At 43.3% G+C, this 66,150-nt stretch overlaps 1 protein-coding gene across 3 annotated transcripts; it reads left to right on the top strand.

The window, feature by feature from the left end:
• The first annotated feature begins 16,490 nt into the window (after positions 1-16,490).
• Positions 16,491-49,348, top strand: EHF (ETS homologous factor). Of its 3 annotated transcripts, XM_027837783.1 has the most exons (10): positions 16,491-16,530; positions 17,912-18,049; positions 24,356-24,469; positions 25,789-26,034; positions 30,813-30,875; positions 33,326-33,394; positions 33,495-33,563; positions 44,731-44,790; positions 48,074-48,269; positions 48,882-49,348. In XM_027837783.1, exons 2-10 carry the CDS (start codon positions 17,953-17,955, stop codon positions 48,979-48,981), a joined length of 1,014 nt encoding a protein of 337 aa, XP_027693584.1. In that variant the 5' UTR covers positions 16,491-16,530; positions 17,912-17,952; the 3' UTR covers positions 48,982-49,348. The 3 variants fall into 3 exon arrangements, with proteins under 3 accessions (XP_027693584.1, XP_027693583.1, XP_027693585.1); XM_027837782.1 differs by lacking the exon at positions 16,491-16,530 and having other exon boundaries at positions 17,754-18,049; XM_027837784.1 differs by lacking the exons at positions 16,491-16,530; positions 24,356-24,469 and having other exon boundaries at positions 17,756-18,049.
• Positions 49,349-66,150: the final 16,802 nt, after the last annotated feature.

Raw genomic sequence — 66,150 nt, 5'->3', positions numbered from 1 at the left:
GGGGGGGGGAAGGGGCTTAAATCTGGGCGGTGACTAAGAAGTTGACCAGGAAGTCATCTGAATTGGGAAGAAGAACAAGGGCCTCTCAGGTGTCTCGTATAAGGATTGTGAAATCAGATTCAGAACTGAGAGGGGGTCATTTTATCTTCTACCTTCCACCTTCTAGTCAATCTACCTAGAGGTCATTTTATCATTTGATAGAAGAGGAAACCGAGACCCAGGGAGCTGAAAGCAACCTGCCCAAAGTCACCCTGGTATGAAGTGGCAGAGTTTGGATTTGACTCAAATCCTGGCTATATCGTGGACCATACCTAAGTCCCTAGACCACATGGATTTCCTGAGCTCCAGCTTGGAAGCAACACGTTGGTTGGGGCAAAAGATAGACTTCTTGGTGGCCCTGGTTAATGTGTGTTTTTGATGGTTGTTTTTTATGACAAATGGGAAAGTAAAGCATTCATTCTCACCCTCCAGTATGGTGTTGGTTAGTTGCCACCCAGCAGAACTCAAGACACCTCTCCCTGTGCCTTCTTTGAACAGACTGATGGACAGATTGCCCTTTGGGAAAGGGTCCTCGGGTACCATCGACACCTTTCTGTATGCCGAAGGAGCATTCAGACTGAAAGCACACAGTTGTGTGTGTCTGTTGTGTGTGTGTGTAGAGGTTTTTTCCCTTCTGGTTTTATAAGAAAAACAAATTGGCACAGTCATTCAGTCAAACCAGCTCAGGCTGTTAGGGCAGATGCCTTTCTTTGCTTTTTCTGTTTATTTTCCAACAAATCAATGCTTAACTGCGCTGTTATCGGAGCAGAGCAACAGGTGCAAAAAAATACCTGGGCTGCCAACTCAAACGAAAAGGCAGGGCCTCTACCCTCTGGGAGGTATTCAGAAGATAACAGGAGCTCATGCCAGCAACTGAATTAACAGCTCTATTTACGGTGGGTTTTCCACCTTAACAACCTGCTCCTAACCCTCTGACATATAAACACCTCATTGTCTTGGGGAGAGACAGCCACCAGCCCAGACAGCCAACTGCTTTATTCCGCCAGGAGTGGAGCGCTTTCCTGGCCCAGGCTGCTTTGAAGAAATCTGGACCCTAATCCTATCTGCCAACCTAAGAGCTTAGGAAAGTCTTTTGTTTTGTTTGTTTTTTTTTTCCTGAGTCTTCTCCAGCCAGGGCAAAGACAGAGGCACGAAGTGAGGGGTGGGGAGAAGAGGTAGAGTTGTCCAGAAAGAGAGATGAGGTCTTGCTCTAAAGACTTTTTTTTTTAATAGAATCCTTCCCATTTTGTTTGTTTGGCTGGTTGACTGTTTCCGGATCCCAGGGCAGATTGCCTTGGTTCCCTTTCCCACTGATCCTTTCAGTTAGTGGTTGGAGGGGGGGCTCTTCTACACTTGATTGGATTCATTGAATGGACTAGAACACATTTAGAAAGGAGTAACAATTAATTGTTTAGAAGTCAATTGGAAGGGTTTGGGATACTAGACAAGTATTTCTCTTAGTGGAGAGTTTAAATGTTTTGGAAAGCTAAGGGGACCTTCCCTTGAATTTAATGCCTGAGATCCAGAAGGTCTGTTGATGCTTTAAAAGACCCAGGTAGAAGGTGACCCTGTCAGACCAAGGATCCATACTCCTCCAGGAACTCTAGGCCGAAGAAACCCTGTCACAGATAGGAATTCTGCCTGTCTTTTTCCTGTCCTTGGTTGTTAATTAGTCTTATCTTCCTTCAGAAAAACACATTGATGGTGATAGACCAAGTCTATTAAATGTATCTGGTGAGCCTTTGGGTTCCATGTTAGGGTACATTGTGGTATATACAGTCATTGCTGATAGATTTGCACTTGGGATGCCTAATTCACACCATGTAGCTCTCACCTTCCCAAAGTTTTTTGACTTTCTCCCTCACTGATATAGAATACGATTTCCTTCAAGTTCCATTTCTTCTGTAATGGCTTAATGTTGGAGGTGTGGAGGATATGTACAAAGTCCCTGGTCGCTCTACCTAACACTCAGGTCTTAAACCAGAATCTAAAACGGTGACATGGGATGAATGACTCTTCTTCCCCTCTAATACTTCCCTTCAATGCAAACCCCTCCTCACCTCCTACATTTCAACATGCGTCTCTTAAATGTCTCATCAACTCGAGGCAAGCTGTGTTAGGAATTGGGGGAAAGAGACAAAATGAAATCTGTCCTACCTTCAACGAATTCCTTTTACTCAAGGGATAATGAAATAGAGTGGTCCTTAAACACAGGGGCTAAATGACCATTTATCACAGGATCACAGATTTATATCTTTGAGGTCATCTATTCCAGGGGTTTTTTTGTTCTTTATTTTTTAATTTATGGAATTAAACAAGTATTTCTACAACATAGTATATTAAAAGAGATGATTACATATGAAATTGCAAATCTACTATGCACAAGTTGCTATTCGTTTCAAATATACAATTATCATGTAAATTTCTTTCTTTTTTTTTTTAATCCCTTTCCCTCCACCCCACTCCCAGAGATGGCTACCATTAGCCCCTCCCCCATATATATATATATATAAATTATATACATATGTAAAATTATTCAATACATAATTATATTTAGCAATTCTTTCTCTGGATACAGATAGGGTCTTTCTTCATATGTCCTTTGTAGTTAATTGGGGTGTTTATAATAGACAGAATAACTTATTCACTCCAAGTAGTTCTTAACTCTGTGTTTCTCTCATTTTTCAATGTTCCATGTAAATGACATTGTTAGATTCTGATTTTTTTTCAAATTTTTTAAACATTTTAATTTCAAGTTTTGAGTTCCAAATTCTATCCCTCCCTTCCTCCACTCCCCCCTCCTAAGATGGTAAGCAGTCAGATATACATGTGAAATTATGTAAAACATTTCCATATTAGTCACTTCGTATAAGGAGACTCAAATGAAATTTTAAAAAAATGAAAGAAAGAAAGTGAAAAATAGCATGCTTCAGTCTGTGTTCAGACAATATCATTTCTTTCTCTGGAGGTGGTTAATATGCTTCACTGTTAGTCCCTTGAGATTGTCTTGGATCATTGTTTTGCTGAGAATAGCTAAGTCATTCACAGGTCTTAATTGCCCAGTGTTGTTGTTATTGTGTACAATGTTCTCCTGGTTCTGTTCACTTCACTACGCATCAGTTCATGTAAATCTTTCTAGGTTTTTCTGAAATCATCCTGTTTGTCATTTCTTAGAGCACAATAATATTCCATTACAAACTTTATGGGTTTTTAGCCTAGTTTCTGTGAACTTGTTTATAAAAATATTTTGATAACTAACTACATTTCAACATAATTGGTTTCCTTGGTAATTCTATGTATTTTATTTTATGTACACAAAACATTATTCTCATAAGGAAGGAAACCAGCATTTATTGAATGCCTACTATGTGCCAGGTACTGTGTTATGTACTTAAACAAATAGTATCTTGAGCTTGGGGGCCCCAAACTCTTCCCCAGACTGCCAAAGAAGTTTATCCATGACAGAAAAGATTAAGGACCCTCATTTCCTAGGTGAGGAAACTTATAACCAAAGAGGATAAGTGATTTGTCCACGGTAACATAGGGCAGGCAGCGAGGTGGCACAGTGGATAGAGAGCTGGGCCTGGAGTCAGGAAGACTCATCTTCCTGAGTTCGAATCTGGCCTCAGACACTTCCCAGCTGAGTGACCCTGGGCAAGTCACTTAACCCTGTTTGCCTCAGTTTCCTCACCTGTAAAATGAGCTGTCAAAGGAAATGGCAAACCACTCCAAAATCTCTGCCAATAAACCCCAGATCCGGTCACAAGGAGTCAGACAAAGCTGAAAACGACTGAATGGAACATAAGGAATAAATGACTAAGTCAGGATTTGAACCCAGGCCCTCTGATTCCAAGTCCTATGCTCTTTCCACTAAATCACAAAGAAAGTCTTGAATTGAGAAAGGAGTGTGCCTATTTCTGGTCTAGTGGCTTGAAACTCACTCTTTCCTAGGTTGCCACCTCTACCCTCTCAATGACGTACTGCTCCTCTGTTCCTTAGCCTGCCAAATTTAGGAAATTGAGGCTCAAATCCAGTGTTTTGTTTAGACTTTAAAATGATATATAAATGTCATCTATTTTGATTATTATTGTTTTTATCGGACTCATGGACATCCTTCCTGACAGGGCTACCTCTCCATGGTCATTTTTTTTTCCAGGATAGATTGGATTGAGAGTAGGAATAAAGTCAGGGAAGGGAGGCAAAGAAGGGATGAAGAAAGGAACCTTCTTTTTTTTTTTTTTTTTTTTTTTTTTTTACAATTAAGGTTAAGTGACTTGCCCAGGGTCACACAGCTAGTAAGTGTCAAGTGTTTGGTCTGAGGCCAGATTTGAACTCAGGTCCTCCTGACTTCAGGGCTGGTGCTCTATCCACTGCGCCACCTAGCTGCCCCTGGAATCTTCTCTAGGAGGGCAGGGACCATGGTCCTTGTGTATGTACCATAGGAAGTTGTATGAGGGCATAATCATCCAAAGCAGTCATTGGTGGGGAAGTTGGGACATAGGGCAGGTGGTCTCTCTATGCCAGGAGGGCAGAGATGAAAGGAACCTGGGAGGGTTTTGGAGCCTGACTCAGGTAGACTAAAGCCAGGTGTACCATTGTCTGCTCTGAGAATGGGGAGGAGTGTCAGCCTAGGGAGTGTGGTTAGGGAGTATGGAAGGCAGAGAAAGATGGGCTCCTCAACGGGGATAGAAAACATGATTCCTGGTTGAACTTGCTGTCAGACAGCTGCTACCCCAGCTGTTGATTTCTTCCTGGCCACCTGCTATGGGATAGCTGTTCCCCGGCTGTTGATTCCCTCTTTTTCCTCCTGTGAAGAGTCGCAGGGTTGTCTTACTGGAAATCAGAATTCTGGTATCCTCTGGTTTTTTTTCCCAGTCGGTAAGGGTAGATATAACTCTATTTAATCCCTTATTCTCTACCCCCATCTACTCCCCTCACCTCCTTCCCGAAGCAAGAATGCAGCCTCATGTCTTAAATTCCATTTCACCATGGGGGAAGAGAGAAAGAGTCCAGACTGTCCCCCTAAAAATCTCATTAGCTTTATCTCAAAGACTCCTGGCTAGGTTGTTGGCAAATGGACACACAGGGTAAGCTTGTCTTTTGATCAATCAGCTTTGGTTTGCTGTATCTTGTCTCCTTGTCTGTATCAGGCACCAGGGGCGATAAGGATCACAGAAATGTGTGTATTTACAAATTGTTCACAAACAGTAAAGGAAATCCACAAAAATGTTCTAGATCTGGCCTCTGGAGAGGGCCCAAACAGCCTTGAGAACTCTTGAAGCATCTGGAATAATCTATAGCTCTGAGAGTAGGGAATAAATAGTTTTTAGTAACCTAGTTCCGTGGTTATGGAATTATGGATGACATAATCCCCAGGCTTGGGTTCATTGGTGAAGATGGGAAACATTGTCAGTATTGTTTTAAATAGGCCAAGGTGTGTGTGTTTTACATTTTTACGAGGGGGTGAGTGATGCTTAAGGATTAACTCTCCCAAACTTAGAGTTACATTGAAATAAGAAGACTATTTTGTTTAGCATCTTTATTTTAAAATATATCTACTTAGCATCTTTATTACAAAGGGTTAAAATTCCCATACTGGCTTTTGCTTATTAGCTTATTAGTTATTTTGCTTATTAGCAAGGGTAGACCCTGGATGTTGTCTTCGCTGAGCTCTGAAAGGTTTGTAAAGCTCCCTCATCCTTTTCCAGTCTTACACATCATTCCCTACCATGACCCCATTGGCCCAGCCACACTGGCCTCCTTGCCTCTCCATGAGCAAGACACTCTGGGAATTTTCTCTGGCTATCTCTCACATCTGGAACGGCCTCCCCACTGTGCCTACCTACTTCCCTGGCTTCCTCTAAGTCCCAAATAAAATCCCATCTATACTAGAAGCCTTTCCCAACCTCTCTTCATTCCAGTGCCTTCCCTCGGTTAAGTATTTCCTACTTATCCTGTGTATATCTTGCTTTGCATATATGTATTTGCATGTTGTCTTCACATTAGATTGTGTGCTCTTTGAGGGCGGGGACTGATTTTTGTTTCTTCTTGTTGCTTGGCACTTCACACAGTGCCTGGCACATAGTAGGTGCTTAGCAAATGTTTATTGACTTGACATTATCTCATCTGATGCTTGAAACAACCTTGTGAGGTAGATGTTCCCCATTTTACAAATGAGGCTTACAGAGGGAATGGACTGTCCAGGATTACAGTCGGTAATTATTTGAGGTGGGATTTGAACACAAGGCTTTGCCATCATCGTGATTAAAAAACCTTTTTAGGATCACAGATTTAGAACTGAAACAGACCTTGGAAGACATCAAACCCAGCTCCTTTATTTTATAGATTTGTAGCTGGTTGGAACAGCGGCTGAAGCGTTAGGCCTGGAGTCAGAAAGATCTGAGTTCAAATCCAACCTCAGGCACTTCCCAGTCGCTTGACCCTGGGCAAGTCACTTGCCTCAGTTTCTTCATTTGTAAAATGAGATAGGGAAGGAAATGACAAAAACAAAAAACTCTCCAGTATCTTTGCCAAGAAAACCCCAAATGGGGTCACAAAAAGTCAGACACGACTGAAATGAATTGACTCAACAATAACAAACCCATCTGTAAAATGGGGATGCACTGGAGAAGGAAATGGCAAACCATTCCGGTATCTTTGCCAAGAAAAACCCATGATTCCAAAATAATTGTTGAGAAAGCTCTAGGCAGCAAAGCAGATAGAGCCTTGTACGTAAAGTAAGGAAGACTTACTAGCTGTATGACTCTGGGCAAGTCATTTAACCCTTCTTTGCCTCAGTTTCTTCAACTTAAAGTCGAGATAATAGTAGCACCTACTTCTTGATGTTGTTGTGAAGATCAAACAAGATAATGTTGGCAAAGTGCTTAGCACAGTGCCTGGCATATATTAAGTGCTATATAAGTGTTAGCCATGATTTATTATTATTATTATTATTGAAACTGAAGCACATAGAAGGCACATAGCTACTAAGTCTGAAGTCAGACTTGAACTTGAATCTTTCTGCCTCCAAGCCCAGTGGAAGGAGCCTCCACCACACCAGCTGACCCCTGTTTTAATGCAACATTGTTCTCTTGGTCAGATCCTTTGATAAAATGGAAAGACAATATTCCGAGCTCAGCTCTACCACTAAGTGCCTTTGCAGCCATAAATGACTCACTTGATCTTTTTGGGCCTCAGTTTCCTTCACTGTGTAATGAAAAGGTCTGAGGGTTCCTTTCATATCTAGATTTCTGATCCTATGATTTATGAACCTAATGGGGAATCTCCCACCAGATTCTAATTTATTCCAGCAGTTTTTCTGTGCTGTCTGGTGTGGGCGGCTAAAAAACCAGTGATTTCTGTCCTCAGTTACTCGACCTGAAGGCTGGAGGCCTTCAAGACCTGATATTGTGACACCAGCTCTGTCTGAGCTTATTCTGTGACCCTTAGTAACTCCTAGAACTTTATTCAGCCTTGGTTTCTCTCTCCTTTGCCTCCAATAAAATGGGAAGAATATGAAATGAAATGTCCCTAAGTAGTTTCGAAAAGACAGAAAAGTTTTTTATAGTGGTGGAGACCCTCTTTAGAAGGGATTTCTCTGTGAGTTTGTTTAAAAAATATATGATGTATGTACATATGTATGTATATATATATATATATCTCACTGTGTTTCAAGACATTTGGTTTTCTTTGTAATCATCTGTATTTTGTTTGATGCAGTGAAAGATATTTCTTTTTTACAAAATGTCTTTGCCAGACTGCCAAAGGGATCACATTCTTAACACAGAAAATAATTAAGAATAAAAAAAATATTATAAATATACATATGTATATTTTGATCACCGTGTTTCAAGACCCTCTTTAGAAGGGATTTATCTGTGAGTTTGTTTAAAAAAAATATATGATGTATGTACATATGTATATATGTGTATATATATATATATATATATCACTGTGTTTCAAGACATTTGGTTTTCTTTGTAATCATCTGTATTTTATTTGGTGCAGTGAAAGACATTTTTTTTTTAAATGTCTTCGCCAGGCTGCCAAAGTGATCACATTCTTAACACAGAAAATAATGAAGAACTCCTTCTCCATAGAGATCTGACCAGATAACATGAATGTAGAAATGGTTTGGAACACTGTAAAGTATTGCATGTGATTGTAAGGAGTCACTGAATCTCTAGAGGGGGATTTTGGTTGGAGTCAGGAAAACTTTCCTAACTACAACAGCTGCTTGCTTGCAAGTGGAAAGGGCTTCCTCGGGTGGGCAGTGGGCTCCCATGTGCTGGACCTTTTCAGGTGGTGGTCGGATGACTGCTCACTCGTTGGGGTTGTGATAGACTTAAGAGTGTGATCCTGTTTGAGGACTGGTTGGATTAGATGCCTTCTAATCCCTTCCAACGCTGCCATTTTGTTATAATTACATGAAATATAATTGTGTAAATGGGTAATGGTGGAAAGATGACCAGTCTATGGTCTGAGCTGTGGAATGGCTGGCAGTCATGATGGTCGCCTTTGGAGTTCTCAAAAAATGAGCTACTCCATCTTTCTCCTTTCCCCACGATGCCTTGGGTGCTTGTACTGAGCATGTCAATAGGAGAACCTAAGGTCATCTCTTAAATTTTTTTCAATTAATAAACATTTATTCCACTCCCCCCAATTAAATAAAAAAAGAAAAGGCCTCCAGGGCCTCAGTTTCTTTATCTGTTAAGGTTGGACTAGGTGGCCTTTATAAAACTCCCTGAGGGTAGGGTCTTGATTATCTTTTTATCTCCTCTAGCGCTGGGCCTTGAACTCTGCACTTAGTAGTTGCTTAATATGCTGAGCGAATTAGAAGGGTTCCAGATTCTTGAAGCTGTGGAGGACCTCTTGGTGGAGAGCCCCAAAGCTTCCTAGGCTTCCCACATCCCACCCAGGTGGCTGAGCCGGTTTAAGGACAGAACCTTCCACTGCCCAGCTCAGCTAAGCTGCGCTCGGCTTGTTTCAGCCAGAAGCGTGGTTCTCTCGGAATCGTTAATCTGAAAGTTGCCGTTCAGCAGTTTCTGTCTTTGTGACTCGAGCCTGTCTCTCTTCTCCGCTGAGCAAGGCCCGAAGACAAGCAGAGGGCTGGAGGTGGCCACCACCCGGAGATTGACACACCCTCTGGGTTCTCTGGGCAGAGTTTGGCCCCGGCTTCGCCCCCTCAGTCGTGCCAAGGCCTCCTGTTCCTTTCAGCTCCACCCTTTGGGTTTGGGGAGGCCACCATCTGGGTCCAACCTGCCTTTCAATTAAATAACAATGGAATGAACATTGCACGGCTTCCCCTGTGAGTTATTCATGGGACCAAGAGTCAGACCTGGAAGGGGCCTCAGAGGTGGATGGGTCCAGCCCTCCTACAGGGATTTCAGCTCTTCATCAGTGAGGAAGGAGGGGGGGGGGGAAGAAGAATGCTAGATTTGGAGGCAGACCCAGGTTTAAATCTTGGCTCTGCCCCTCCCTCTATGATCATGGGCAAGACACGTGCGTCAGTTTCCTCATCTGTAAAATAAAGGAGTTGGACGGGGTTGGACCTCAGCCAGGAAGAATTCATACTGGCCCAGTCTCTCATTGACATTAGCACAAGAATGGAGGGAGGGGGAGGGGAAAAGAACAAACATTTATTAAGCGCCTACTATGTGCCAGGCCCTGTGCTAAGCTCTTTATCAATATGCTCTCATTTGATTCTCACAAGAAGACTGCACTATTATTATTATCCTCATTTTACAGATGAGGAAACTGAGGCAGACTTGAAGTGACTGGAGGCTGTGGATTAATGAGAAGGGCGGCCATTGGGGAAGGGAGTAGCTGATTTCACACCAGGGAGCTTCAAGCTACTGGACAAGCACCCCAGCCTGAAGAATAGGATGTTAATTCTGTGAACAAGCTGGGGTATGTGGTTGTATACTCAGTCCAAACAGGATGTTCTTCAGAACCACTCCTTCCAGAGGCAGGAGGCCTTGGAATGACCATACCTACTGACTAGGGGAGTGTGGGTCTGGTCTTGTCAGCTCACCCCCTACTGGGCGAACGCCAGGCGTTCCCAATTCCTCTGGAATCAGATATAAATTCCAGAATTTCAAGCTTTCTCTGTTTATGGTCTTCTTACATATCGCTTCACTCCATGGACCCTACAGTCATACCGCCCGCACGTAAGGGGTGGTGTTGTGATAATAATAATAGCCAGCACTTATAAAGTGTTTTAAGGTAAAGAGCTTTTACAAATATTCTCTCATTTTATTCTCACCACAACAATGCTGGGAAGTAGGTGCTGTTATTATTCCTGGTTTACAGATGGGGAAACTGAGGCAGGCAGAGGCTAAGTTACTTGTCCAGGGTAATACAGTTTGTAACTTTCTTTTTTTAGGCAAATGGGGTTAAGTGACTCGCCCAGGGTCACACAGTTAGTGTCAAGTGTTTGGTCTGAGGCCTGATTTGAACTCAGGTCCTCCTGACTTCAGGGCCAATGCTCTTTCCACTGCTCCATCTAGCTGCCCCCTAGTTTGTAACTTTCTGATTTGAACTCGTCTTCCTTACTTTAGGTACAAGGCTCTATCTACTTTGCCACCTAGAGCTTTCTCAACATTGGTTTTGGAGTCATGGGTTTTCCTTGGCAAAGACCATTTCCTTGTCCAGTGTGTTCCCATTTTACAGATAGGTCTGTTGTTGAGTCATTTCAGTTGTATCTGACTTTTTGAGACCCTATTTGAGGTTTTCTTGGTAAAGATACTGGAGAATTTTTTTGTTTTGTTTTTGTCATTTCCTTCCCTGGCTCATTTTACAGGTAAAGAAACTGAGGCAAGTGACTTGCCCAGGATTGTACACCTGGGAAGTGTCTGAGGCTGGATTGGAACTCCTATCTTCCTGACTCCAAGCCTGGTGCTCTATTCTTCGTGCCACCCAGCTGTCTCTTGTGTTACAAATAAAGAAACAAAAAGCCCAATGACTTGACCAAGGTCACATAGTTAGTAAATATCCTAGGAGGGATTTGAACCTTGCTACTCCGACTTCAGAGCTCTTTCTATGTGCCTCAATTCATTTTATCATTATTATTATTAGTTTTACTGACGAGTCTTGTTTTTACATCACAATCATTACTGGAAGTGCCAAATTGAACCCTTCCTTGTAACAGAGAAAGAGGTCAACAGAAGTATAGTGACTTTGCCCAACAATGTATACAGCATTCTGCCCTAGTAGTCCCCCACGTGTCCAATGAGAGGAGAAAGGTAATACTTGATTACATGTTCTTTGGAATCATTATTGGTTTGTTAGTTACCTGGAGGTCAGTTTCCTTTGAAAATTCTATTCATTTTCTATCCTGCAGTTTACTCCTTAAAGGCTGATCCCAAGTTGGTACTCACAAATGTACCCTGTGACCTGAATGCCCTCCTCCCACCAAAGCTAAAAATAGAGCTGTGCAGGTGGTGATGGTCAGGGTTGGATCCCCTTGGAAGGTAATGAGGCATCTGCTAGTTGACTGGATGGAGAAAAGTTCCAGGTGCAGATGAGGGTGAGTGGGAAGAAGTGGCCTGAATCTGGTAACTACCCTAAACCCAGTGACCCGACGTGTTCGATGGGGGCTCGCCCATCACCACCGGGATTTCATTTTGAGATGATGCAGCTCCCCGAGGGTACTTTCTCTTGATCACAGCTAGATTCATTTTCCAAGGCCGGGCCCCTACTTTGTAGACAAGGCAGCTGCTGAAGAGAGATGATCTGAATTCCCCGACTAAGCATCCCAAGTGAATGAAAAACACTGGGTTGAGAACCAGTTGACAGTCAGGAGGGAGAGCTGAGTTGGTAACTGTCTGCCAGGTGATGGACGCCATGGAGTTCCTGCTTGTCAACTTAAGGGGCAGACTTCTGTCTCCAGAACCGTCAATCTAACAAACTGTCTCAGGATTGTGCAACCAGAGAAATCCAGAAGGGCACCGAGTCAGACCCAGTCACTGCCCGTTTTTCCTGCTCCAGGAGGGTAGCCGTGGCGCATCTAACTGAACTCCCACCCCCATTGCTTTCCCTCTCGCCTTTGAAGTGGCTCCAATGAATTGTTTTAACAGCAGATGCTTTCCTATTAGCCTAATTAGGATTTTTTTTCTCATGGCTCAACATGAATGATTTAATTTTATATTCCTGGATCAGATACCAACTGAACAACAAGGGAAAAGTGCTCAGTATTGGAAAGGAAGGCAAGCTGTTGGAGAATTAAGAAACTGCCATAATGGCATAGTGGATAGAGCACCGGCCCTGGAATCAGGAGGACCTCAGTTCAAATCCAGCTTCAGACACATAACAATCACTAGTTGTGTGACTTTGGGCAAGTCACTTAACCCCAATTGCCTCACCAAAAAAAAAACAACAAAAAACAAAGCAGAAGAAGAAACTGCCATAAGCCACTCTTGAATACGTGAGAGTTGGCATGAGTCAGGATAGGGAGTGTCTTTACCTCTATCTTACATGAGCAATGGCCCCTCCATAGATGGTGTGGTACAAGTGAGAAGGATACTGGCTTTGGAGTCAATGGGGCCAAATCTCCACTTTATTATTACTTTTCTGAGAAAGAAGCAAGTGACCAAAATTGTCATAGCAATAGACAGGTATTAAATGTCTACAATGGGCAATGTATTAGACTTTGGGAATATCAATACCAAAAAATGAAATGAATCTTAATCTTATTAATAAAGTTGATAACAGAGGGAGGCAGAATGATGCAATGGGAAAAATATTGAATCTGTAGGAAGAAGACCTGGGTTCTCAACACTTGTTACCTAGGGCACCTGGGGTAAGTGACTTTACCTCTGTAATCTTCGGTTTTCTCTGCTGTAAAATGGAGTTGGGCTAGATGGCCTCTGCGGTATCTTAGACTGCTATATCTACAACTTTTAAGGAGGAAGTATATTTGCCAGAATGATCTCCCCAGTGCAGGAAGCCGTGTATGCCAAACTGCTACAAACTCCATTTTATTTTATTTTGTTTTATTTTTTTGTTTGTTTTTTTCCTTTTTGGTGAGGCAGTTGGGGTTAAGTGACTTTCCCAGAGTCACACAGCTAGTGAGTGTTATGTGTCTGAGGCTGGATTTGAACTCAGCTCCTCCTGACTCCAGGGCCGGTGCTTTATCTACCGCATCACCTAGCTGCCCCTTACAAACCCCATTTTAAAGATAAAATGGTCCACAGTAGTGCAAGCAGGTGGTTTTAAGATAGGCACAGGGACTGTGACCTGTGATTTCACTGGCATAGGGAATTTCCAGGTAAGGTTGCTACTTTCTTTGCAAATTCTAGTCTTTATTGTCTATAGCATTGAAAGGTTCCGTGATTTCTCTACAGGCACACAGGGGAAGGGAAGGATATATAAATATGTATATAGCATCTACTATGTGCCAGGCAGTGTGCTAAGCACTTTTTACAAATATTGTCTTATTTTATCCTCACAACAATCCTAGAAGGTGGGGCTCTTATTCTTCCCATTATACAGTTGAGGAAACTGAGGCCAAAAGAGGTTAAATGACTTGCCTAAGGTTACACAGCTGGTGTCTGAGACTGGATTTGAACGCAAGTTTTCCTAATCCCAGTTCCAGTGCTCTATCTACTGTGCTGCCAGAGGCAGGATAGAACTGGAACCCAGATCTTTCTGCCTATGAGGCCATCTCTTTAGCCTGGGAAATGGAAAAGATCCTATAATCATCCCTTTCAAGACGGCATTCTCCCTCCTAAAGGCCTTGTGTCAGTTCTGCTACATGTGGGCGAGCTGGTTACTCAACAGACCTGGGCAGTCGTACAATCAGGTACTCCTGTGAGCTCAGGTGAGCTCTGACTAACCAGGAGTTGTCATATAAACCCTTTTACAAGTAGGAATCACTTTATATACCCTTCAAATGGTCAGCTTACCACCCTAACAGCTTTCTCTTAAAAGGGAGACATAATGGTTGAGCCAATGATGCCTGTTGCTCCATGATCCAGTTCCTGGGCTGTGAGGGTGGGGAATCCAAACAGAAGAATAACTAACATTGACGGGTGTTTCACATCAGTCCCTTCTTGGGGCTTAAGTCTGGAATGGGTCTGAGGAATCTAGATTTAAAGCTGGGAGGTGCGCCGGAGGCTCTCTTGTCCAACCGTCCCATTTTACAGATGAGGAAACTGAGGTGCAAGCTCACAAAAATGGCAGAGTTGGGATTTAAACCCACATCCAGAGAGCACTCTTTCCGCTGCTTTTCCAAGGTTTACGTGACCTAATCATTGGAGCCCCAGACCTTCGCAGGCTCCAGGACCAGGGCTTCAATTATATTGCTGCTTCTACTAAAATCAGTGAAACAGAGCTGGTAGGGATTTGGGGACTGGGGGTCGGAGGAGAGAATTTGATGTGTATCTTAATGATGACTTTCCCTACTTCACTCTGCCCTTTTTTTTTTATTACAGTCTGCCTCCCAGCCTTAATCTACTTGAAACAGCCTAGTTCCTCCTCTTCCTTAAACCCAATGACTTTCTTTTCAGGTCCTTATCCTCATGGAAGATTAGGTTAAAATCCAATATAATTGGCTCTGACCTCAGATTCTCTCTGGTCTGAACTTAACCCTGTTATCTCCCTTGATAAAATGGAAGCTTCTGGAAGCCAGTCAATCAATCAACAAGTATTTGCTAAGTGCCTACTAAATGCAGCTGTGCTAAGCCTGGCAATCTGAAGAAAGTCCAAAAAAGAAAGTCTCAGCTCTCAAAGAAGGGAACAAACATTCATTAAGAGCCTGCTATGTGCCAGGCACTGTGCTAATACTATCTCGTGGCAGCCCCGGTAGGTGGGTGCTATTATGATCTCCATTTGACATTTGAGGAAACCGAAGCAGACCTAGGTTAAATGACTTGTCCAGTTAGTAAGTATCTGAGGCTGGATTTGAACTCAGGTCTTCTTAACTCCAGCTCCACTGCTTTATGCTCAAAGCCACCCCATGGCTACCAGGATTCTGACTATAATGGGGGAGAGGGACGCTTACATTTTTTTTTTCTCTCTGGCACATTGCTTGTTTCTTGATTGACTGATTTCAGCAAGGTGATTGCTAAAGTAACATATTATTTTTGTGGAAAAGATAGGGGATGGTAGGCTGGGTGCCTTGGTCTCAGACCTTTTGGATTCAGCGCTCCCATCAGAATTTTTTTTTTTCCTGGTTGGGTATGTCAGGGTCTTTGTGGGGGAGATTTTCCCAATGGCACCTGTGCAGTTTCTGAAGTTGGGATTAAATTATAAAGGCCCAGGTGGGTTGGTGCCCAAACCAAAAAGGGCGAAGATTGGGAGTTTGCCAAGCAGTAGAGAAAGGCTCGGGGAAGAATTGGGTTGTAATGGTAGGTGTGGCTGCGTAGGAGACTAACCCCGTGATTAGCTGTGGCTGGGAGGGTGGGATTTAATCCATCTTGTCCTTGATTACACACCCTTTGGGGTCGAGCCGCAGTGCTAGGCGAGAGTATTAAATCAGATGGAACTGGTCTGATGGTCAGGCGGATGCAAAGAATAGAAATTGGTTGATGTCAACTTGACAGAGGTCTCAGAGAGATTGTCTGTATGACCTTGAGCACATCTCTGGGCCTCATTTTCCATCTCTACAAAATGAAGGGGGACCGTCTAGGTGCCTGGCGGCGGGGACCTTCCAGTTCTTAGTTTAAATCTGGGCCTGTGACCTCCTGTAGTTGCGTGCTTAGAGCCAAAAGGTATCTAGGAGGAGTCTGGTCAGGGAGCCGCTGAGCTCAGCTACCTGGGAAATGCAAATGGAGGCCTTATCTCTCCTTTTCCCACCCTCCTGCCCGAGATGGCCAGGTCACACTCTTGTCTTTACCTGCCTGCCTCCTTCTGGGCTCTGTGGAACCGGCCACTTTAAACAACCCCAGCTGGCCAAACAGGATGGAAGAATTTAAGGGAAACCCCCAGCCTAGTCCTCCTCTGTCTCCCCCCACCCCCAACCTTCCCCTCCCTCCAAACCCTGTCTTCCATGAAGTGGAAACCCGCCTATCCAATCCTTCTGTGCAAACCGGTTGGGCTATGATCTTCAGACCTTCAAATGTTAAACAGTAACTTTCCTAAGTATGTCGGTGGTAGGGCCAACGTGGGCACTCTTGGGAGCACAGGCCTTGGGTAAATAGAACGATTAGGGAAGGAGATTCTATCCTCCCCGCCTTTTCCTGCCCCTCTAAGCCCTCCAGCTGTTGAGGAGGAAGGACAGCTCAGACGCAGTTATTTTCTTCTCAGATAACAACATCTTAAAGACGAAAAAGAGCTTTGGGATCATAGTCTTAACCTCCAGATTTTACAAGCAAGGAAAAAGGGCCCCACAGAGAAGAAGGGAGTGGTTTGCCCAAAGTCATATAAGTAGGATCATATGATGATGGATAGACCTTAGGAGGCCATTCGGTACAACCCCACTTCTTGGGTTTGCTTTTTGTTTTTTTTTTCAGATGAGGAAACTGAGTCCCAGAGAACAAGTGACAATCTAAGGTAATTATTAGATTAGAGCCAGATTTCCTGACTCCCAGGCCAGGCTCTTTCCAACCAGACTTCCCTGAGGATCTGGGAATTACCACATGCCCCCCACTTCATCTTCCTTGATACTGATAAGAATTAAAATCATGAGCCCATGGATTTTTGAACTGGAAGGGACCTCCAAGGCTTTCTTGTCCCCCTTATTTTACAGGCGATCAGAGTTGAAAGGGACCCTTGAGATTAGTTGAATGCCCTCATTTTGCTGAGGCCGTGGAGCATCTTGAGATATAAAGTGACTTACTCAGTCACAGAGCTTAGTAAATGGCAAAGCCAACATTTGAACCCAGATGCTCTGATCCCAAGGGGCAGCTAGGTGGTGCAGTGGATAGAGTGCCAGGCTTGGAGTGAGGAAAACTCATCTTCCTGAGTTCAAATACAGCCTCAGACACTTAGTAGCTGTGTGACCCTGGGCAAGTCACTTCACCCTGCTTGCCTCAGTTTCCTCATCTGTAAAATGAGAAGGAAATGGCAAACCACTCTAGTATCTTTGCTTAGAAAACCCCAACTGGCATCACAAAGAGTCGCTCTTGACTGAAATGACTCAGTAACAAAATCTCAGATTCCAAGGCCAGTGCTCGTCCCCCTCTACACTATGCTCCAATTTAGTTCTCCAGGCCATTTTATCTTCCTCTCTTAGTACATGAAAGAGGAAGGAAGGGCCAGTTATCAATTGTGTTTGGGGGCTGGAGGGTGGGAGGAGGTGGGCAGAGCTTCTAAGAAGCAAAGCCAGGGTTGTGTAAGGTCCCGAGTGCTCCAAGTAGAAGCAGATCCCAGTGGCTGGGGAGTCTAGGCAAGTCCCCACTCTATGGGCCAGGCTCAGGACAGATCCCTATGTAATTCAGTGGGAGGGCTGGGTATTGGGGGGGGTGCAATTACACGGGTGCCCTGGGACTACTGAGTAGATAATTTTAGGTCAGAATCTCACTGGAAATGCCTATCTCTTTGACTACAAGGTTTAATTGATTGGAATTGTGCTTTAAGAAAAACACACACACACACACACACACACACACACACACACACACACCCCCACCCCCTTTGGTGTTTTCACTTTCATAAACTTGGAGGCTGGCCAGTATCTCCCGGTGAGAGGTATTGCCCTTCATTCTGCCTCATTCCTGATTGGAGATTATTCATTTATGAATGGAAAGCTGTAAAAACTTGTCTCATACATATGAATATTGGACATGGAAATTTTAATTGGGGAAGAGCTCTGCCTTTACCGACAAGGGCTGCGGCAACATGTTTCTAGGGCTGGTGTTGAAAAACTGACTTTTTTTTCTCTTTTTCTCCTTTAAATTTTACTGCTGGCGTTTTCCAAATGGCATTTGTCAAGAGGGCATTAACTGAGCGGACTGTTGGATCCCCTTACAGATCATGATTTTGGAAGGAAGTGGTGTGATGAATCTCAATTCCAGCAACCATCTTCTCCACCAACAGCCGGCCTGGACAGACAGTTACCCCACGTGCAATGGTAGGAGGACCTTGGCTCTGGGTGGGGTTAAGTGCCTGGTACTCTTTCCCCCATACTCAAGTGAGTCCATTCTTTTCACCCTAGGTGACAGTGTCCCGGGAAAGCATTGACTTTTAGGTCAGGTGGGGAAGGTAGAACTTTCGTAAGGATGAATTCCCTTGTGGAATGGTGGCGTCCCCCCAATTGATTCCATTTGGCAATTTTCTCCAGTTGCAGTCTTCCCATCTTGGAGAATAGTGCCTGAGTGGGATCTGTTGAGAGAGAGGTTGGTGGGCCAGGTAGTACCTGAAGGAGAGGTTCATGTTTCAAGTTTCCATCCTTCTTTCTCAATGAAGTCAGGACAGGACAAGGTGGATGGTAGTGGTTGAGGATGGCTCAATAATTCTGTTTAAGAATCTATTTAATCCTTTACTAAATTAAGAGAAAGTAAAGTAGGATAGTAAGTATTTATTCAGCCCAAATATATCATTTTATAAGGGATGAGGGGAGGAAGCTAGGAAGGACTTACGAACACTTATTACCAATTTGACCCCCTAGCTTATTTCTCTACCTTGCTGATTTCTTTTTTCTTTCTTTCCTTTTTTTTTTTTAACAAAAATCATAGTGTTTAAAACAAGAAGGACCGTAGCGATCGTCTACTTCAACTCTGTTTTTATAGATTAAGAAAAGAGTCCCAAAGCCGTTAAATGATATGCCCAATGACATAACAAATAGTAAATAGTGGAGTTACAATTCATAGGATAAGAGGACTAGATTTGGAAGGTCATCTAGCCCCTTTATTTTACCTTTGAGTAAACTGAGGCCTAGAGAAGTTATATGACTTTTCTAAGGTCACATATGTAGTAAGTGGCAGAATGAGATGTTGAACTCAGCTCTCTGAATTTCCATACCACCATAACTAGCCCCTGGCAGGTGGGGATTTAAATTTCCTTCCTGGGTGGGTGGGGATGGTTGTCCTCGCTACCAGCTACTGATGTCCCATCTCTCAAATCATGGCTTTCTGGTTGTATATGTTGCAACCTCCCCTATTCCTCCATTTCCAGGGTCCCTCTGTCATGGTGCATCTTTCCAATCCAATCGTCTTTGCTGGGGAGGGCTAAGGGCCATGTAGCCCTCTCCCAGCTGAATTTACCTCCAAAACAGCTATTCCTTTTGACTTCCAAACCAGTGTTCTCTTCATTCCATGAGATAAATTTGATACTGAACTTGGGGTTCCAATTCCCTTAAGGCCTAAGTATGTCCTAATAATTTTCCAATAGGGGAGGAGGCTCTCAGCCTCTCCAGTACCAACTTACAAACTTGAGGCTTATAATTATGGTCCCACCAAAGAGGTCCTAATATTTCAGGTGGAAATTTTTCTTTTATTATTCAAGGAACATGACCACTCCAGTCTGAGAAAGGAGAGAGCAGTGTGATTGATGGTTATTATATGAGGGCCTTTACTTTCCAATTACCACCCCAGATGTGAGAAGTTCTGGGGGAAAAAAAAAGACTTTGTCTCCTTTCAAACTCATTTGTGACTATTGTGGGGCTAGGGGTGGGGGATCATGGCACACTTTCAAATTCCCCTAGGGGAGTTGCGGAGTGAATCAGAATGTGAATCAGAGTCATACAATTTTGTTGGTATTTGCAGACTGGAAAGCAGTAGAATTTTCCCCAGCTTTATCTATGAAATGAGAAAGTTGAACTCCATTATCTATAAGGCCCCTTCTAGATCCAAATTCTGCAATTACAGCAAGAGGAACAAATTGAGTAAAGAAATAAGTTAAGGGATCAATCATTAGCAAATGTCTCTTAACTCCCTCTCCATACAAAGAGAAGCCCTATGCAATTCAATTTAATCCAATCCAGTGCATCTCCATGCAATGCAATGCAATGCAATCCAGTTCATTTCAGTCTAGTCAGTAAGCGTTTACTTATACTAACTCTGTGCCAGGCACTATACTTACAAAGAAAGGCAAAAACATCGCCTCTGCCTTCAAGGAGTGTCCATTCTAACAGAGAAGACACCATGAAAATAACCAGGTATAAGCAATATAGACGCAAAGAAGAAGGAAGGTCTTCTCAGGGTGGCACCAGCTTCTTGGGCTTGGGAAACATTTGTTAAGAGCTTATGATGTGCCAGGCACTGTTCTAGACTCCAGAGATGCAGTCCCTCCAAGGAGCTTACATTTCCCTGAGACTGTTTGTTGTTTCCCAGTGGCCGAGGGCCCCAGGGACAGCAGGGGTTCTTGGCTATGGGGGGTGGTGAATTGGACGGGACGAGGGAGTCAGGATTATTCCACACTTGCTTCCCTGCTCCAGCAAGACTGCGCAGTGTCCAGGTCTCAGATCATAGCCTCTGCAGACACTCAGTGCACAAAGGAATTGGGGACCACATGCAGTTCTCTGGTTCTTCCCAATAATCAATGGGTGGGGCTTTCTTTGGGGAATCTAAAGAAATTGCCAAGTTGCATTTACTATGTGCTAAGCACTTAATGTGCATTATTTCATTTACTCCTTATATAACAGCCCTGCAAAGTAGGTGCTGTTATTATCTCCATGTTACAGCTGAGGAAACTGAGGCAGACAGGTTAAGAATCACACAGCTAATAAGTATCTGAGGCTGGATTTTAACTTCTTGAGTCCAGGCTTAGTGCTCTAAATACTGTGGCACCTGACTGCTCCAAGGCTAGGCATCAGACTTTTGGTTTTATTGCTATGGGGAATTCCCAAGTGAGTAAACTTCCTCAATCAACACCTATAGCCATAGGAAGTTGCCTCAGACAGTGGGCTTGACTAGAGTCACACAAGTGAATATATCACAGATTTAAAGCTGAAAGGGGCCTTCGAGGCCATTGAGTCTGACCCCTTCATCTTCCAGATGGGGAAACTGAGGTACAGGAAAGTTAAAGTTAAATGTCTTGCCTAGCTTCACCGAGCTAGTAAGTGCCTGAGGCAGGATTTGAATCCAGCCTTCCTGTTGTCAGATTCATTACTCTCTCTACTGCACCATGTTATCTCTAATTTTAAAATGAAAGCTAAAATGGAAAACTAATTTTGGAGCTACACCGAGAAGTAGGACTCATTCCCAGAAGCCACGTTTACACCCTAGTCAAGTGGGTGAAAACTCTTTGAAATGGAGTCCATCATCTGGGTGCTGGGACATTCTGGATCTCCTCAATAGCTGAGTATTTCGGTGGCGTTTCCCCCCCCCCCCCCCGCACCTGCTTCTTTGGGTGGAGTCATGAAGTCTTCACCTTTCAATGGCATCCAGGACTGTTCCTTCACAAAATGGCGTGCCAGGGGTTCCCAGAGCACATTTACTTTGCTGCCTTTGCACAGACTCTCCCCCCCCCCCCCCCCCCGCCCATGCCTGGAATGTTCCCTCTCCTGATCTCTGCCCCTTAGCATTGCAGGCTCCCAGCATGGCACAGATGAGGGGTCCCCCCTCTCCCTCCCCATTCTTAATGTTCTCTCTTTCATGAAATTACTTAGTGTTTACTTAACTAAGCACATTGTTTTCCATTAGCAGAGTATAAGCCCCTTGAGGGCACAGGCTGTTTTGATTCTGGTCTTTGTACATCTCCAATACCAAGCACAGTGCTTGACTCATTTATTGAATTGAATTTTGGAAGCTGGAATCCATTTTAAAAAAAACAAGATATTTGGAGCTGATTTCACTTTGGAAAGGAACAGGGAGCCTGGGATTGAGTGGAACTCCCATCATCATGGTGCCCATTTCTGGTATCCAGAATCTTTTGTCCCCTCAATCAGTCTGATGTCCATCCTTCCAAGGTTGCTGAGATCAAAGCAAAGGAATTGGAATCAATCAGTCAATCAAAAAGGATTTATTTAGCACTTGTTCTGTGCTAAGTTCTGAGGGACAGAGAGATGACTGTAGAGCCTTAAAGAAGCTCTCATTGGCCATTGTCTTTGGGCCTACAGAACCATGTCACAAATGTAAGCCATGTCACAAATAACATGGCCTGGACCCTTGTACTTCAGAATCACAGACAGAAGAGCTGGATGGGACCCCCAAGGTCTTGGGCAGCTGTTCGATGTCATCCCCCATAATATCACAAACCTTGTCTTCTGGTTTGGGACTTGATCCTTTGGGAATAATTTCCCAATGTAATTTTCTTTCCCAGTGTTTGGGGTTGGCTGCTTAGATTCCCTCCTCTCTAATTTTGGGGGTTACAAATGGACCTCCTCAATCTGAATATAAAAGACAGTCATCCATCGGCTGCTCCTTGTCACGAGAAGGGTTGAATTTTCTAACCCTCCTTATATTCCTTGGAGGGAACGCTCCACTCCTTTCTCCAACAAAGTAACCCCAACATGCAAAGAGAAAATGGGTTTGTTTGTAGGATGGACTCAAATTATCAAGAGAAAGACATGTACCTGGAATGGTTTGAGGTCACAGTGGGCCCAACATACACTTTATTCAGTTATTTTCAGCTATTTCCGACTCTCCCTGACCCCATTTGGGGTTTTCTTGGCCAAGATACTAAAGTGGCTTGCCATTTCCTTCTCCAGCTCATTTTACAGATGAGGAAACTGAGGCAAACAGGGTGAAGTGACTTGCTTAGGGTCATATAGCTAGTAAGTATCTGAAGGCAAATTTGAACTCAGGTCTTCCTGACTCCAGGCCCAGAGCTCTATCCATTGAGCCACCTAGCTGCTCCAACATATCCTTATTAAATTCATTTGGCCCAGCCAGCTTTCCTATGGAGAGCTTTCCCACAGTGAAATTTTTGTGAATTAGACTTTTGGTAAACAAATACGATGTAGGATCATAATTAGATTTAAAGCTGAAGGGACATTGAAGACCATTTGATCCAACTCTTTCATTTAGATTGTTCAGTTACCCCTAATTATACCTTTTTAGCAAAGAAAGAAGGAACATCCCTAACGAGGATACTTGTAGGCATAACTGTAAAGCCCCAGTGAACGTCCTTCTGCTACACCTCCTGGGTTTGGAAGGGACCTAGCTTCTCAGAAGCTAGGCCATATGCCACATGCCACATGCCAAGCATTCTGTCAAGGGCTGGGAATACAAAAACCTCCAGAAGCTTACATTGTCTTAGAGAATTCACTTACACCCATGTAAAGAAGAAGAATATGCTGAATATCCCAAGCACATATTCACACCCCAATTTTGACACGTATTGGTTGTATGACCCTGAGGACGTCTCTTCATATTCTGGTGCTCATCTAAATTCTTTAAGACCATAAAGTTTCAGAAGGTTTCAACCTGCATTGGAAGAGGGCATTTATTTCTTCATCCAGGAATTCCCTTTGCCATTAAAATCACAAGTCTTATCCTTAGCCCTATCCCTATCCCGATTCTCATCTCTTGGAGAAGGAAATGGCAAAGCACTCCAGTACCTTTGCCAAGAGAACCCCAATAGGGCATCAGGAAGGGTCAGATATGACTGAACAACAAATTCCTATTTCTATCTTTATCTCTATTCCTGTCCCTGTCCCTATGTCTATCCTCACTCCTATCTCTATCCCTAGCCATAATCCTCTTTAACACTCTCCCTCTCCCTACATCTTAGTGTATATGTATATATGTGCATACTTCTTCATACATGCACATGAACACGAAGAGTAAATACAGGATAATTTTAGGAAAAGGTGAGGTCCTAGCAACTGGGGCAGGAGGGGAGATAAGGAAATACTTCCTATAAGAGGTGTTACTTGAGCTAAGTTTGGAAGAGAGCTTGGGTTTCTAAGAAGCAAGGATGAGGAGGGTGTGTAATTAGGGTCCATCGACTGTCATGTATGAGGAAGAGCACAGGAGGCCAGTCTGGCTAGAACACAGGATGTGTGAAGGGATAACCAGTCTGGTTGGGTAGATAAGAGGCAGCCAGATTTTGAAGGGGCTAAGATACCGAATAGAGAAGTCTGCATTTTATCCTGGAGATGCCAGGAGGTCAGCCGGTGAAGCTTCTTGGGTAAGAGAATAACCCGGTCAGATCTATGCTTCAGGATATTAGTTTGGCCATGGTGTAGACAATGGATCTAGACTATCTGGAGAGCTGAGTCAGGAAGTCTTAGCATGTAGGTTAGATGTTTGTGTCCTTTGACCAGTAAGTCCTGGATGCCAGTAGGGTCATGAATGTTCCAGCCACAGCAGCTTTCAAAGGTTATTACCAGGCTATGAAGAGGTTGCAGTCTGTACTGGGAAGGGAATCCTCACGCTGACTAAATTGCAGGTGCTTGGAGTATTTAAGTCAGTATTCAAAGTAAATTATGGGATCCTAGGTCCTAGACCTCGCATTGGAAGGGATCTCAGAAGCCAACCTCCTCATTTTACAGATGTGGAAACTGAGGCTCAGAAAACTGGATACAACTGCTGCCAGCCTCGCATTGCAGAAGCTCTGACACACTTAGGCACAGCGAGAAGATTAGGTGATAATGTGTACACTCCAGGTAAATGGCAGTTATGAAAAATTCACCCCAGCATTCAAAAAATTCAGTAGCCAATGACATAGTTGTTCCTACCAAAATAAGTGGGAGGGAGAGCTAAGAGCTGTGTTTGGAAAAAGCAAGGAAGTCTTAGTCAGAGGACTGGATACCCCTCTCAGAATCATTCCAATCAATCAACAAGCCTTTATTAAGCGCTTACTGTGTGCCAGGAAAACTTTGGAAGGAGAAAGACAAACATGAAACTGTCCCTGCCCTCAAAGACCTTACATTCAAATGCCAACATGGCTTTGGTGGAAAATGGAGTGATGCAGGGGTGTGTGTGTGTGTGTGTGTGTGTGTGTGCGCGCGCGTGTGTGCGTGTGCGTGTGTGTGTGTGTGTGTGTGTATGCATGCACACTTGCTAATTACTGGGTCTGTGATTAAACAGCTGCTGAAAATATAATCACGTTTTCTGCTTAGCTTCCTTCTAAGGAGCTCTGAACAAGGTGTCATGTCTCTTGTCCTCATAAAATTCCCTGGGAATGACAGAGGTGGGAAAGTATTATTAGACCCATTTTCCTGGGAAGGAAGTGGAGGTACAGAGAGGAGATGAGTTTGACAGGCTTTCCAGAGAGCCAGTGGTCCAGCTAGGCTAAGAGTTCAAATCTCCAACTCCGCTGTTTTTGGCTTGCAGAAATTTGGTGTTTTAGAGCAGATGGAGTGCTGAACTGGGTGCCAGGAAGACCTAGGTTCCTATTCCTGTCCTTGATACTTAGTAGCTGTGTGCTATAGGCAAATCCATTAACCTCTCTGAGTCTTAATTTCCTCATTTAACAAATGAGGGTAAAAATAATACTTGTAGAATCTGCCTCATAGACTTGTGTAATGATCAAATGAAACACTTATGCAGAACACATTATTTAATTATTTTAACCCAATTAACACAGGTTACTCTCCCTCTCGCCTCCCTCCAAAATTATAAAAAAAAAAAGAAAAATGGAACCTTTTAAACCTGTGTAGTCAATCAAGACTAATACTACTGTTGGCCATGTCCAAAAATGTATATTTCATTCTGTGCAGAGCACTTTGTAAACTTTAAGAAGCTATATAAACACTAGCAGCTGGGGGAGGAGGGGAGATGTTGTTGTTATTTATGCCTGTATGTCTGTCCAGGTGCCAGACCAACTCCTATCCACTCCCCCCCATGTTGCCCATGCACCCCCCTCCAACCCACTACTTTTAGATGTGTTTTCTGTTAATCTGTTAACTCAGTACAAAAATGATTCCATAGTCATCACCCTGCCTCGCTCCCAGGTCACTCACTGGATCTCCTCTTTTTTCAGTTTCCAGTGGGTTTTTTGGAGGCCAGTGGCACGAGATCCATCCCCAGTACTGGACCAAGTACCAGGTATGGGAGTGGCTTCAGCATCTCCTGGATACCAATCAGCTTGATGCCAATTGCATCCCCTTCCAGGAATTCGACATCAACGGGGAACATTTGTGTAGCATGACCTTGCAAGAGTTTAGCCGAGCAGCGGGGGCGGCCGGCCAGATCCTCTATAACAACTTGCAACATCTCAAGTGGAATGGTGAATACACTCCTCTCTCCTCGCTCTATTCCCATCTCCTGTGGGCTCTGCTAGACACATTGGGAGGGTGCATGGCTCTGGGAGAAAGGATTCTTTGGCAAAGAGGACCGAGATTGCTTTTACTTCTGTTTTTCTAGGAAAAGAAATGGCAAGGAATGGAATGGGAGGCAGTGTAGATGACTTGAGATGGTCTCTTTCCTATCCTTTCGAGTTCAGAAGATTCAACTCCCTTCTCATCTCACTGCTAAATTTTCATGAAAATAGTAGCAGACTAGCCATCCCTCCAAGTCACAGTTTCCTTTAGGAACCCCTTAAAGCGAACTCAGACAGTGAACCCATCACCAGCTCATTTGTTAAAATTTAACACAACTGAGGTTGATTCTATTGCCAATTTGAAAGCCAGCCTCAAATTTTTCACTATGAAGCCCCTGTCCAAGAGCTGTGTGTATTTATGCTTTTTTGTCTTTGGAGCCTTGGGCATAGGTAAACATCAGTATAATTCCAATCAATAGGGCTGGAGGTAGATAGAGAGTTGGCAGGTCATCTAAACTCATTTTACAGATGAAGCAACTGAGTCACAGAGAAGCGAAGTGACTTGCCTGAGATCCCACGGGTAATAAGTGGCAGTCAGATTGTAACCCAGGATAGCTGACTTCCAATCCAGTTCTCCCACCACATCAGGCTGTCTCTCAATCCAGTCCAACAGGCATTGGCCAAGCCTTACTAGTGTGTAGGACACTACCTCTCAATTCACTCCAGTAAGCATTTACTAAGTTCCTGCTGTGGGCAGGCCACTGCCAGGCGTACAAAGACAGAGAGAAAAGCCGGGAGTCCCTGCCTTAATCATCTTGGGTTCTACCAGCTTGTGATCTCTTGGCTACCTAAGATACTATAGAGTATTAATACCTCAACGAGAGGTTCCCTATAGAATAGAGATAGCCTAATATTCGTATTTCCAAACACTGATAGAAAAGTGTCTTGACTGTTTTTAAAGGGGGTAAAGTGAAGAGCAGTGAAGCTGAAATCACAGGGCCTGGGTTCCAAACCCAGGCTTTCTTTCATCTGCTATCTATTCGACCTCAGGCAAGTTGCTTATCTGGATCCTCTGTTTTCTTATCTGTGACATGAAGGAGTCAAACTGACTACATGACCTCCAATCCAAGGTCCCTGCCAATCTGAAATGTATAATCCTAAGAGTTCTTTCCCCTCCCCCTTTAAAATTGTTTATTGCTACCTTTTGATTTTATATCCCTTTTATTTCCCAATGTATCCATCTCCTCCCAGAAGACCATTCCTTAAAACAAACAAAAAAAAAATGAAAGGAAAAAAAAAGTTCAACAAATCCAACCAACGTATTGGAAAAAGGTCTACTGCAATCGGTCACATTCTATGCTCAGTCTGCCTCTCCTCCACCTCTGCAGAGAAGCAGGGGTCTTATTACTTCTATTCAGCAAATATTGATTGTCTGCCTGCAAGATGCTTTTGTTAGAGGCTTCCTGAAACAAAGAAGCAAAAACCAAAAACCAGTCCCACCCTCAAAATGCTTACATTTTACTGGACTTAAAACCCACGGTTTAAAAATTTATTTATTTTTCCCACTTAAGAGTATTTTATTTTTTTCAATTACATACAAAGATAGTGTTCAACATTTACTTTTATAAGAGTTTGAGTTCCAGGTTTTTTTCACCCTCTCTTCCCTTCCCCTTCCCCAAGATGACATTCAATCTGATATAGGCTTCATGGTATATTTATTTATGTGTCATTCAAAGCCAGAAGGGATTATACTGGGATTCACTAGTCTAAAGACATCCAACATTAAAAACCAAGGACTCCCAAGTAACATGCGCTAAATGAGCTCCTCTCTCCAAGCCTGTGGGGGAAGACCTAGCCCCAAAGGAGAGGGAATTGATTCCTTGTTAATGGAACCTTTGGGCTGCTAAACTGGGCATTTGGAAGCAACGACTCCTCAGATAGGAAGGATATTCAGACTCTTGACAGCTGCCATCAGCACTGAGAAGGAACTTGAGAGCCGAGCGAGAGAATGTTGGTGTCAGTTCAGGAACATTCCACCCCAGCCAGGCCCCACCGCCATTTTGGATGAGCTCATCTGTCAGTCCCTCATTCCTTTGCACCCAGCTCATGATGGTTGCTCATTTCATTTATTTTTTTACTAGAACCAAACCAAACAAAACACTAAAAATAAACCTGAGGACTCAACCATGGCAGTTGAAATAAAAAGCCTTCCTTCCCCTCCCTGCCCCCCAGTTAAAATCCACTTTTTTCAAGCCTTGGCCTGACTGAAGCCAGGGGATATCATTATGTCATAGATTTAAAAGCTGGAAAGGACCTTAAAAGTCATCAAGTCCAACCCTGTCATTTCATAGACGAGGAAAATAAGGTCCAGGTATATTCAAGAATGTGCCCAAGGTCATACAGATAGTGGCAGAGCTGGGATTTGAGCTCAGGTCCTCAGACTCCAAATATAGTGCTCTTTCCTCTGAACCCCACTGCCTGCCTATACTTGACCAATCTGTGACTCCAGTGTGGTTGCTGCCTTTGAGCTGACAACGGTCGCTTATGATGGTTGTGTTTCTCATTGGGTTTTGCTTTTCACCCATTAGGAGAAAATAAATTTACCAGACAATCGCTTGTGAAATCACCACTGTGTGCCTAGCCCGGTGTTGGCACCTTGTGGGAGGAGGCAGAAGAGGTAGCCGGTTCAAGCTTCTATTGTGCCTGCCCCTGAGGCACTAACTATGTAGTTGGGGAAACAGGACTAGAAAGCAAGTTGTCCTCAAGCTGGGAGCCAAGTTTGGGGTCCAGGTTCCTTATTGATAGAAAAGGTAACTGAGTCCCAAAGAAGTTAAGTGATTTGCTCAAGGTCATACAGCAAAATCTGGATTCAAATCCACCCCCTCTGACTCCCAATGCACGTCTCCCCCTTGGCACCTTGCTCTAAGACACTGCATCAGACCTTGCTTGTGAGTGCAAATGGAGTTCAGAACAAGGCAATAATTATTCGGTTCATCCAGATATAACTCGAGGCTGTGTCTACACACAAAACAGATTTGATCCAATTTAGAAAAAGAGGAATGCCAACCTCCCCCCACTCTCCGTCGGTTAGTTCTTCTTTCTCCCTCATCCCAGTTTTTCTCATTGCAATATTAGCAACTTAATATAGGGTGTCGTATATTGGACTTGGCCTCAGGAAGACCTGATCTAAGCAAGCCATCTTGGAACCTCAGTTTCCCCAGCTGTAAAATGGGCATTAATAACACCTATAAATATCTCCCTCACCATGTGACTTCAAGGCTAAATGAAGTATGGTGTATAAAGTACTTTACAAACCTCAAAGTACTGCACAGATGTTAGCTATTGGCATCACCATTATTATTATTAATACCCATTTTGTCTTCGTGTAAATGAAGAATTACACTCTTAACTCTAACCCTAACCCAATACCAGGGATACAAAAACAAAAAAGAAACTTTTAGCCCTGCCCTTAGGGAGTTTTCATTCTATAGGGCTTACATTCTAAGTAGTGAAGTGAAGTGAATCTCTTCTTAGGGTTGTGGAAGCTGGAGAAATCCAGGCTACCCAAACTCAACTGTTCTAGACCAATCCACAGGGCAATGTAATTCAGAAGGAAGGAAGCGAAAAGAAAGGAAAGGAAGGGAGTGGAGGGAAAGAGAAAACAAAAGAGGGAGAGGGAGGAAGGAAGGAAAGATGAAAGGGAGGGAAGAAGGGAAAGAACAAAAAGAGAGAGGGAGGGAGGCAGGAGGGAAGGACAGTAGGAAGGAAGGAGAGGGAGAAGGAAAGAAGGGAGGAAACAAAGAAAAGGGAAAAAAAGCAAGGAAGCCTTTATTAAGTACCTACTATGTGTTAGACACTGTGCTTTTTCATTTGGCAAATATTTATTAAATGTTCTGTGCATTGATATTCTCTGGATATCAGGAGAACAAACATATTGGCGTATTGGGTGGATTCCATAAGGATATGGACAAGAGTTGCCCAGGATGGAGGTACAGGCATGGATGGGTTATGCTGATCTCTTTCAGTGGAGGGAATCCATTCCCATGAATGAGATCACAGATCCCTCACAGTGTGGGAAGACTATGTGCCTGGTTCAAGGAGACAAGATAAAAACCACCATCTGAATGTGAGATCGACCACTTGACCATAAAGTGTTTCCTTCAGCTCATCCCTCTGCTTGCCGTCCCATTCTTTCCTCTCCCCAGAGTCTACAGGTGTCTAATGTAGGACCATAAAACCATAGATTGAAAGCTAGAAGGGACCTTGAAGACTATCTAGTTCAATTTTTTTATTTTACAGATAAGAAAACTGAGGTTCAGAATGGCTAAGTGAGTTTAACTTCCTCATTTTTAGGAGGAGGAACTGAGGTCATTCAGGTAGCAGTTAGCAGAGCTGGGGTTCCAACTCTGGTGTTTCATTAAATTCAATGCTCTTTCCACTGGAATATACTGCCCTCAAGAAGTCTCCATTCTACTGGAGCATACAGGATATGCACAGATAAGTCACTAGAAGTGCTTTCATGAGGACAGAGAGCCCTCCAAGGGGGTTGATTGCCTGCATCAGTGGGAGCTGTGGAGGCCCCCTGAATAAACACAAGAAGGGCTCAGGCAGGTGGGCTGTTCACTGAGGTCCGGACTCTCAAACTGTCCAGGTGTCCTAAGGAATTAGGGCGCAGTCAGAATCTTGAGCTTGGGTTCTCTCCCTGGTCCCCCATCATTTTAACTTTCCCAAACCATCCTCCGCAGGTCAATGTAGCAGTGACCCGTTCCAGTCCACCCACAATGTCATCGTGAAGACAGAGCAAGCAGGTGAGCATCACTGGTGGAGAGACCCCTGCAGAGAGGGATCAGTGAGAGAGAAAGAACTTTAAGAAAAAGAGCTGACGTTTATATTGTGGTTCAAGGTTGGCAAAGTACTTTCCATAAATTACCTCACTTCAGCCTCATGAGAGATGGGTATTATAGCTGTTATTATTGTTGTTCAGTCCTTTCAGTCATGTCTGATTCTCTCTGTGACCCTATTTGGGCTTTTCTTGGCAAAGATACTGGATTAGCAACCTCATTTTACAGATGAGGAAACTGAGGCACGGAGAGGTTCGGTGACCTACCCAAGATCACATAGGTGGCAATCAACAGAGCTGGAGTTCCATCCCAGGTCCTCTGACTTTAAATCGTAGCATCCCAGATTAGTCGGGGGCCAGGGGAGAGGGAAGAAGAACCCATCACTGGCTTCAGTGGGCACCCATGTTCCAGGCATCCAAGGCCAGAATTTGGCCCTCGGGTGCTTTTGTGAATCATGCAGGATAGAAACTGGCCCAGTGCATGTATTTACTCCTTTACCAGATGGCTACTCCCTGAATATTAAAGGCAAAACCAAGAGTAGCTAAGCACATTAATTAGGCTTTGCTGGGCATCCCTATGTATGGATTCTCCAGGAGTTTAAACCTCTCCCTTCAGTGACCCCACAGGCACCCTCCTCAAGGATCCAGGGGGAATTTTTCCTTCTTGAGCACCCCAACTTTCTTGTGGCACTAGCTCAGGAGAGTGGAGCCAAAGAGTGGAAAGGCTGGTCCATCCTTGGAGGGGGATGAGAAGGTGCCGAGACGGGGCTACGCCCCCAAACCTCCTGGGCTGGCTTTGCTTTCCAAAACAACAGATGTATGGGGTGACCAAACAAGGAGAGGGCGTAACCCAAAGAGCTGGAGTTTGGGGTGCCCCAACACGTACCTCTTAGGTAGGATACCAGCTAAATCCCTATGTCGTAAACAGGACTTAGGCAGTGAGTCAGATTGCGTACGATTTATGCAGTAAAAACAAAATGAAGATCTCAAAGGATTATAGACTTAGAGCAGGAAGTCCATCAAGTCCAAACCCCTCATTTGACAGATGGGGAAACTGAGGCCCGGAGATGGGACGACATGACAGACCAAGGTTACATGGACAGTTGGGATTCAAATCCAGGTCTTCAGAGTCGAAACTCAGCTCTCTTCCCATCTCACCAGGCTAATTCTTCTGGCAGGTGTAGGCTTTCCATTTGGGAACAATATAAATATTCTTTAACATGGGGTGGTGGGGGCTCATGGGAGAGGTCTTTTCATATTTCTAAAGCCAGGAAAATAAATACATTAAGATATCATCCTAATTAGTCGCTGGCATTAATGGAGCTCCAACGACTGGAAGGGGAAGTTTCTTTTTGGAGGCCAGCCAGGAGTTGGGGGGATGCTATGGGGTGAGGCTTCACTTTGGGTGCTGAAGGGGAGTTTATCTTTGATTCAGAAATTTAAAGGGACATTCAGAGCTGAGAAGCGGTACCTCTCAGGCCCCAAATCCGCTGTATGGGAAAAGGACGTCCCAGCTCTTTCTAGGACTGATACACTCAGCCCCCAATATTTTTATTTGCTTTCACAAACTCTTCTCTTCCTTAAAATGCTGCATAGCGTAGGTGGATTCACTTTTTTTTTTAATTAAAAGGGATTAAGATTAGTTTCATTTTGAAAAAAATCCTGATACCCCTGAAGCTAACTGGAAACACTCAGAGATGTCAGCAGACTGGCTGAGGATCAACGGACTCAGAATGAGTGCAATGCAATTACAAGAAAACATATCATTTTGTAAAGACCACTACTCATTAATTATACAAATTTGTCCTGGAAAAGTTACCCTTACACCCTCTCCCCACCCTCACGTGAAACTATAATAATAATTATTTATGCTCAGAAGAGGATAGAGTGTGGTGTGCTGGGAAGCTGGTCAGGAGATACTTGAATGAATGAAATGAACAAAAAACACTTATTAAGTAATTATGATGTGAAAGGCACCGTGGCACGTGGCATAGAAATTTGGTCCTGGAGCCAGCAAGACCTGGGTTCAAGTCCTGTTTTTGATACCGATGGGGCTTGTATGACTCTGGCCAAGTCACTTACCGAGTTCTAGACAATTCTCTAAGATAGTATGTTTCAGAGATGGTGGCAATCTACATTGACAGAGAGGCCAGTTCTCTCATCTGGGCATTCCCTATAATCAATAATCCAGTCCCTATCCTTATGTATTGAGCACTGTGTTAGGTGCTAGTGATATGAATACAAAAAGACAGGCAGTCCTGCCCTCAAGGAGCTTATGTTCTAACGATGGAGACAAAACATAGAGAGGATTGGTGGCCAGGGGAAAGCATTATGATCTCAAAAGTCACAAAGCTGGTGACTTCACAAAAGTTTTTTTCTTGCCCCCCCGAATTCCCCCCTTTTTCTTTTTCCTTTCAGATCCTTCCATCATGACCACTTGGAAAGAAGATAATTTTTTATATGATGCCAACTATGGTAGCACAGTAGGTAACTACCATCCTACCATTCGAGTCATTTTCAAATTACCCACAATGCCATTTTGAAAGGGGGCAGCTTCTAAACTTCCTGTTGTCTTTCTTTGATTTAGAAATGGTGGACAGCAAAACCTTCTGCCGAGCTCAGATCTCCATGACAACCACTGGCCACCTCCCAATTGGTAAGATAATCAATTACATCTCTGAGTCAAACGCTCTGATTCCCTTTGCTTCTTAAGAATGACTGGCATGCCAGGTCTCACTCTCGATGTAGTTTTCCTTATGGAATTGGCTCCCACATGACTTGGGGAAGGGCAGTTATTTCAAAAGAGATCTCTAATATTCAGAGCAGGTGAATTCTAATGGATTTGTTAGTCTTGTGAGTTGACCTCTCCTTTCTTTGTCCTTCTCCCTACGCTAGCTGGTCTCCATTGTCATTATGCTCTCCTCCCCCCCCCCCCCCCCATATCTGTTCTGAGCAAAATCTGCTGCTTGCAGCAAAGAATTTCATAAAAGCAAAGTATAAATTAGGGCAACATTGAATGTAATGTCTCAACGTCTGCATTTTAGGGAGAATCAAAGTGTAGGGAAGCCTGCCTGCCATAGTGGAATGAATACTAGGGTTTGGAGTCACAGACCTTGGGTTCCAGTTCCAGTTTCACAACTTACCCATGGGACCTTGATCCCTTCCCCCACCCTTCACCTCCCCATAAAACGAGGAGATTGGATGAGGTGGCCTCGAAAGGCCCTTTCAGGCTTAACATTCTTTGAGTGTGTGAATGCCTTAAGCCAAAGGATTGAATCTCAGCTTGTGGAATTTCAGTTATAAGCAAGGTATTTGTATTGTAGGTGAGGGGCATAATAGTTTTGTATCAACTCTTGGAATCACCCCAACAGGGGTGGCTGCCAACTCTGCCTACTTTCAGAGCCAGCCCCGATGCCTTATTAGTCATTACCAAAGGTGCTTATAATGCAGTAGTGCTGAGCACAGTGTGTTGCTGATATTAATAGCTTACATTTATATAGTGCTTGCTATGTGCCAGGCACTGTGCTAACAGCTTTGCAATTCATAATAATTGTCTGTATCCTCATGTATCCTTACAAGAATCCTCAGAGGTAGGCACTATTCTTATCTTCATTTTACAGATATGGAAACTGAGGCAAACAGAGATTTAAGTGACTTGTCCAGGGTCACATTGCTAGGGAGTGTCTAAAGCCAGATTTGAGCCCAATCTTTTCTTACTTCTGGACACTGGACCACCTAACTTAACATATGTCCGTAAGTCCCCAGATCTATCAGCTATGTGGGTGGGTACCAAATGAAAAAATGCTCGGTAGTGGGGAGAGGGGTTAGTCTTAACACATGGATGTGCATTGACTTGTAGAACCTACCACAGAATCATAGAATCTCAGAATTTAAAGAGATTTCAAAGGTCATTTAGTCTTACCCACACTTGAATAGAAATCCCATTTTAGACACTTATTAGCTGGGTAAATTACTATGCAACAGCAACAAAAACAGCAACCCACCCCCCCAAAAAAAACCAACCAAACAAAACTCTCAGGGCCTCAGTTTCCCCATCTGTAAAATAAGATATTTGGACTCAATGCTTTCAGCTCTAAATCTATGACCCTTTCAGCCTTTCTGATAATACATCATCTCATCCTGCCTCTATTTAAAGCCCCTCAGCCATAGAGGGGATGTTCCTTTTCAAGGCATCCCATTTTACGGCTAGAGAGAGCTCCCATTTCCCTGTATCATCCATTTCTTTCTTCTCTGGGGCCGAGCAAGACTAGTCTGGCCCCTCTTCTGAATAGACGTCAGCCCACCAAACACGTAAAGACCTTTCTACCTTCACTGGGTGCCTTCTCTGTCTTGTCTTTTATCCATTCCCCATCTCCAAATCCTCCCTGCTGATCTTCATGGTACGGGCTCAGGATGTCTGCTGGTTCTGCTTGCCCTCCTTGGGATGCCACCCAGCACCGCTGTGTGCCATTATGGGTCTTTGTCTAGGCAAACTGGAGAGATTAAACAGATAGCCTGACCTTAGTCCCTTAAGCCACGTGCTTACTTGTGTGTTTGTTCTCAGGGGCACGAGGCTTGCTCAGACCAAAGGAATGAGAATGAAAGTTAGCCAAATTAGCTGCCCCATCTGTGAATCTATGATTCCCTCCTAATGAATCCGACTTGGGGTATTTCATTCAATTTCCATTCAGCAAAGTTTATTAAGGGCCCATTTTGTGCAAGACTGCACTAGGCACTGGGGGTGCAGAGATGAAAATTAACTGGTCTTTGCTTTCAAGTCACTAGGACTACCTTCTCAGGGTGTTGGGCTCGATCAGATACGTACACAGATAAGTAGTGTCCAAGGTGGGCAGTGATGGCGGCCAGCAAAGTGATCAGACCAAATGGCTCTAGAAATATTTGTGGGAGGAATGAGGGGTCATTCAGCTAGGGAAATCTGGGAGGGCTGCCTGGAGGAAGGAGAGAGAGAGGAGGATTCTGAAAAGCAGAGGAGGAAGGAGTACATTTTAGTCAAGGGCATTGAGGCAGAAAATCAATCGATAAGCCACTAAGTGTTTTTTAATTCAATTTTTTTCAACAAGCATTTGTTAAGCACTTACTATATACCAGTTTGAGGATACAAAGAAAAAAAAGTGAAATATTCCTTGCCTTCAAAGGGCTTGCATTCTAATTGGGGAAACTAAAAAAAAAAAAAAAAGATATATACAGAATAGGTAGAAGGTAATCTTGAGAGGGAAAGGGGCTAGCAACATATTTTACAGATGGGGAAACTGAGGCACCAAGCGGTTCTTGGATTTTTTTGTTGTTCTTGTTGTTGTTGCATAGTAACTTACCCAGCCAATAAGTATCTAAAATGGGATTTCTATTCAGGTGGGGGACCCAAAAAGGCCTCCTTTCCTGCAGAAACTAAGCCTTGGGAAGCAGTGTGATTTGGCACTGGAAGAGCTGGGTTTAAATCTTGCTTCAGACATTTAATGTGTGACCCTGGTCACATTACCCTCAATTACATTTATTTTTTTTTTTAAGTTTTTTTTAGGCAATTGGGGTTAAGTAACTTGCCCAGGGTCACACAGCTAGTAAGTGTCAAGTGTTGGTCTGAGGCCGGATTTGAACTCAGGTCCTCTTGACTTCAGGGCTGGCACTCCATCCACTGCACCACCTAGCTGCCCCCTAGAGTTGTTTTTTTTTTCTTTTTTTTCTTTTTTTAAGGCAATTGGGGTTAAGTGACTTGCCCAGGGTCACACAGCTAGTAAATGTCAAGTATTTGGTCTGAGGACAGATTTGAACTCAGGTCCTTCTGACTTCAGAGCCGGTGCTCTTATCCACTGCTCCATCTAGCTGCCCCCCTCAATTACATTTAGCCTCAGTTTCCTCACCAGAATAGCACCTACCTCACAGGTTTGTTGTGAGGATCGGTTGAGATATTATAGGTCAAGTACTTTGTAAGCTTTAAAGTGCTTATAATGCGATACTGTTGCTGTTGTAATTATTGTTTTGGTATTAAAGGAAGCCAGAGATTCTGGGAGGTGGAGGTTAGGAGGGAGGGCATTTCAGGTATGGGGTCAGCCAATACACAGGCTGGGAGACTAGAGATGGAATATTTGGAGTCCAGTTTGACCCAATAGCAGACTATAGGAAGAAGACATAATAAAATCAGGCTTTAGAGAGAGGTTGGGATGAGACTGGGGAAGGCCTTGAATGCCAGGTGAGGAGGGTGTGTTTCAGTATAAGAAGACCACGAAGTGACTGTCCCAATTCCCCTCCTACTTCCAGAGAGACCCAAAGGTGGTAATAGAGCAAAGAAATGCATTGGTGCCAGGTTAATGTACAGGGTTTAATTCTCATGCAATCTCTGCCAGGACTTTTCCCAGGTAATGTCTTTAGATAAGCTTTCCAAAGTCACAGCTGGGGTACTGGGGTGGAAAAACTAGTGGGTGGGGAATCAGAGGTCTTGGCTCTGCCCCAGGTCTCATTCTTTGCAGCAAGGATGTTAGAGGAATCTGCGTTTCGTGGAAGGTGTACCCCCAAGGCTGTCCCTTGCATCAGCCTCTCAACATGCAATTGTTAAGGCACTGTGCTAGGCACTGGGGTTACAAAGACCAAAATGAAGCAATCCCTGCCCTCAAGGAACTGACTTTCTATCGGGGGAGATGCCATGTACATAGAATATTTACAAAATAAATACAAGGTAATTTTAGGGGGAGGAGGTGGGGGGTGGGGAGCATACTAGCTTGAAAACCAGGAAAGGCTTCATGCAGAGGATGGCATTTGAGTAGTTTTGAGGGAAACTGGGATTCTGGGAGAGGAGGGAATGAATACCACGCACGGGAAATAGCCAATGAAAAGGTGTGGAGATGAGGGATGGAGTGTTATATGTGAAGAACAGTAAGAAAGCCAGTGTGGCTGCCCTGTAGAATGTGGGAAGGGGTATAATGTAGGATAAGCATGAATCAAGAGTGGGAACCAATATTAATGTTTCCAGGCATCAGGACTTGTTTATGTCTTATATATGACTTATGTATGACTCTTTTTAGCCCACCGGTGCCTTGCACGGGGTGGTCAATCAGTAAATGCTTCCTGAGCGAATGAGTAGAGACTCAAAAGAGATTGGAATTTGTTGGCCAGTCTGGACGGAGTATAAGGAATTGCCCCGTGCCTATGCTGAGGGGAGTGTGGTGCAATGGAAAGAGCCCTGGGATTAAGACGTTGGATCTGGGCTGGGTCTCTTGGAGTCAGTCACTTTGCCTAGGAGTTTCCTGTGAGATGATCTCTGAGGCCCTTCCCAGCTCTGACACTCTGAAAATGAAGCCACACCCAGACTGGGCTGTGACTTTCACAGCCCAGGACCCGGCCTGAGGGAGCCCCGTTCATATTTCTTTCCAGAAGGCTTCTTAGCTAACGCCGCCTCCCTAATGGGCTTCTTTGGAAGGAGTCAGGAACTGAGGAGAAATGAGTCTGAACCAATCAATGGCTCAACGTTAGAGACGATTCCATCTGGTCGGAGCTAAGGGCACGGTCCTGGTACCCCGAGCCTGGGGAACTTGGCTTTGCTAAGCCTGGCTTTTATTCCAAACTAGAAAATGGGGATAGGAAATCTTGGCTCCCTGTCTGCTTTAGACAATGAAGGAAAAAAGCTTTTTTGGTGAGGGGAAGGCGTCTAATTTTATACAGTGGTTAGAGCCCTGACCTGGAGTCAAAAAGACCTGAGTTCAGATACTTCCTAGTTGTGTGACCCCAAGCAAATCACTTAACTGCTATCTGCCTCAGTTTCCTCATCTATAAAATGGGGATAATAATAGCATCTTCCTCCCAGGATTGTTGTGAGGATCAAGTGGTATTTTTAAGTATTTTTTAAGTTTTACCTTTTTGGGGGCAGCTAGGTGGCTAAGTGGATAGAGCACTGGCCCTGAAGTCAGGAGGACCTGAGTTCAAATCCGGCCTCAGACCAAACACTTGACACTTACTAACAGTGTGACCCTGGGCAAGTCAGTTAACCTCAATTGCCTCAAAAAAATTTACCTTTTTAAAAAATGTTTTTAAATTTAATTTTTAAATGTATCTTTGCAAATCTTCTTTTTTTTTTGAGGCAATTAGGGTTAAGTGACTTGCCTAGGGTCACACAGCTAGTAAGTATTTGAGGTCACATTTGAACTCAGGTCCTCCTGACTCCAGGGCCGGTGCTCTATCCGCTGTGCCACCTAGCTGCCCCTATCTTTGCAAGTCTTAAACCTCCATGTAAACACTAACTATTTTCTAGTGGTCTTAGCGGAGGTGTCTAGGGGAAGAACCTCATTAGCAGTTCTAGACTAGATCTGTCCAGCACAATTAAAGAGCAGTCAGTCAACAAATATTTGTTATGTGTCTATTACGTGTCAAGCAATGTACTAAGCTATGGGAACACAAAGAAAGCTAAAAGACAGTTCTTGCCCTCAAGAAGCTCACAGTCTAAGACAACGTGCAAACAGCTATGTACAAACAATCTATATGCAGGATAAATTAGAAGTCAACAAGAGAGGGGATGAACCTGGATGATCTCTGAGATAGGTCCTTTCTTTCTAGCCCTAAATCTGTAATTCTATGACTATGTCTAGGATCATAGATTTAGAGAATGGGGAAAGGAACAAACATTTATTAAGCACCTACTGTGTGCCAGGTGCTCAGCTAAGCACTTTACAGATATTATCTAATTTGAGAATTTCAGAGCCAGAAGGGACCTCAGAAATTATCCAGGCCAACACCTTCATTTTATAGAGGAAAAAAAAAAACAGTCTTGGAAAGGCTAAGTGACTGGCTGAGGGGAGCAAAGCTAATAAGGGAAGTGGGATTTTGCTTGACTTCAAGGGTAATGTTCCATCCATTGTGTCATGTTGCCTCACTATCCCACTACACTTCCCCAATTGACCGATGGGGGCTCGAGTGGGAGTGGCCGGCCTCTAGCCACAGCTAGACCGGACAAGAGCCGTCCCACTATTTTGTCATTACCGGTGGGTTCCATTCTTGAATCTCAAGGCTTCATAAAAAGCCCTGTGATTGAGGACCTTTCTATATAGAGGACAATGAACCAGCAGAGCTAAGGCGGAGCTCGGCTTAAACTGATGCCCTCTCTGATAAGTGGAGGTGGGGGAAGTTGAGTTTGTTTTGATTTCTCTGACATCTGCCCATTTTCATAACAGCTTTGCCAGTATTCTTGATGAGCTTGATAGTCAAGGGGCCCTGTCATGCCAACTCTGGCTTGATGTGTTTATCCACTGGCTTGTTGGGCCTAAAGCTAGGGCGTTGCAGCCTCTTATAACACTGAAATTTGTATATCCCGTAAAGAAATTGCTCACAGCTGAATCATATGCAAATACCCCTAATCTCTGCTGTGAGCCAGGCAGTGGAGTTGAAGTCATGTTCTAACACTTGCATTGTAAAACCCTCGGCAGGGCTGCTGGGATTCTAGAGATGGAGGGGCCCTGTGTTAGGAAGACCAGGGGACAAAATCAGAGGGTCAGAGGTCATAAGCTGGAAAGAACCTGGGAGACCTTCATTTTTTTAATTCAACTCCCTTTACTTTTTTAATTAAACTTAATTTTTAACTAACAAAAATCCATTTTCTTTCCTTCCCCACCAAGATAAAATTGTCAGAAGGGGGAAGAAAAATAAAACTCTTGTAACAAATGGATGTGGTCAGGCAGAACACTCATGCAGGGGACATGTCAAAAAAAATGTCTTCTGTGGTACTCTGAGTCCATCACCTCTGGAGATGGGTAGCATGCTTTATCATCGACATACTGGAATTCTGGTTGGTCATTGTGTTGATCAGAGTTCCTCTCTTCCAAAGTTGTTTGTCTTTATGATGTTGTTATTATATAAATTGTTCTCCTGGTTCTATTTGCTTAATTCTGTATCAGTTCATACACGTCTCCTCAGTTTTCTCTGAAATGGTCTCTTTCATCATTTCTTACGGTATAATAGTATTCTATCCCATTTATATATCAGAACTTGTTCAGATATTTCCCAACTAATGAGTAATACCTCCTCCCCCTTATTTCTAGTTCTTTGGTACCACAAAAAGAGCTGCTATATTTTTGTACATATGGGTCCTTTTCCTCTTTCTTTGATCTCTTTGTCAATCCTTTCTTTTTATAGATGACGAAACTGAGGCACAAGTCTCTTGTCCATGGTCTCAAAGGTAGTAAGCATCAGAGTAGGGTTTTGAACCTGGGTCCTATGAACATTAAACCTTAGGAAAGAGGGGCAGACAAAGTCAAAAAAAACTTTGCCCCTGTGGTCTGTACCATTACTTTAAGTAACTGACATTTATGTAGTACTTGATGGTTTAGAAAGAGATTTGTGTGGATGTTCTCATGACTACAGGAAGACACTATAGATTCCATTTTCCCCATTTTACTGAGGAGAGAACTGAGGGTTTGTTTTTTTTTTTTTTTTTTTTTTTTTGGCTAGGCAATGGGGTTAAGTGACTTGCCCAGGGTCATACAGCTAGGGAGTGTTATGTGTCTGAGGTCAGATTTGAACTCAGGTCCTCCTGACTCCTGGGCTGGTGCTCTATCCACTGCGCCACCTAGCTGCCCCGAGAACTAAGTTTCCAAGAGCTTCCTGGGACTCACCTGGGGTCATATAGCTAGTAGGCATTGGAGGCTGTATTTGAACTCATCTTTTACTGATTCAGGCTAACCCCCAAACCTTGCAGCCTTTACACAGAGACGGTGGAATGTGTGGGCCATTGAGGGGAGAAGTATCTCCCCCGAGCCCAACCCTATCTCTGAAAGGCTTTCAGGGCATCTCTCCTGGGCGCCATTAGAAAGCTTCTGTTACCACACACTGCTCTCTGGGTAATGACATCTCTTTGTCTAAGGAGCGGCATTGACCTGTCACCATGATGTATCACTCTGTGTCAATAGGGCAGTGCCAAGGCAGTTGCGACATTATCACATCCTGCTGTGAGGGATGTTGCAATCTCCCTCGCCCTGCTGCCTCCTGGCCAGCAGAGAGGGTGATGGAGGGCTCTTTGGTTTTCCTGGGAATTAATTAACTTTTGTATCTTCAAGAGAATCCAACTCATCATGGAGGGGAAGGAAGGAGAGGGAGTTGTGTGGGCCTCATTTGGTTGGGAGGAGCCAGATGGCTTAGTGAGGGAGAGAGAGTTTGCAGTCAGGAGACACACGTTTAAACCCTACTTTACATGTGTTATCTCATTTCATCCTTACAACAGCCCTGGGAGGTAGGCGCTATTATTATCCCCATTCTGTTGTTCAGTTGTATCTGACTCTATGTGACCCTGTGGACTTTTCTTGGCAAAAATACTGGAGTGGTTTTCTATTTCCTTCTCCAGAGTGTCCCTATTTTGCAGATGAGGAACTGAGGTAAATAAGGGTTAAGTGACTTGCGTAGGGTCACACATCTAGTAAGTATCTGAGTTCAGATTTTAACTCAGATCTTCCTGACTCCAGGCCCGGTGCTCTAACCACTGCACCACCTACCTGCATTAAACTACTTTTTTCATTGGTCACATACTTATTTTCTTTCCCCATCTACCCCCACCCCCTTGGAAAAGAAAAAGAAAATCACTATAAGAAACATAGATCATCGAGGAAGACAATTCCCATCTTGCCCATCTACACAAATGTATATTTTTTTAAAAATTAATTTTTTTTCAATTACCAAGCATTTATTCCACCTACATGTAAAATGACAGGATTTGACTGGATGGTCACTGCTAGCTCTAAATGTTGATCTTATGATTTTTGCTTATGTTTCTTTTTTGGGGGGGGGCGTTAAGTGACTTGCCCAGGGTCACACAGCTAGTAAGCGTTACGTATCTGAGGCTGGATTTGAACTCAGTTTCTCCTGACTCCAGGGCCGGTGCTCTATCTACTGCACCATCTAGCTGTGCCTACTTTTGCTTATATTTCAAAAAAGCCAGGTTTCTATCTGGCTAGAATTCCTTCAGTCACCCAAATCATAGACTGGATACATCATGTCAAACCTACAGGCTTTTATTAAGTCCCTACCGTGAGCCAAGCACTGTGTTAAGTAATGGAGATACCCCGGAAAAAAGAAAAAAAGGACAAAACCCAAATGAAACAAAAGACGATCTCTCCTCTCCAGGAGCTCACAGTCCAGCGGGGGAGCCAATTATGTACAAGACACACACAGGAAAAATTGGAAGGATACAACAGAAGGGGAAGACATTAGCTTTAAGCTGGGGCGGGGCGGAAGGTTTCTGGTAGAAGGTGGGATTTTAGCTGGGATTCCAGTCAGGCCGAGGTGAACAGGAAGAGCATTCCAGCGTGGAGAACAGCCAGTGCAAACGCCCACAGTCTGGAGATGTGGGGAGCAGCAAGGAGGCCAAGGTCACTGTCTTATGGCCCAAGCCGTGGTTCTCCTTGAGTTGCTGTGGTCCAGAAAATGACTCGGCAGCTGGCTGACCCTCTCACCTTAACTTGGTTGGTCCTCTGATGATGGACTCGCCGTGTCAGGACCCACTTGAATTTGTGGTCCTTCAGGTTGGCATGGCCCCTTCAATGCTTTGAAGAGACGTGTGGGTAGCACATTAGTGGAGGACTGGATTCAGCAGAAAGGCAGAGCTAGAATAGGGACCAGGAACACTACAGTTTGGACTCTTCCTTGGATTCTTATTAGCTGCTATGTGACCCTGGGTGAGTAATAACCTTATTGAGCTTCGGTATTGGTACCTATAAAATGGGATCAGACTGGAAAACAAAATAGAATCAGTCCTAGCGCTGACTGACCTCTCATAGTGGTTGTGAGGAGCAAATGAGATGATATAGATATAGAGGTGTACAAATAAGAGTGATTAGTATAACGTCTTGACAAATTTTCACCCCTTCACATCCGACTCAGGTAGTTTGCACGGGCCCCTTGTGGGAACCACTAAAAGCCTTGTGAAGAGAGAAGCTCAATCACGTAGACTGATCCATCTGAGAGAGGCGGCCCAGAATGCTTAAGTCCAGTTTCTGTCTGAAGCCCAATACCCTTATAGTCCCTTAATGGGATAGGGCTGGACTCTTGGTTTCAGGAGAATGAAATCCGGCAAGTAGTCGATGACCGTCATTGGACTGCCCTCCTGAGAGACTGTAGAAGGAAAGTCTGTAACATCACAAGGTCATAGATTTAGAGAAGAAGGGACCTCAGAGGCATCTAGTACAGTCCTGTCATTTCAGAAAGAGGCAACCGAGAACCAGAGACTTGAAGAGACTTGTTCAAGGTCACACAGCTGTTGAGTAGCAGCTGCTCTGACTCCAAATCTTAACAGTCATTCCTCTGTACCACTTTTCTTGATAGGGCCGGCTTGGGGATTATATTTTATTTGAGGTAGTGCTCTAAGGAAAATGGGTTGGGAGGGGGCGGAGTTCAGCATTGAGGTAGTTATTATACTCATTCTTTGTACAGTCTTCCTAAATATCCCCATAATATAAAGTCTCACAGACAGCACATAGGATACCTCCAATTCTGCCTCTCAATTTTACAGTTTTAACTCGATTTCAGCTGTGCCTCAGCTGTGCCTGGGTCATTTTCCCCCCTTGGTGACAGGCACAGGGCCCACAGTGAGTCATTTCTTTGTTAAACTAATCTATATGTTTCTGCAGTCACTCAAATCCCATCAATGGTTCCTTTGTCAGGCTGATTAAAATATAACTTTGCATGCCAAAAGAAAAAAAAAAAGCAGAAGAAAGGATCTGACCCGGTTTGAAAGGTGTCTCTTTATAACTGGCATTTATATTTTTGTATTATTAAAGTGAAAAAGAATGGTGCAGAGTATGTCACATGAGCATCTTTTCTCTGTTCGTCCTGAGTAGATTCACCCGATCTGAAGAAGGAGCAGGAGCATCCCGCCAAATCTCACCCCAAAAAACATAGTAAGTGGTCGCCTTGTGACCGTGGAGCCAAGGCCAGCTTCCTCTGACTAGCCTCCGAGACTCTCTAGCGGCTGGCATCACCCAACCTTCCCAGTCCTTTCTCCCTCCATGGATCTATGTACAACATGCCTTTATCCAAATGGACCACTCTCTATTCCCTTAATAGACCTGTCTTTGAGACCTCCTTGCCTTTTCTTGCTCTCATTTCTGTGTCTTCCCTTCCCCTTTCATTGACTGAATCTCTACCTGTTTTCTAAAGCCCAATTCAGATGCCCCTGACATATGTGAAGCCTATTCTGATGCCTGAGCTTGGTTAACATCCCTTTCTGGCCTCATGAGATCCTCTGTTCCTCACCGCTCTAAGGCACATAATCACAGAATATTGTATGTCACACTTATCTGGGTTTGGCTTAGCCGCCTTCTAGACTGAAACGGTTTTAGTTTAGATTAGTAGAATATAAACACTTTGAAGGTAAAGATGATTTCATTTTTGTATTTGTATACATGGTGCCCAGCACATAGGAAATACTATAAATGTTTGGTGATTGATTAGCTGAATTTTTTTTTTTAAATCTCTCCCTTGAATTGTACATGGTAGGCACTAATCAATGTTCATTGAATGAATGAAACAGGTGGAATGATGGCAGGATGAATGGATAGGTAGGTAGATAGAGACATTCTTATTGGAGAGCAAAGAAAGCACTCTATTGCTCAAGAGAAGCTAGGCATAGGTTTACAGGATGACCTCACTGGGGGGTGCTAATTATCTCATTTCACAGAGGAGGAGACTGAGCCCCCACTAAATGCAATCACAGAGTTTTGGAGGCTTTTAGGGACCTCAGGGGCTGTCCAGTTCAACCCATGGTCAAAAGAATCCTTTCTTCAACATTCTTGGCAAGCCTCTAGTAAGGAGGAGCCCTCTACCTCCCAAAGCAACCTCATGGAGCATTCTAATTGCCAAAGAAGTTGAATCTCCCATCTGTGGCACGGTCCTTCAAATTCTCAAAAACAGCTATTAGATGATTTCCCCCAAATAATACAGATAGTAAATAACAGAGACAAGATTTGAACTCAAGTCTTTTGATTTCCAATCTAGAGCTTATTTTCACATCACATCAGACTGGTTTCTGCCATCACTTTTCCAATTCCCCTTCTCCATGCCCTCCCACCCCCAACTTTTATTCATATACTAAAACAGGAGGTAGGGCAGTGAGGTGGCTCAGTGGATAAAGTGTTGAGCTTGGAGTCAGAAAGACCTGAGTTCAAATTTGACCTCAGACACTTGCTAGCTGTGGGACCCTGGACAAGTCACTTAACCCTTTTTGCCTCAGTTTCCTCATGTGTAAGATGAGCTGGAGAAGGAAATGGCAAACCACCCCAGCATCTCTGCCAAGAAAACCCCAAATGGGGCCACGAAGAATCAGACATGACTGGTTCAGTCATATTTACAAACCCAATCTTTAATACTTAGCAGTGACTTTGCCACTTATTGACTGTGTGACCTTGGGTAAGTTGCTTTACCCCCTTGAACCTCAGTTTCCTCATCTGTGAAATGAGGATAATGATATTTCCATTACCATTGACCTGAGTTTGTTCTGAGTAGTAAATGAGATAATGGATCAACAGATCATAGGTTTAGAGTTGGCTGGGGGGAGCTTGGAGGAAACTGAGACCCAGAGAGGTGACGTGACTTAGGATTATAGATTTAGTATAAATAGTAAAAAGGAGAGCTAGAATCTGACTTTCTTTGACTTTCTATAACGCATGCTCCCTACTGTACTGCCCTAAAACTCTGTAGAAATATAACGTATTGCTCTTGGGTTGGAGCTGAGGAGCTGGGATGAAATGCCCTTTTGGTCACCTGCTGAGTGATCAAGAATAGAATTTATTTGTAGACTAATGTTGCCCTCTCTGACTACCCTCATTTTTTTTTTTTTAGGCAATTGGGGTTGACTTGCCCAGGGAGGTTCACACAGCAATTAAGTGTCTGAGGTCATAATTGAACTCAGGTCCTCCTGACTCCGGGGTCTGTGCTCTATCCACTATGCCACCTAACTGCCCTGGCTACTCTCAATTAAAAACAAAACAAAACAAAAAAAGCACTTATTGGGAAAGGTGAAAGGTTCTCCCCTTTTGTGGGTGACATTTTGGGGCCAGCTGGCTTTTCTCTTCCTGGTCATTTCCTTTAGTTAATCAATACTAACTCTTTCCCAAACATTTAGACATATAGCTTTTAAAGGAAGTTAGTTGTCCAGCAGGTGAAACTTTTCTGGGCACCTAGAGTTAGCCAGTTAACAATCATTTATTAAGTATTTACTGAAAATCAACAAATTTATTAAGCACCATGCTAAGGGGCAGTGCTAAGTACTGGAGATGTAAAGAAATGCCAAAACAGTTCCTTCCCTAAAGGAGTTTATATTTTAATGGAGTTGGGGTTCTTTCCTGGAATAATATTTCCTTCCTTCCTTCCTTTCTTTCTTTTTCTCTTTCTCTGTCTGTGTCTGTCTCTCCCTTTCACTCTTCCTTCTTTCCTGAAGATACTTATACCTTCAGGCAAGAGATACTTAGATGGAGTAGGTGCTCCATAGATTGTCTTCTATGTTGATAGATGTATGAGGTCACGGCCGTGGAGCTGGGGACAAGAAGTTGAAGCATAAACTGGAATGTAGAAATGACTTGATGAATTTAACAGGGAAGGGCTCCAGTCTACTCTTCAGTCCTCAACTAATATACACATTGAAAGGTTTCCTGCACTGTATCATGTACATAGTAGGTGCTTAATAATTGCTTGTTGGCTTGAATTGAAGCACATATCCCATGTGTTGAAGGAGATAGAATCACCTAATTTCAAAACTGAAAGGGACCTCAGAGGTCATCAAGTTTAACCCTTATCTGAATAAAAATCAATCAACAAACATTTATTAATCACTTACTGGGTGCCAGGCACTGGGGATACAAATATAAGCAGAAAGAAAGACAGTCCCTGCCTTCAAGGAGCTTAGATTCTAATAAGGGGAGACAATATATAAAATAGAACTGAAAGGAGGGGGACACCCAAAGGAAGGTGTTAGACTGGCACTAATTGATAATCTAATTCAATTTAATTCTACAAGCAACGATTAAGTACCTAATATATTCTAGGCACTGTAAAAACAAAACAACAATAATCACAAAGTAACGGTCCCTGCCCTCACGGTGCTTACATTCTATAGATGTAGCAATTGAAGACTTGTTGCCCTTCCCTCACTCCTTGGTGACGAGTTGTTTCTGCTCTCTTGGTTAGACCCTCGAGGGACTCACTTGTGGGAGTTCATCCGAGATATTCTCCTGAACCCGGATAAGAACCCGGGGTTGATAAAATGGGAAGACCGGTCTGAGGGCATCTTCAGATTCCTGAAATCGGAGGCAGTGGCTCAGCTCTGGGGGAAGAAAAAGAACAATAGCAGCATGACCTACGAAAAACTCAGCCGGGCTATGAGGTAAATGATTCCAGAGGTCTAGAATACCGTAAAAGCCGAATGACCACTGACGGGGCCATGACTAGCCAGGGAAGAGGGAAGAGGAAAGAGTGCTGAGCTGGATGGAGTATGGCCTAGATTCAAAGCCCTGCCCACCCTGGTGGGGCATTTGGACTGGTTTGAGCTCTGGAAAGTCCTCTTATCTCTCTGTGCCTCAGTTTCTTCATTTGTTAAATGAGGGAGTGGGGCTAGGTGAGCCCTCAGGTCCTTTCCAGCCCTAAATTGATGATCCTATAATGCTAACTCCTAGGGCAAGTGGCTTCGAGGACACCCTCAGCTGAGGGAGGGGCCAGAGTTGCCTTTTTTATGTATGTGTTGGGGAGGGGGCAGGTAGAGAGAGACCTTGGGAAACCATCCCACCATTGCCTGGCTTCTATGTAGTATTGTTGAATTGAATTTGGTTGGGGGGGAGGGGTGGGAGAATCTCTCTCCTTTAACTAAGGTGCTAAATTCTATTATTTGCTTATTGCTGAAGGCCAGAAAGTGGTTTCTGCTCCCTCTAATTTTGGTATTTTGGGACAAAATGCCAATTGCTTCACTTTCTAGCATCCTTGTATATTTTCCTTTTTACAGATACTATTACAAACGAGAAATTCTGGAACGTGTGGATGGACGGAGACTGGTATATAAATTTGGGAAGAATGCCCGGGGTTGGAGAGAAAATGAAAATTAGGGCTGTCGGAACAGAAATCAACACACACACACACACACACACACACCCAACAAGCCAAGAACCTCTGGACGTAAATATTTCAAAGACTACTTTTCTCCTATTTATGTACCATAAGGGAAGAAACAATCTACGTCTAACGGGAAGAAGGAACACTACAGTTGTTAAAATTATTTTGTTACTTTGAAGTATGTCCTGTATGAGGAAAAAACGTACACAGTTTTCTGTGAAATATGATGCTGAATGTGGTTATGATCAATTTTTGCCTCTTGTGAAGTTCATTTCTGTTGCAAGAATAATGTGGTTCTCCACTTTTTGCTACCTGCCTAGAGGACAAGAAAAAACAAAAAAGAAATCAGAGGGCATTAAATGTTGTTGTTGTTGTTTTTTTTTAAATGCAAGATAATTAAGAATAAGGTGATATGTTCTCTATTTGTGAGGACGCCAAGTGTCCTTCTTGGGAGAGATGGATACAATAGCTTGACTGTACTCCAATGACATAGGTCTTGGGAACCTTCTGGATCAATGGTGATGAGCCCAAAAGATGCTGGGAGATTGGACTCAGTCTCTGGGTGATCAGTAATTGGAAGCTGGAGGTGATACTTGCTCTACTATCATCTCCGCACTGGGCTGATAGAGTTTAATGGGGAGAGAAAGATTAAAAGAATCATTCTATCAGGGATTCTGTAACCAGATCAGCCTACTCCTGCAGAGATTACTTTTTTCCTGGCTGATTGGTGAGACTCCCCTGTCTCTTACCTTTCTCCTATGGTCCATCCTTGGTTGTGTTTATCCTAGTTTTTAGATGGAGTCGGCAGGGTGGGAGTGAACGCTGTATTGTAGGAGTAATTATTTGCACCCCAACTTGGGAATAAGAGCTAAGAGGTCATCCATCTCCTGCCCTCTAGCTCGAGTAAAACAGGGAAAGCTCCAAAGATTGTCTTTTAGGGAGAATGAAAAAGGATCAACTTTCAGAACCCCAGAAAAGAGAAAAAGATGTGTAAGAGAAACAGAGTCATGTAGCAAGAACAGTCAGAGAATTACTGGTGGAGTTTCAAAGGAGAGTCACAATTATTTGGGGGAAGCTATATGTGTGTGTTGGGGTATGAGGTGATGAGAATGATTTTTGAAAATGAGGATTTCTCTCCCAATTCTTTTCCCCATGGCTCAGTTCTTCCAGGTTCATCTATCCTTGCTCTGGCCTGGTTGACTGACATTCCACATTTTGATCAGGAAATAACACTACCAAAATGGGCATTGTGGCATAGTGGGAAAAGATGCTGGAGTTGGAGTCCGTCAGAGAGACCTTCGGTCAGTCACTTCCTTATCTGAGCTTCAGTTGCCTCATCTACGAAATGAGGACGTTACAGGACTAGATGTCCTCTAACATTTGTTGCAGATCTCATTTAATGATCCTATAATTTTTTTTATTATTATGACATGTTACCAGGGGCACCACCAGGTGTGGAACTGGCTCCAAGGTGTCTGGAAAGCAAGGCATTGGCTTACACCTAGGGGAAAATGAAAGTGGAGCCAAATTATCCCTAGTCTTCCTGCTCTAGTTTTTGCCCCACGCCTTTGACCTTCTCCTGATTTTTCTGCCCCATTTTCCTGATCTGCAAGACGAGGACCAGGATGTATTGCCACCAAGATTATAGGGACCTTAATTCTCTTTCGTTCTCCAACACACAGTCGGCACTCAGTAATTACTGATTGATGAATAACACACAGTAGGCACTCAGTATTGGTTGTTGGATATTTGCAAATAGGTAAAGGCAGCAAGAGTCTGCCTTGACTGTAAGAAGCATGATCTTGGACCTGGGACCTGGACAGGCTGAATTTTAATTTTCTGCCCAATGGTACCCACAGCCTGGCCCCAGGCCTGTAGCTTTGTGGTGTGTAGTTTTTCTGTTGACAATTAACTAGGTGACTGAAAAAAGAGGCAAGAAAATGACAAAGCCGGTGTGGTTGTACCTAGGGCACCCATAAAAATAATAGCCACCATTAAATAGCTCTTCAAGATTTAACAAAGGTCTTTCTCTAGTGTTTATTATTTGATCCTCACAATTGCCTGGTGAGTTGGGAGTTATGCAATTGTTATTATTAACCTCATTTGATGGCTGGCACTTGGGAGAGATGTAGGAACTTGCCTATGGGTCCAGTGGAGGATTTAGCTGAGTCAGGACTAGAATTCAGTTCCCCTGACTCCAGTGCCAGGGCTCTATTCCCCTGCACTCCAGTATATTTCCTTCTCCTTGAGGTATAAAAGCGTATCTTCCTTTTTTTTTTTTTTTTTTTGGAGGCAATTGGGGTTAAGTGACTTGCCCAGGATCACACAGCTAGTACATGTCCAAGGGTGGATTTGAACTCAAGTCTTCCTGAATCCAGGGCCTGTGTTTATCCACTGTGCCACCTAGCTGCCCCCAGATCTTGCTTTCTAAGCAAGGAAAAGAGCTCTGAGGGAACCTGTCTTCCCTTCACTAAGTCTTTACAGAAAGTACATATCACAATAATTTTACTTCCTGATGTCAAAAAATGGGCATAACTCATGTGTATTGGGGGGAGGTGTTAAAATGTGTAGAATATAAACTCCTAGAGGGCAGGGACCATTTTGTTTTCTATCTTTGTATTCCCAAGACCTAGCACAGGACTTGGTATATATTAGGTGCTTAATAAATGCTTATTGAATTAAATATCTTCCACGGAAGAGTCAACTTGCCCAATGTTTCTTGACCTTTCTTCTGACTTAATCCTGATTATCATCATCCTCTATTGCTAGAGTACCTAGCTCCCTGGTCTAAAAACAGCGTTTTAGACAAGGCCTGATTTCCTTATTTCTGAGACTTTCTGACTTTTTCTGGGGTGGGCCCTTGCTGTCTCAGCTAATCGCCCTGAGCAGCAAGCATCACGCTGTAGGTGTTAAGTGGAGTTGGACAATGCCAGTTCATGCCTGAGTAAAAAGACCTCTCACTACTCATTTATTGGTAGCACTCTTTCTTGGTACTGGGTCCCTCTCTGAACAGACTGGGGTATTAAGTTCTCAGCTTCTCTTTCAATTGGCTCCATTTGGATTTTGTACATTTTATCTGGGTTGGCTGTTCGTGACTTGGAAAACCCAAGGTAGGCAGCCATGCCAATTTGACTGCTGAGAGTGAGAAACGAGTACTTCTCATTACAGTGCCAAATGGGGCGGTGTGGGGGGGAATGTCCTAGGATTGTATCAGATCTCTGTCCTTGGAGAATTGGCTTCTGACTTACAGTTTCCTGGACTCCTAGATTTGGAGGTAGGAGGGACCTTGGAGGGCCAATTTCCTTGTTCTGCAGATGAGGACATTGAAGTCAGAGAGTGATGAATGGTCACATAGGTGGGATTTGGACCCAGTACCTCTGACTCCAGAGCCAGTACTCTTTGAGAGTTCTCAGGACTAAAGATGCTTCATCCCTGTGTGCCTGTTACCTTCTTCAGTCACTCAAAATCCTCTGCTTAAAACCTCCTGCTGATGCCCTGGACACTCTCACAGAAGCTAAATGGGAACTGCCCTTTCAAATACTTCCTTCTGTCTTTTATTTTTTTCCTGAGACAATGAATACTCTTAGCCAACTCAGATTTTCTGAAGCATTATTGGTTGAATCTGGAAGTATGTGAGCCCAAGAAAGTATAAAAAGGGTTCTCTTAGAGATAGGGAGCCTCTTGATTTCTTGTAAGAAAACTTGTAGTCTAAGCAGGTAGCATCATGGTGGATGTGTCTTAGGAGCATAGACTCCTCATCTCTTGAAGGGCCTTGCCTTCAGGGACTGAGTTGGAAGGGCCCACGTGTAATTTAAGAACCATCTGTTGCAAATTGCTTCATCTTTGGGACAGTGTTGAGCAGGATGATTTTTTTTTTGTTTGTTTCAAAGAAAATCCATCCACCAGTGAGTGTGACATTGTGGGATTTCAACGTTTGACTTATTACCTGGTCTTAAAGGAAACCAGACACTCATCTTGTCAACAAGGAAGATGCATGTTAGACACACAAATTCTACTACCTTATTTAAAACTGTGATTCTTAACCTGGGGTGCAAAGCAGCAATGAACCTTTGACCAGTTTTAAACAATGAAGAGATGAATGTGTTTATATGATGTAAATTGCTATTTAAATGTAAAGCATTTCTAAGCTCTAGTATTTTTTTTTAAATGTTGAGTAATTTTTTAGGGTTAGCAATGGAACTTTTAGCATGGATGTGTAAATTGGTTTTGCAAGAGTGTGGTCTTTCAAATGTATAATACGTGTAAAATGCTAAGTGCTAAACACTGTTCTATTATCCTTAAAATCAATAAGCGTTTATAGAGCACTTACTATGTACATGGCACACATAGAATCTATCTACTGCATCCTGTCCTATGCATATAGTAGGCATTGAGTAAATACTTGTTGAATGGACAATGTTGGGACAGAACTATCTTTTGCATATGCCGTTGGGAGCATTTTCTTTGACATGGACTACAGCAGTTCAATCAAAACTGGCCCCTTGAGTTGGTCTCCCATTGGCTGCTGGAATGTACAAGCCTTTCCATGCTTAGTGAAACTAAGATTGGTCCTCTAATTAACTGGACAACACCCGCTTTTCTTCCCCTCTTGTTCCTGTGTTGACATTTGAAGGGTGGGGGAACAGCCCCATGGCCACTGTTTCATCAGGGATCTTGCTCTTTAAATGGAATCTTAAAACTGTTAAAAAAAAAAATCTGTATCGCCAAAGAGCTGTATTCCTCACCATGATGTTTCTATTTTTATGGTTGCCATAAATACCTTAATTAAAAAACAAACAAACAAACAAACCTGGGGAATAGTCAACAAATGTGTGTATGTGTGTGTAATTCTTGGACTGGACATTTGAAATTTACTCAAACCTTTTCAGGGGCGGGGAAGAAGGAAGTTTACTCAGTGAATTGAAATGGAGCCAGGTGCCTAATGCTGTCATTGTTGGGTATCCATTAGCTGGGAGGGCCGGGTGAAGGAGGGTGGGAGAGGCCAATCCCTCTGCTGAAGAGTAAATCATTTTTATGAGACCTGTGATTTCATGGGGTAGGGAGCTCCTGGTGAGGAATTTCATTTACCACTGAAGATCAGTATCTTTACAATGTACAGTCCAAGAGAATTTTGTCAAGTCACTGAGAGAGATTGACTTGCCCAAGGTAGTACAACTGGTATGTGTCCGAGGTAGGTCTTGAACCCAGATTCTTCCTAACTTAAAGGCTAGCTCCCTACTATGCTGTGCTGTATCTCAGTAAGCCGATATTTAGTTGAAAAAAAAATTTGTTTCAGGGCAGCAGTTGGATTCCAGCCCTCAATGTCCTCCTTTCTCATCCCTGCTCCCAGGTCTAGTTAGCTGAACTATTGCTAAGGTCAGGGTCAAAATCATAGGGTCAGCTAACCTCACATAAGTCCTAGAAAACCTCCTTAAAGTCCCACTGCCAAAGGGTCAGTGGCATCCTTAGTAGTAATTAGTCAACCAATCGAGCCTTTGTGAAACACCAGCAACGTGCTGTGCTAAGTGCTGGGGGTACAAAGACAAAAGATAGCACCTGGTTCTCCAGAAGTTTATATTCTATTAGAATGGAATTTGTAGTATAATGGAAAGACCATTGGCCTAGAAATGAAGCATTTCAATTGAACAGTTCTGTGCTGTGTTAGGAGTTATGCTCTGCTCAGGCAGATACAAAGACAAAAATCAAGGTGGTATTCCCTACCCCAACGAACTTGCATTTTATTGGGATGAGGGAAATTCAATGCATACACATAAAACTTCTAGTCCTGGTTTTACCAACTTATGGCCTGAAGTTGGCAAGTTAAATCACTTCTCTGGGCCTCAGTTTCCCCATCTGTAAAATCAGGTGGTAGGACTAGATGGTCTCCAAAGTTGCTGCAGGGCCCTAGACTTAATTATTTGTTAGTGAGAAGCTAGGCGGCGTAGGGTCTTGAGTTGTGATTTCAGCTCCGTCTGTAATTAGCTGTGGGACACCGAGATTTGACTTATTTAGGTGCTCTCTCCAATCACTTCTAGTTCTAACCATATATGTCTTCAGATCCTTTCCAGCCCTGACATTTCATATGGACCCTACCATCTCTAACCCTCTGCATGTACCATTCTTTTATCTTCTCCAGCAGGCTGCTGCCACAATCCTCCCTTCCCCCATCTTCAAACTTTTTACTGGCTGCTTCCCTGCTCCCTGCAAACACTCATGGCTCCCTTACCCTTAAGACCCAATCATCCCTACCATCCCCTCGAGCTGTCATCCTCTACATCTCCGTCCTTTTATAGCCAAAGGTTGCATAGCAGTCAGTGGCAAAGACAGGATTCAAACCCATGTTCTCTGACTCCAAAGGCAGCACTTTACATATTATACTGACCTGCCTCAATGTTCCTGACCTTGATTCTCTAATATTTGACTTGAAGGGAGTGTGTGTGTGTGTGTGTGTGTGTGTGTGTGTGTGTGTGTGAAGAGGAGGAGGAGGAAGAGGAGAGATAGGAGTTGACAGAAAAGAAGGAATTAAATAAAACCCCCAACAATTTATAGTGAAAGAAAAACCAGCAAGACATTGGTATCAAAGGTGACCTTGGAAGAAGAATGGCAAAAGATCGACAGCCCTTGGCCTCCAGGATTCAAAGGAAATGTATCTGTGTTTCTTGGAATGGTGACAGAATTTGCAAACACCAACAAGTCTGAGTTTGTAATGGGAGGTTCTTGAACGGGAGAATTGGATTACTCTTAGCTCCATCTCAAAGACCTGTGGCTTTCTTGTTGGGGGATTGGATCAGTTATAGTACTGATGGGAAGATAACAGAGCCAGAGAGGGGGAAGGTGGGCAGGAAGCTGCCCTTGGGCACAGTAAGGATGGGGTGCAGAGATAAAGACATTCAAAGTGCTTATCTGAAATGACTGAGAATTCCACTCTAGTATATAGTTAAGGCGCTCCATATTTTGGCCTCACCCGACCTACCTTGCCTTGACAAGCATGGCACACAGTATGGTACCATTTTCTGACCTTCTGAAGTGTGCACAAATGCCTTACTCTAGCTCTCAAAGACAGAAATCAATGAGGCCAGAGAAGTGAGGAAATGTGGCCATTTTTCCCCAAATGGGAATGAATCTGACTCGAGTCCTTTATTTTACTCCATTGTCTACCACAAAGCAGGCTGCCTTAAACTTAGGGTTCTAGGATCATGGATAGAGAGTTGATCTCATCTCAGTTGATCCAAGACCCAGCATGACATAGAGGATAGAGCTGGTCTTGGATCCAGAAGACTTGGGTTCCAGTCCTTCCCCTGGCCCATACTAGTTATGTGGCATCGGTTACAACCTCTCAGTGTTCTAGACCACTTTCTAGTCACAGACTTGGGCATGGCTGTAAATGTTTTTCCAGGAACTTCCTTTGAGTGAGTACGGCCAGCCCACTTGTCTACTGATCTCTGCTGGTCATCTGACCCTGATCCCCACCCTCTGGCTATTGTTCTAATTCTTTCTTTATGTTCCTAGCCAAATTTTCTGAACATCAACCATGTACTCCTTTACCCAAAGAATCACAGGGAAGGGTTTCAGTGACTACTTCATCAACCAATGCCAAATCAAAAATCCTCTTTGCTACATACCCAACAAGTAGCTCTCTATCCTTTGCTTAAAGACCTTCAAAAACTACTTAGTGACCAAAGCAGTTCATTTGACCTTCAGGCATTTTAGGAAGTTCTTTTTTTTTACATCAATAAATTTGTCTCTTTTTGACATCTACCCATTCATTTGCTTGTTGATCGCTGGGGCCAAGCAGAACAAGTCTAATATTTCTTTAATGTAATGGTCCCTCAAATTCTTGAAAACGTCTATCATGCTCCCCTGGAGCCCTCTCTTCTCCAGGCTAAACATCTCTAATTCTTTTTCCTGATCCTTACATATCATGAAACTGACCCACTTCATCATCACGGCTGCCCTCTTCTAAATACTTTATAACTTACCAATGTTCTAGGCAGTTCTCAGATGAAGAAATTAAAGTCATTTATAGTCATATAAAAAATGCTCTAAATTACTATTGATTAGAGAAATGCAAATCAAAACAACTCTGAAGTACCACATCACACCTATCAGATTGGCCAACATCGTAAGACAGGAAAATGATAAGTGTTGGAGAAGATGTGGGAAAATTGGAACACTAATGCATTGTTGGTGGAGTTGTGAAATGATCCAACCATTTTGGAGAGCAATTTGGAACTATGCCCAAAGGGCTATAAAAATGTGCATACCCTTTGAACCAGCAATAGCACTTCTAGGGTTGTATCCCAAAGAGATCATACAAATGGGGAAAGGACCCACATGTACAAAAATATTTATAGCAGCTCTTTTTGTGGTGGCAAAGAACTGGAAATTGAGAGGATGCCCATCAATTGGGGAATGGCTAAACAAGCTGTGGTATATGAAGGTAATGGAACACTATTGTGCTATAAGAAATGATGAGCAGGCAGAATTCAGAAAAACCTGGAAAGACTTGTATGGTCTGATGCTGAGTGAAATGAGCACAACCAGAAGAATGTTGTACCCAGTACCAACCACGTTGTGCGATGACTAATATTGATAGACTTAACCCTTCTCAGCAATAGAAGGATCTAAGAAATCTCCGAAGGCCTCATGATGGAAAATGCTATTCACATCCAAAGAAAGAACTATGGAGTCTGAATGCAGATCGAAGCATACTATTTGCTATTTTTTTTCTGCTGTTGTGTTTTGTTTCTTCTTTCTGGTGGTTTTTCCTATTAGTTCTAATTCTTACTTAAAACATCACTAATGTGAAAATTTGTTTAATAGGAATGTATATGTATAGCCTATATCAGATTGCGCACTGTCATGGGGAGGGAGGGGGAGAAAAATTTAAAATTTAAAAACTTATGTAAGTGATTGCTGATAAATCAAAATAAATAAATGAACAAACAAACAAATAAATAAATAAATGCATGTTGATGGATTAATTAAAAAAAAAAAACTTACCAATGTTCTACCTAAAATATGGCACCTAGAGTTTAATACAACATCCTAGATGAGGTTCAATCAGAGTAGAGGACCCTGGGACTTTCACCTTCTCATTGCTCGACACCATGTTGGTTTCAAGATCTGATTAGCTCAAGTCCTCATTAGGTTTTTGGCTTCCAAATCACACTAATGGTCCATACTGACCTTGCCATCCACACAAATTCCTAGATAGTTCTTTTATTTTTGTGAGGCTTTCAGGGTTAAGTGACTTGCCCAGGGTCACACAGCTAGTAGGTGTCAAGTGTCTGAGGCCGGATTTGAACTCGAGTCCTCCTGACTCCAGGGCTGGTGCTTTATCCACTGTGCCACCTAGCTGCCCCCTGGATAGTTCTTAAAGGCAAACTCTGTCTAGTCATATTTTTCTCTACCCTGTGCCTTCAAAGTTGATTTTTTTTTAACCCGATATAAACCTTTCCATCAGTCTCTATTTAGTTTCATCTCAGTTGTTTCAAGACCCAGAATGACATAGGGGGATAGAGCTGATCTTGGATCCAGGAAGACTTATGTTCTAGTCCTTCCCCTGACCCATACTGGTTATGTGGCATCAGCTACACCTCTCAGTGTGCCAGACCACTCTTTAAGACTATACATTGCAGAAAACATGCTTACTGAAATTGGTGGAGGGAATTTCCTCACCCAGGAGTTCCCCATGGCAATAAAATTACTGGTTTAGCCCATTTCCTCAATCTTCACTCCTTGTTCTAGACTATCACAGTCTTTGTGACTCCTAACTTTTATTCAGTATGTTAATGATTCCTCTAAGTTTTGTGGAATCTGCAAATTTGAATGTCATCTCTGTCTTTAATCCAAACCATTCAAAAGATGTGAAATAGTTGGTAACACTATTAAACCTTGCACTGTCTGACATCTGTTCCCACCAACTTACTGGAAATGTCCTTTGAAATGACCTTCTTATGGCCAAATCTAATGGCCTTTTCACCATCTTCCCCCTCCTTGATCTCCTTTCCATGCTGGACACTGCTGGCTGCCATCTTCCATTTTTTCCCCTTCGGCTTTTGTGAAACTTTTCACTTCTCTCTTTCTCTCAGCATTCTTTCCTCTGTCTCCTCCTTAACTGGGAGGCCACCCCAAGCCTCAGCCTTCAGGCCCTGATCTGATCCTTTCCCTCAGAGCTTATCCACTTTCTCGGCTTCAGCTTTCTCCAGAAGGCTGACTTCATGACCACCTTTGTTCTCAGCTAAATTCCAGGTCAGTGGGTCAGTCAGTCAACAACAACTTATTAAGTGCTTGCCAACTTCTGTGCAAAGTACCAGAGGTCATTATCTTCAACTCCCTACTGGACATTTTCACTTGACTGACTTGCCATGATCTCAAGTGCAGCAAATCTAACAGCTAACACAATGACTTGAACCCATGTGTCATTTAATAAATGTTCACTGAGTGGCATTGAAAACCTTTTCTTCCCCACCTGTCCCAAGGTGTCAATGGCACCATTATTCTTGTAGACACTCAGACTTGAAACCATAGCAATATCTCTAATTCTCTCTCCCTTCCTCCCTCATGTCCAGTCAGTAACATAGTTCTACTGAATCTTCTTTCAAAACACCTTGGGTAGTTAATCCTTCCTTTCCATTCTTACCAACCCTTGCCATCCAGACCCTTGTATCTAAGGTGCCTCTCAGCTATAAATCCTAAGAGATTCCCATCTGTGGTACTTGGGATAATAGGGTCATCTGTCAAGAAGAGAGACCAGGAGGGACATTAATAGTCCACAGGACATCCAGAGGAGGGCAACCAGGATGGTGAAGAGCCTTGAATCATTGATCAGGTGAAAGAACTGGGGATATTTAACTTGGAGAAGAGAAGGTTGGGGGAGGGATGGGGGCATGATGGCCATCTTCAAGTACATGCCATGACCTAAGTGGAACAGGAATGGGAATTGTTCCATTTGACCATACACAGCAGAACTATGGATAGCAGCTGCAAAAACAAACAAACTAAAAAAACAAATTTAGACTTGGTGAAAGGAGAATAAGAATAAGCTATTCAAAGGTGAGATGGATTGTCTAAGAAGGTGGTAGCCTCTTCCTCACTAGAAGTCTTCAAGGAAAGCCTTCGTAAGCACTAGTCAAAAGATCCTGAAGAGAATTAGGGACATGTGGGTTCTAAGTTCCCTCCTAGCTCTAGAAATCTGTGGTTCCACATTTCCTTTCCTTTTTTTTCCTTTTTTTTAGGCAGTTGGGGTTAAGTGACTTGCCTAGGGTCACACAGCTAGTAAGTGTCCAGTGTTTGGTCTGAGGCCAGATTTGAACTCAGGTCCTCCTGACTCCAGGGCCAGTGCTCTATCTACTGCGCCACCTAGCTGCCCATCACACTTCCTTTTCTAGTTTGTTCTTTGAGTACCATTTTCTGGCTAGTCTTCCTTAAGTCTGCTCTCAAGTAAGCCACTTCCCTGCTCAAAGACCTTCAAGGACTCTCTATTTCCTACCACGTCAATCTAAACTCTTCTGCCTGGCTTCCCAGGTATCATATTCTGGTCTAGGGCAGCTAGGTGGTGCAGCGGATAGAGTGCCAGGCCTAGAGTCAGGAAGACCTGCGTTCAAATCTGACCTTAGGCACTTACTAGCTGGGTGACCCTGGGCGAGTCTCTTCACCCTGTCTGACTCAGTTTCCTCATCTGTAAAATGAGCTGGAGAAGGAAATGGCAAACCACTCCAGTATCTTGGCAAAGAAAACCCCAAATGGGGTCACAAAGAGTTGGACACAACTAATTGACAAAATAACAACAACACTCTGGTCTTGTCACCTTTGTCCAGGTTCGTCTCCCCAATGCTGCCTGCCTAACCATCTGCTCCTCAGACTGAGCTCTTTCATATTCCATGAATTTGCTATTGTTAATCCTTCCTCTGTGCCTTAGGTGGCCCAGTGGATAGGGTACTGGACCTGGAGTCAGGAAGACCTGAGTTCAAATCCAGCCTCAGATAATTATTATGTGTGTGACCTCAGGCAAGTCACTTCACCTCTGCTGCCTCAATTTCCTTAACTGTTAAATGGGGATCATAATAGCACTTACCTCTCAGGGTTGTTGAGAGGATCCATGAGATAAAATCTGCAGTGTGCCTGGCACAGAGCAGGAGCTTAATATATACTTATTTTCTTCTTCTTAGCCCTCTGCCAGTCTTAATCTGACCCATCTTCAGAGGTTTCTCTTCTTTCAAGCCTTCCCTGACCGATCCTCTAGTCCTTATTCAAAGGATCAAAGAATTTAGAACTCTAAGGACTATAGAGGTCATCAAGACCAGTTTTCTCATTGATCTCTGCCTCATCCTCTGAGCTTTTGCAGAATTGATTCATCTTCTTCTCCCCAGAAATGGCTTTTCTTCCCCACCTGTCCCAAGGTGTCAATGGCACCATTATTCTCCTAGACAATGAGACTTGAAACCATAATAATATCGCTAATTTTCTCCGTGGTAAACTGGCCCTAGAACCATCTAAGAGTTTTGAAGCTAAAGAATTATTTAACGTGAGTCTCATTTTACCCCTGAAGAAACCCAAGAGACCCTGAAAAGTTCAACCCTAAAAACTTCAAGTTTGGAAGACCGTCTTGTCTCTCATATTGAAGCAGGAATTCCTGCCTCAACGTACTCCACAAATAGAATTCCAACTCCGGTCTTCCTGACACCAGGCTCTGTCCACCACGTAGTGTAGTGGAGCTAGAGATAACATAGGCTTTTGCAATTGAATGAGTACCATGTTAGAGGATACGTGATGCATCCAATAGAATATTAATTCCCAAGATGCTCAGTAACAATCTGCTCCACTCTAGTCATAGTGATATATGGGAAGAAATACTACCATGGACACCAGCACCATCGAAAAGTCAGAGCAAGGTCATATGGGTACCCCATATTGCTGCTTGGGAAATCAAGGGGATCAGCTGGACTGATAGACCCATTCATATGCCAAATGATGGTAGTAGGCAATGTTACCCCTTCCTGCCTCTGTGTGAGGTGTAGATGATAGGTCAGTACCTATAATTAAACTCACAAATCCATTGTTTATTATCTTCCCGTGCCCATAGGGGAACTCATCACCTTCCTCAAGTCCTCTCCTCCAAACTTCCTCATGTTTCGTGGAGGATACCACCATCCTTCTGGTCACCCAAGTTAACAGCATCTTCCTTGCCTCTTTTCTCTTTCTCTGCTCCGTATGCCTCCACATCGTGTCATTACAGCATCTCTCAAATCTATCTCCATGTACACAGCCTCCAGCCTCTACCCTGCTTCAGGTCCTCTTTATTTCTCTCCTGGATGATGACAGTATCCTCCTCTCCAACTCCTCTCTAATCCGTTCTCCTCATAGCTGCCAAAACCATCTTCCTAATGCACACAACACTCCCCTGTTTCAGAACCTTCCCTTATGGCTCCTTATTGGAGCATAGAATCATAGATTTGGAGTTAGGGTCATAGATTTAGTACCAGAAGAGACCCTCGAAGCTTTCAGCCCAACCCCCTCATTTTACAGATGAGGAAACCGAGGTTAAGTGACTACTCCTGGGTCACACACCTAGTAAGCATCTAAGGCAAGATTTGAACCCAGGTGTTTGGCATTCTCTCTGCTTCATTACCCTCTCAGCTCAAAAGCAAATGCTTTAGCCCCGCAGTTAAAGCTCTCCGCAATCTTACTCTAGACTACTGGCGTAATAGCTGTTCCCCAAACTTAGCATTTCCTATCCTTTCTCCCTGTTCTCCCTTGTCACCCCTATCTCTTTGAATCCACTCTCCCTGCCTTCAAGGCTCAGCTCACAAGCCACTTCTGGAAAACCTCTCTTGGTTCACTTGGTTACTAGGATTGTCTTATTTCTCAAACTGTCATTTACATACTTAGCTGTTTGCATATTTTACTCTACCTCTGACTCAGTAACATGGGAGCGCTCTGAGGATGAGGCCAGTTTTTCATCTGCTATTTGTACCCCGACACCTAGAAATCCAGCCTCAGACATTTCCTACCCGTGTGACCCTGGGTAGGTCACTTCACTCTGCTTTCCACAGTTTCCTCATCTGTAAAATGAACTGGAGAAGGAAATGGCAAACCACTCTAGTATCTTTGCTAAGAAAACCCCAAATGGGTCACGGAGAGTCGGACACGATTGAAAATGGCTGAATGAATAACAACGGTCTAGCACAGTGCCTAAAATGTAGTGAGCTGAATAACAACGGTCTAGCACAGTGCCTAAAATGTAGTGAGCGCTTGCTTGTCTTTCTCTGTCTCCATTCTTGCCTCTCCCTCTTTCTTTTTCTCTTTCTCTCCTGCCTTTTCCCCCTTTCCCTTGCCTCCCTCCTCTCCTTTCCCTTGCCCTATCTTTAAAAAAAAAAAAAAATCTGTGCAATTACAGGCTGTGAAAGGACGGAGAACCAAGAAGAGGCTGGGGCGGGGGGAGGGGGAGGGAAAGCTACCAGCAAGGGTGTCACCTTTGGAATCTCCAATGATGGGAAAGACCGGTGACATTCACAGGGAGGTTAAATAACACACAACTGTGCTCTCCTTTGCTATTTGGTTAAGTCACTCGGTAAGCAAAGTCTTTCCGATTGTAAATATTAAAAAGCAGAAGGAAAGAAAGAAAAATAAACAATGTATTCATACTAGGCAGAGTGTGTTGATCCCATTCAAAAGTCATGAACTTGATGAAAATTTCAGGTCTACTTTGACTCAACCCCACCCCTTAACTGACTGGGGAGAGAAAAAAGCTCAAAGCCAACTTGCACCATCCCCTGAGGTGGTATTAATGTGGGAAAAAAGAAATAAATGGGAACAATTTTTCATTCAACAATAAGAATTCTCTTTTCCCAGTGGAATAATGATTTATATTTCTAGAGTGTCTTTTTTTTTTTTTTTTTTTGCAGAAATGAAGTTGGTTTTTATTACAGATTTCAGTTACAGAATTAGATACTACAAAACATTTTATTTGGACCCTTTATAAAATATTAACTTCACCAAGTCTGGATTATTTTTAGTATAAAATTCTCAAGATTAATTTTAAACCTAACAAATCAAAGGCATAGTATTAACATGTTGAAAATAACTAGCAGTCAGGGTAGCTAGGTGGTGCAGTGGATAGAGCACCGGCCCTGAAGTCAGGAGGACCTGAATTCAAATCTGACCTCAGACCAAACGCTTGACACTTACTAGCTGTGAGACCCTGGGTAAGTCACTTAACCCCAATTGCCTAAAAAACAAAAGAACAAAAAAAAATTAACACTCATGACATCAGGAAATATTCAAGTTTATAACTCCATAGGACTTAATATTGTTTGATAATTATGGATATGGGAGGTTATGGAAGAAAAATGTAGTAAAGTATTTAAGTTCCAGAATTAATGAAAAAGGATCTAGAATACATGATACTCTAAAGCAGGGGTGGGGAACCTGCAGCCTTGAGGCCACATATGGCCCCCTAGGTCCTCAAGTGTGGCCCTTTGACTGAATCAAAGACTACCAGCCTTTGATTGCCCACCCCTGCTCTAAAGTCATATTATTTATGGGCTCAGATTTGTATCATTCAAGTCTTTAAATGTGTTTCACATATCTGACAAGTAACACTATGTTAATATCCAGTCTTTGTCAAAAGGAGGTAATCATTACTCATCACAACCAAAATACTCACTTTCCAATGGTGTCTAAAAATAATAATAACAAATAAAAATAATAACAAATTCTGAACCAAGAGTGCGAAAATTCCCCACAGAAGTATTCCATTAAACAATTACAAATTTGAGGAGACATTTTTTAAAATTTTCATTACTATAAGAAGAATCTCCTCCTTTGTACAAAGTTTGCACAACTGAGGATTTTTTTACTTGTTGCAGGAAACAAAATTGTAAATCACAGTGCATTCTTAGGCATAAATACATATTTATGTCTGGTTCCAGTATGGCCAGGTTAGTACATAAATACTGAAGAGTACCAGGATGTTCACTTTGGTGGAGAAATCCAAGTTTCTCATGTAATCATTCTTCAGTTAGGTGTTGAGTATTTCCGATGCCTTGGTTTGTTCAGCTGTTTGAACTAGCTCATTCTTCCTCTCAGCACACATCATCTGTTGTTCAGGCTTACACCCAACAGGACTAGGGATAATAAAGGACAGAGCATATGAGACTCTTCCATCATCATGTTGATATGGATAACAAAATACGACGAAGTGAGGTTGTCATTCATCTCTAAGCTCATCAGGTGAAACGCCCGCATGCTCTGCATCAATACTACCAGCTGTTTATCCTGGTTGATCTTCCCGTTTTCCCACCTACAGTGTCTGAAGTGTCTTCTGGGGCAATAGGGCTGGTGAGGCGGATAGCGTCGGCCTGTGATTCCCATTTTACAGAGGAATAAGTGAAAGGAGAGAGAGACTTGCTCAAGTAAGCGTCCTAGTCAGGATCAGAGCTTGGATCTCTCCTGCCTCCAGGCCCAGCATCCTTTCTACAACACTGCTGAAGGGCAGGGAGGCTCCATTCTAGTCCGAGCTCTGCCACTGGCCACGGGCACACTCAGGCAAGTCCCTTCACTGTTTCAGGTCTTCCTTTCCTCCACTTCAGAATGAAGGACCTGGGACTCAGATGAGTGTACTTCCCTGGTCCTCAGTTTCCTTGTTTGTAAAATGATTGAAATGGCTAAAGCAGATTAAAATGGTTGAAGGTGTCAAACACACACAAGATTGGGAAGTATTTCACAAAATAAATAAAAGTACAACCCAACATATATAATATTGGTTTGTGGTTTTCTAAGGCAATATGCAGCCACAAAGATCTGTTTCTATTTGAGTCTGATGCCACTAAACTAGACATGGGCAGCTAGGTGGTGCAGTGGACAGAGCACTAGGCCTGGAGTCAGGAAGACCTGAGTTCAAATCCAACCTCAGACACAAGCTGTGTGACCCTGGTCAAGTCACTTAACTCAATCTGCCTCAGTTTCTTCAACAGTTAAGTTGAAATAGGGATAAATAGATGGAGATAATGAGGATCAAATGAGATAATATTTTCAAAGCATTTGTCCACAGTGCTAGGCACATAGTAGGCAATTAATAAATGCTTCTTTCTTTCCTCCCTACTTTCCTCTCTTTCTTTCCCGCAATAGACTTCAAATTGGTCTCCCTGCCTCCAGTT

The sequence above is a fragment of the Vombatus ursinus genome, unplaced genomic scaffold, assembly GCF_900497805.2.
Source record: "Vombatus ursinus unplaced genomic scaffold, bare-nosed wombat genome assembly UNPS02014822.1, whole genome shotgun sequence".
Classification (NCBI taxonomy): Eukaryota; Metazoa; Chordata; class Mammalia; order Diprotodontia; family Vombatidae; genus Vombatus; species Vombatus ursinus.
Note: the sequence above shows the minus strand (reverse complement) of the source record. Positions and strands in the feature narration are given on the sequence as shown.

Excerpts from the sequence above, each read along its gene's own strand:
- EHF (XM_027837783.1), top strand. The coding sequence starts at position 17,953 with ATGATTTTGGAAGGAAGTGGTGTGATGAATCTCAATTCCAGCAACCAT. Across the intron at positions 44,791-48,073 it reads ATCTCACCCCAAAAAACATA|ACCCTCGAGGGACTCACTTG; the intron begins GTAAGTGGTCGC and ends TCTCTTGGTTAG. Across the intron at positions 48,270-48,881 it reads AAACTCAGCCGGGCTATGAG|ATACTATTACAAACGAGAAA; the intron begins GTAAATGATTCC and ends TCCTTTTTACAG.